The 72,089-nt window shown below is 31.3% G+C and overlaps 1 protein-coding gene and 3 long non-coding RNA genes across 4 annotated transcripts; 2 read left to right on the top strand and 2 right to left on the bottom strand.

Moving 5' to 3' along the window:
• Positions 1-5,982: 5,982 nt before the first annotated feature.
• On the top strand, positions 5,983-10,194 carry LOC126680445 (uncharacterized). The gene is made up of 6 exons (XR_007641165.2): positions 5,983-6,539; positions 7,509-7,782; positions 7,866-7,942; positions 9,521-9,593; positions 9,689-9,735; positions 9,989-10,194. It is a non-coding gene; the product is annotated as an uncharacterized LOC126680445 (long non-coding RNA).
• A 27,237-nt stretch (positions 10,195-37,431) lies between these two features.
• Positions 37,432-39,016, bottom strand: LOC126680446 (uncharacterized). Its single transcript, XR_007641166.2, has 3 exons — positions 38,925-39,016; positions 37,834-38,809; positions 37,432-37,621 (listed from the first exon to the last, which is right to left on the bottom strand). It is a non-coding gene; the product is annotated as an uncharacterized LOC126680446 (long non-coding RNA).
• A 19,671-nt stretch (positions 39,017-58,687) lies between these two features.
• LOC126679984 (60S ribosomal protein L9-2-like) lies at positions 58,688-59,306 on the top strand. Its single transcript, XM_050375011.2, has one exon. It carries the CDS (start codon positions 58,782-58,784, stop codon positions 59,100-59,102), a length of 321 nt encoding a protein of 106 aa, XP_050230968.1. The 5' UTR covers positions 58,688-58,781; the 3' UTR covers positions 59,103-59,306.
• Positions 59,307-65,744: 6,438 nt separating this feature from the next.
• LOC130015608 (uncharacterized) lies at positions 65,745-66,529 on the bottom strand. Its single transcript, XR_008790851.1, has 2 exons — positions 66,261-66,529; positions 65,745-65,986 (listed from the first exon to the last, which is right to left on the bottom strand). It is a non-coding gene; the product is annotated as an uncharacterized LOC130015608 (long non-coding RNA).
• Between the last annotated feature and the right edge of the window lie 5,560 nt (positions 66,530-72,089).

Here is a 72,089-nt window from a genome sequence, read left to right as displayed (position 1 = left end):
CAAAGTGAACCACCTCCTTCCTTCCTACATTGCTGTTGAATTCGACATACAAGTAAGTAATTATTCTGTTAATTCGAATTACATGGATCTTTGTTTGGGTTTTAGATAAATTTTTGAAATTCCGCTGCGTTATGAACCTATAAAACCCAACAAGATGGAAGCTATAGCAACACCGATTATGAGTCACCAAAGTTGTGGAGACTTTTCATGGAATTTGTTGTTCCTGGGCTCTTTGTTTTAGCATAAGCTATGGAGTCATGCGGTAGTCTATCATTGATTCAATTGGCTATGCTACACATGACATGTGTGTAGGATGCCATAATCTTTATGGCACATACAGTAGTAGTTGATCTTAATTTTTTTGACATTGACAATTAAGGTTTTTAATTTTCATGATGGTGTTGTAACTAGCCGAGAGAAAGAAAGTGCTGACAAATAATGAAATTGTTTTTTATCTTATTATATGGTTTTACGAATTGGATGGTTTTTAATTTTATTTTTTAACTTTTATTTTAATTGGCCTTTACGGTTGTTTTATTTTTATTATAAAAATGAATAATTCTTTTAATTGAAATGTATTTGATATAAAATCGAAAATTAACCTGATGTGAACCTGATGTGAAACTATATCAACTGAACTATTTTAATTCAATTTTTAATAAAATTTGTCATGATGCTTTTTACAATATTAAATGACTTTTATATAGAGAGAATTTTAATATTTAGTTTAATATACTAATTAATATCTCTTTTAAGTGAAATGTATTTGACAGACTATAAAACCGAAGATCAACTTGAAGTGAATCTATATCAACTAAACTACTTTAATTCAATTTTTAATCAATTTTGTCTTACTGCTTTTTACAATCTTAAATGACATTTTATGTAGAGAGATTTTAATATTTAATGTAATTGAATATCTCTTTTAAGTGATATGTATTTGACAGACTATAAAACCGAAAATCAACCTGATGTGAACCTATATCAACTGAACTACTTTAATTCAATTTTTAATCAAATTTTTCTTGCTGCTTTTTACAATCTTAAATGACATTTTATATAGAGAGAATTTTGATATTTAGTGTAATATACAAATTGAATATATCTTTTAAGTGAAATGTATTTGAAAGTCTATAGAACCAAAAATCAATCTAATGTGGACCTAATTTATTTAAATTTACACTATCAAAAATCAACCTAATTTATTTAAAATTGATATTATCAATATAAACTTATTCAAATTATAATAGCAAATTATTTTATATACTAGAACATAAAAAATAATGTCTCCATTATCATGCATTAAATCTAATTAGATGTAAGGCTATGCCTGGGGCTCTTATTGTCCTATTTTTAGGACCTAATTTCCGCATTCAATCCATTGACATCGTTTGCTTAACTTCGGTTTGATACTTTAGCTTGCTCCCATAATTTCATATGTACATTATAGGAAACATAATTATAGCAAAAACTAATATAAGACCCAATTTTCATCACCAACAAGTGCTAAAACTGCTGGACTCACTTACAACTCACATCTCTCTCTACCATTCAAATTTTCTCCAAAATCAAAATCAAAATTAAAACCCAAGGTCTTCAACTCTCAAATGGTTCTCATCTATCACAATTCATCAACGCCAAGCTTATCTCGCCATAACGAATTTTAAATTTGTACAAATCCTCATTGAAATGCTATAACACAAGGCCATTGTTGTTTAATAATTCTCCTTGACATCAATTTACTGTAATTAAGGCATCTGTTCCAAAGGGATCGCGGATGGTCAGACCACTGCTGTGAAATTTCAGCTTGATAATCAATCGGAAAACTATTTTTCGACTCCAAAATTGATGTCAAGGAGAATAGTTATGCAATTCTTTGTTGGAAGAAATTGGAGGTGAGTAAGTAACTGCCGCCGTTCAGCTGGTGGTCGGTGGCCGAAGACATATGGCAATGGTTGCTCGATTGGAATAGAAATTTGTAGATCCACTTTTGACATGTGCAAGGGTATAATTGTCTTATTTGTTATAAATTTATCTTAATTTGGGTTATTGAGGGATTTGTGAAAATTATTCTTTTTTTAGTGATTTTTGCACATTTCTATTTTGTGAGGTAAAAATAATAGAAAGAGACTATTTTAAAGGATTTGGGTGGATTAACTTTTTTTTTTAAAGGTTTTCTATTAAAAAAAAGTGAAATTTCGTGTCTGAAACGTTGCGTGTCTCACACGTTTCCGAAACGGGACACGTTAATTTAATGAAGTGCGACCTAGCTTAACCTAATAAGCCAAGAAATTGAAGCTATGCTGTTTGTGCTGGTCACCTCCTTTTTGATGAACCCGGAAATGGCGGGTAGTAGTTCCATGTGCTGCTTCAGCTTCAGCTTCAGCTTCAATGGTTCTTCATCAGGGCACATTGAGTACACATATACAGAATAAGAAAATGAAAATATCATATATATCAGAACACATGTCATCAACCCAAGGGATCCAAACCCAGCAAAATATATATAAAATGTCAAGGAAATGTCCCAGACAACAATTACTTTTTCTCGTTATCATTTGATGAGATTACCACCACCATATAATACAAACCTTGAGCTAAGAAATCACTTTAACTCTTCGTGGCATAAGTAACCATATCCTCAGTCAGACGGATATGTTCTAACAGATTCATATATGTTCTTGAAGAAAGAGGGATTAAAAACGGTGGATATTAAACATTTCAAGTCACTGAACTTATTTGTTATTACAGAAATGGCACCAAACTTCATTTTGTTACAAAAAATTACTAAACTATACATTTTGTTATAACGAGATGTCACTCATATAAAACGCACCATTTTGACACCAAAACGCACCGTTTTTGCTTATGTGGCAAGCCGGAATTACAAATATGAATATAACTCAGTGACCTTTTCGTAATTAACGATAAGTTTAGTGACCCTTTTGTAACAAAATTTGGCCGGATACGCAGTAGTGACCTCCCTTTGTAATAAAAGGTATAACTCAGTGACCTTTTTGTAACAAAATAAAGTTTAATACCCTTTCTGTAATAACAGATAAATTCAGTGATTTACGGTGTTTAATATCCTAAAAATGGGGGATTTTTGTTAAAAAATTTATGTTGGGTTACTAACATAAACTTTTCAAATTTTGAGGTATATGGTGACATTTTCTCTAAAAAAATATACTATTTCGTCGTGTCCATGGTCAAGTGTTCCGTTTTCCGTGTCTGTGCTACCTTGAAAATAAGCATTTAATTTATTTATTTAATTTGATCTTGTTGTACTAACAAACTAAGAGCAAGGATAAACAATAAACAAAGGATCAAATCACCCCCACAACTTGGCATTATATATCAAATAAGTCAATCTCGCCGTTTTTTGTACAAACATACTCAAAACTTACATTTTCATATCAAAAGAACCCGTAACTTGCATTTTCGTATAAAAAACCCCTTACACAAAAAAGAGAGTGATAATAACTAATTACAATTTTTAAACCTAATTTAATACTAATTTTAATTAAAACCCTATGTACACTAATTAAACCTAATTAAAACTAATTAAATCTAAACCTAACCCATCGGAAACGACCGCCGCCGCTTAATTGAAACCCACCAACTGTTTTTGTTCATCCCAAAACGTTTACGGTTCATTCTTAAAAGGGATGAACGGTAGTGGAAACATACATCGATGGGAGCAGAGGACGTACGGCGGTGAGAGGGGAGGCGCACGCACTACACCATATACACCCTTTAATGGCATTAGTATAAAGTGCTATTAGAAAAACTTAACACGTCAGCATCTCCAATGGGATGCTACTTTTTATGCTAAATTTAGCATGAAAAAGTGGTAAAATGCTATAGATAGCATAGCATTTCAAATTTTACTCCAATGCACAAAGTTAAAAAGAAATATTATAATTATTTATTAAGATAATTATCTCTTAATTTTATTAATTGCTAATTATTTAATTTTTTTTAATTAAATATTTTAAACTAAAATTTATGTAATATTTTTTTTATCTAATAATAAGCTTTTCAAAAGATATAATTAAAAGAATCAATGAATTATATAAAAATAAATTATTTAATTTTTTATTATATTGATGTATGGTCTACTATTAAAAAATCAAATCGATATTGTAAAATTAAATAGAAGCACAAAATTTAAAATGAAAAAAGTAAAATAAAATAAAAAAAGTAGGTTAAAATAATAAATGCAAAAAATGACCGTGGTAAAATTGTAATTAATAGTGAATTGCTATTGGTTGTTGAATTTTAGCATATGCTATAGTCTGTGCTAAATTTAGCACGTGATATAGCATATGCTAAATTTAGCACAAACTATAGCACTGCATTGGAGATACATTTTAAGATTAAATGCTAAATTATGGCATTAGCACTTCATTTTAGCATTGCATTGGAGATGCTCTTATAAATTAACAATGGCATTTATATTAAATGCCACTAAACCAATATAATAAATGGCATTTTAAATAAATGATATAATAAAATCAATTAAAAGCCGGTAATTCATGTTTTTAGTCTTTTTAGTTCCCCTCATTTATTTTTGACTGTAAAATTTTAATTCCCTCCAATCCTAATTTTTCATATTTTCAGAATTTAATTATCTCAAAAAAAATCTAAACATTTACCACTTCTTCAATTAGGTTTTGCATTCTTACACTTTTAGTCTCTCTGCAGTTTTACTTCAATTAGGTTTGTTGTTGGTACGAATCGATGTTCTTCTCAGAGATTCTTGGTAGAATAGATTATGCAACAGTACATATGTTCTTTATATATAGATTCGATAGCAAATTACTTTTATGAGAATAGATTGTATTGGTTACAATTGGATGAATCTATGTTGCAATAGGCGGATTTTTCAACATAAAGAGTCGTCAATAATGGATGTGATTTTCAGAAGTTTTAATAGTGCCGTTTTCTATTACAAATGTAACTATCCTGCTTTTATTTACTCCGGTTTAGATTTGTATAGAAATCCGGACTCGATCTTTTTGTAGCTTGTTTTCTGATTCAAAGTCGTAGCCATTTGTGGCGTAAGCTTTGAGTTGTGTTTTGCCACTCCTTGTGTCATTTAATAAAGATTTTATTCATCAAATTTGTTTTTGGATGAATCTAAGAATAGGGGTTTAAGTATTAGAAAAATATAATTTTTCTGTCATAGATTTTAGAAATTAGTTTACTGATATGTTTTTACAGTGGGTTTTTCACAGAACATCAAAAGTGAATTAGGAGATTGCATTTTGAGACACTAATATGAGTCTATTATTCAGGTTAGTTCTTTAATTTTAGCATTACTTCTGTAATAAAATGTCATGGTTGCAACTATTGTTTCATCTCTATAGCAAGAAATATATATAATAAAGCTACGTGATCCTTGATGATACAAGGCTAGTGTAACCGATATTGTGGAGCTGAATTACTAATGAACAAATTATATTTATCACTCAAACTGAACAAATTATATTTATCCAAGATCGAATAGATCATGACTGGTGTATTCATGTTCTAATAAAGCCTAGAGACACTTTTAATTTGGTAGAGGAATCATATGTTGGAAGCCTACACGCTGATGGAATGAATTAAGTTGATTCTGAAATTGATGATTTTGATTGGATAAGAAATGATATTTATTGGATTTTTATTGATGATATTTGTGAATGACATGAACAAGATTTGGGTAAGTTGTTCCATTTGACAGTATTATTTTGAATCAAATTTAAGTTTTAATACTATTTTAACTATCAATAAACATAGTGGTGTTTGTTTTTCTGTTTGTTATCCGATTAATATTGATTATCTCTGTTAGTATGATTTGTTAATACTTATACTTGTATGCCAACAACTAGTCCATTACCTTGTGTCCTTGTTTATGAAATTATGTTGTTCTTTGGTTCATATTGAAGGATTTTAATTCTTGAATTGGTGGCAATTTTTTTTGATGAATAATATGCAGGCAGAAGGTAAAAAAATCCTCGATTTTTTCTTAAAAGTATAAATGAGCCCTTTTACTTTTCTTAGGCACAATTAAATACTCGTGTTTTTAAAATTGAACAATTAAACCCTCGTTATTTTAAAATCGAATAAATAAACCTTTATAGTTATTTTTGGGACACTTATCCCCTCAAAGTTTTGATAAATAATTTAGATATTAAAATTATTTTTGAAATTTTTTCCTATATAATTATGAGAGATATGTCAGCCATTAACGAGTGTTTCTAATAGTGTTGGACGATAGGGTTTATTTGTTTTATTTGAAAACAAAGAGGGCTTAATTATACCCAAAAAAAGTAAAAGGGTTGATTTGTACATTTGTAATAACTACGAGGTTTTTTTTACCATAATATGTATATTAAAGGCCACCAGGAGTGGCAAAAGACCGACGATCAAAGCTTTCGCACAACAAGTGATTTACAAAGAAGCACATTAAAAGCATAGGTAAAGAGCGGCGGAACAAAAATCAAAGGTCTGAGAACAAAATACATCATACTCTCTTGCTAATAATTTATCAGGTCAGTTGTTTAAGTTAATAATTTGCCAGGGTTGTTTGTGATTGCATAATAATTTGTTAGGATTCAAAAAGTTTTAAGAACTAACATATGAATGTTGTGTAAATTCAATACTTGCACTTCATTTTATCGGAATTGACATAATATTGTTATTAATCTTTATTGAGCTTTGTTTTTTGGTAAAATGTACCAAAAGGGATATATTAAAGCTCAAACTATTTACAACTCAAGGCTCAAGCTGAAAAACAGCAGCCAGCAAAATAAAAAACAAAATGCAACTTAAGCTAGTCTATTCCAATTCTGATACAGCTTAAGAAAAATCTCAGAATTGTTCCTTCTATCAAATAGCTTCATCAGCATATCACCTCTAATCCAGGTTTTAATCATACCTGCATTGACCTTCTCATTAGCAAAAATAATGCTATTTCCACCCCTCCACACATTGTAAATAGAGCAGATAAAGGCTAATCTTCTAACCCTTGCCAGCAGACTCTTACCCATAACCTTTTTATTATACCAAGACCATTCTCTCCTCCAATTACTCCAATCCCTGTTAATCATGCAGCAATGCATCACATCGGTAATAATACTTCTCAGATCAGGGCAATCAAAGAATAAATGCTCCACAGATTCAGGAGCATTATTGCAGAAAACACAATTCTCATTATCCACACAGCCCCACTTCTTCAATTTATCTCTAGTTTTCAGCTTTTTCTTGACAACTAGTGTAATATCCCGTATTTTTCCGTCATAGTTTCGTTGTGTTTCCGACTTAGTTTCGGATTATTCATGGTGGACTTAGCAAGCGTGAAATTTTAATTAGGGTTGGAGTTATATATTGTATGTATCGCATGTGTCGTGTGAGTTTTCGATGGCGATTTGATTTGTATCCTGATTATAATTGATGTTGTGTTCGTGTGCCTTCTAAATCTGACATGTTTTGATAAAAAATCATATCTCCCAATTGAACAGTTGGATCGGGCTCATTTTTGGATATGATGTGCACGACAAAAAGTTGACCGTTGGATCAAAATTTGAGGCGCTTTGGAGGAGTGATGGAGTGCACAATCGTGCACTCAAGTGCACAAACTTGCACTGTGCTGTTACGGGATTTCAGGTATTTAAATAGACCTCTTACGTTTTTAAAATCCTATTTTTCATAGTCTATTGTTTTCTATCAACCCTAGCCGACTCAAACACTCTGAAATATTCTACCATCATCCCTTATCATTAGCTTTCGCATTCGGTAAGTAAATCACGTTCGTTTCATTCGTTTATTCTATTCATTATCGTCAAATATGTTCTAAGTTAATATCCTTCATGTTGTAGCGAATTTCTGAGATTGTTGCTACGTTACATCAGTAGGCTATATCCTCCTTAATCTCTACGCTTCGAAATCAATTAAGGTATGTATAGATTCTTTCGTTCGTTGCCGTTTCAGTTTTGCCGTGTTCATGAACTCTTTGATATTGTTCTCTGGATTTTATTGTTGAAATTGTTGGCTGCCGTATTTGTGCTTTGGCTGTCATTCATGCATATTCTATTCATTATTCACGTTAGTAATGTTGAATTGAGATTTAATTGTTTTAAGATCAAGGATTCCATTTGGGTATTGCTATTTGGGTAACACCATTGGTTACGAGTCCATGTTGTATTGGGTTGGAAATTGGTGGCATTGTTGTTGCTTTAAATGTGACTTTGGGTCAATCATTTTATATGGCTACTGTTGCAATTTCATGAGTTGACTGTTGAGTTGTTACTGCAAGTCTTAGAGTGAATCAATTGGTTATGTCCTTGTTGATTTGGCTCGGTTTTTGTGGTTGTTTTAAATCAATTACTTTGGTTGTTTTTTTCTTTTGATTATTTCAATGTTTACTTCATGGTGTTAATCATATTAGACTTGATATTATTATTTTGGTTAAAAGGTGGTTTTGATCACTGAATTGTTATGAGTAAATTAAATGAGTTACTTAGATTAATTTTTAACTAGTTTATATTTGATTTTTATTAATTGGTTTTAATTTCAATCTACGGGTTAAGTTTCGACTTATAAGTTGACAATTTAATGATATTATTATTTATTCTTTTAAATTACTTTGGGCATCATTATTTTAAATTTAGAATTAATATTAGTCTTATTATAATTTAAATATTTTTAATTTAAATTATTTATTTGATTATTATAAATGAAAATTTGATATTATTATTTGTTATTTTGAGATTTTGGTTTAGCGTGCCAATGTGATTAAAGTTATATTTATAACTTCTGGATTTCATTTCGAGTAATAAAAATTGTCAAATTGAAAACAATGATTATTTTATAATCTAAATTAATATAATTACTCGGTTAATTTTATTTGATTTTAAGTATCCTTTTGGTATGTCATTTTAGCTAAATTACAATTTAGCCCTTGAATGTTTTTAAAAACTTATTTGATTAAGTTTTTTGTTGTAATTTGGGTTACTTGAAGTTAAAGCTATTGGGTTCCATTTTAAATATTGATTTATTATTCTATCAAATTGATTCTATAATTATAAACTATAGTTTATAATTGGATATAATTAAATTTATTTTATCAAACTTATTTTTGGGAAACTTAACTCTGGTTTATATTTTTGATAAAATATTTTGGGTCGGGTTAGACTTGGGTCACCCGACATGTGAGGTAGTTTGGTAGTTATTGGTAACTGAGCTAACCTATTATTTGAGAAAATGGATTTAAGTTATTATTTTAATATTTATTTAAATAATATTTTTCGGAACGGATTTTAAAGCGGGAACTCAATAGACTTGACTTATTTATTAGTTGAGTATTGTGTTACTTGACATGGTTTCATATTTTGACTCGGGTCATTATGTAATTAATTGTTCTTTTTGTTTTGGCTATGCTTATGTGAGATTTGGTATTATGCTAGTCCTATGTGGATTCTAGTATCCTTAGAGTTAGGGGTTCAAAGGATTTTTAACTTATTTATTGTTTTAGACCCGTCGACTGCTCGTACTTCGGAGTCTACGCAGGTTAGCTGTTTGCAAAAATTCACGTGGATAAGCAAACAGTGAGTTTGTAGTGATATTTACCGCTTTATTAAGTACCGCATCATATTTTAGTATTATAAATGTTTTGAACTGTTTTTACGGATTATGGATCTAGATTGGAACGAGCTGCTCGATAGGCTTGTATCGAGACTGTGTGCACCGGTAAGTACTCTGGGATCGGCAAACTAATGTCTTGCTTACGCTGGTATATAACGAGGATTTATTCCCGTACACTCTGGGTTTTACAGTATGCTATGTCATACTTACGCTGGGATCATTTCAATACTGTTATTCCATAATCATATTATATCAGTATAAAAGGTTTTGATTTAAGGGTTTTAAACTTAATAAATGTAAATAGTATTGCGAACTCATCTCAGTATATCTGACCCCGTTGTTTTCTCAAATTTTCCAGGTTTATGATTTGAAAGCTGGTCCACTCCGATCCTTTTGATTCCTCGAAGGTTTTATGTTATTAAACTAGTCATTGTTTTCGAACTCTTAGACCGCAGTAGAACTAGTTTATATATTACTTTGTTTATTGTATATTGGGATTGTCGGTTTGTCTGATTGTTTATTGGAATGTTTACTCTGGATTATTTTATTATTATATTTAAGGCATGCTGTTGAGCATTTCAGATATTTAAGTTATTTATATTAGAATTGTAATATAAATTGCTAGACTTAGGTTGGAGTCTCGGTTGCCCCCGAGCAGTGATTCTGCAGGTTTATATGTTTGATTGTTTTCTTCGAGGCTTGCTACGGGTTTTGGTACGACCATAACTATACCCTAGCGCCAGTCACGATTCATGAAATTGGGTCGTGACAGCTAGCCAAGCTATGAAGTTCTGTCTAGGAATGCAGCCCGGGCTCCATATCACTTTCCACCAAGTAACTTTAGGAAACTTATCTCTAAAGTGATCCCAAGCATTCTTGATTGAGAATTCCCTAGATTTACTGAAGTTCCATAGCACTTTATCATCCCTGTCTTCTGTTACTGCAAAGTCCCTTTTGATTCTATCCCATAGCTCATCAACCTGATCATCAATAGGGTCTGGTAGCCTCCAACTTCCTCTTCTCCAAAGATCCTTCACACAAGTGTTTTTGTTAATATCAGCATCACTAATGGACATCTCTGGATAAGCATCACAAATAGCCTCTCCATTCAATCAAGGGTCAAACCAGAAAGAACATAAACCTTTGCCCATATCATACTTGAAACAGTTCTTGGCATTCTGCCTCATCTTAGTTAAGTTCTTCCAACTCCAGCCTGCATCTAGGGGTTTAGTTATGCCCCAAAAGCTTAACTTTTTAAGCTTGTTCTTAATTATCCAAGTAGCCCAAAGGGAATCCTTTATCACAAGTGATTCCCAAATATGTCTAATGACAACAACCTTGTTCCAAATGCTCAAATTTTTCACTCCAAGCCCACCTTCACTCTTCTGTTTACATACCTCAGACCAAGCAACCATGTTCCCAGATTTATAGTCTGCATCCCTTCCATAAAAAATTCTTACAAATCTTCTCCACACCATTTATGACTGCAACAGGAAGCACAAAGATTGAGCACCAGAAGACTTGCATGCTAAACAATACAACATTAATCAATTGAAGCCTTCCAGCATAAGTGAGGTGTCTGACAGTCCAATGAGAAACTCTACTGGTTATCTTCTCAATTAAACTCTTACAGTTTTCTTTGGACAGTCTCTACTGATTAGAGGGACCCCAACCCAATTTGTTCAGCATATCATCCTTTATGTTTCTGTCAACTCCACATAAGTAAACACAGCTCTTGTTAGTATTAACTTCCAAGCCAAAAGTTTTGTGAAAGGTATCCAGGATCTCAGCAATTTTATCCACACTTCTCATATTCCCTTGCAAAAGATAAAGAGGTCATCACCAAAGCACATGTGATTTACCTTCAAGCTCTTACACCCTGAGTGGTAATCGAAACAATTCTCATCCAACTGATACAAAGACCTAAACAAATATTTCATGACTAAGACAAAAAGGAGAGGTGACATAGGATCTCCTTGCCTTATACCACAAGCTGCTTTGAAGAAACCTTCTGGACTGCCATTAATCATGATGGAGTAGGTTGGAGTTCTTACACAGGTCATAATCCATCTGATGAACTTGTCAGGGAAACTCAAACTCAAGAGGACTTCTTCAATGCAATCCCAGTTAATAGAGTCATAAGCCTTCCTTATATCAATCTTCATGGCACAGTCACCTCTACCCTTACTTCTGTGGTAATTATGAACTAACTCATGAGCTAATAAAATGTTATCAGTAATCTTCCTTCCACGAACAAAGGCTGATTGAGCTTTGTCTATAAGGTATCCCAGGACACTTCTAAGCCTAGCTGAGATTATTTTGGTGATGCATTTGTATAGCACATTGCAGCAAGAGATAGGTCTGAAATCACTCAAGGTTTCTGCATTTTCAGTTTTAGGGATAATAGTGATAATAGTAGCATTGAATTGTTTCAGCAATCTACCAGATTCAAAAAAGTCAATGAGAGCATCCATAACTTCTTTGCCAATGATTCCCCAACTCTTTTTAAAGAATAAGCTTCAGGGCGAGGGGCCTTATCACTATTTATGCCAAACATAGCTTCTCTGGCTTCCTTCTCAGTGGCAGGTTTACACAACATCACCCTATCAGACTCCTTCACACAATACCAAATGCCATAATAGTATTATCAATACACATAGCTCTAGGTTTATGCTTCCCAAAAAGGCTCTCATAATAATCAATAATGTTGCTCACAATAACTTCCTGAGTGCAAATGGAATTATCAACTCTCAGATGACTAATTTTGTTGCTAGAATGCCTTTGCTTAAGGGATTTTTTGAAAGAAAGAGGTATTTTGGTCTCCTAACTCAATCCATTGGACTCTAGATCTTTGTCTGTAAAAGCTCTCTTCCCACCTCAAGCATTTTTTGAAATGAATGGATATGGCTTGCTCTTCATCAAGCAAATCAAGATTCATAGGTGTCACGACCCAAAATATTGAGCCGCAACCGGCGCTAGGGAACGGGAGTGGTAGCTCCGGAACCCGTAACAAGCCTCAAACCACTATTAATATTTTGCAAATAATAAATAAATAACATAACACAACAGAAGCAAACATACATATCATATATGTACATATTTAAACTAATTGTTTAAAACCTCGCGGGCTCTAGTTACCGTACCCTGTATGAACTGGCCTCGCGGTATTGTATACAAAAGTTAGTGTAATAAAACATACCACTGGCATTTGGGGCCGTGGATAAAATATAATACATGTAGCCTACAAAAATATAAACAAGACAGCAAGTAATATACACAATCAAAAGTGTACTGCTGTCAAGGCTATGACTCTGTCAACGTGGGACCACTACTGCAGCACTCACAGAAGTCAGAAACTATACATACACAACTGACTTCTGGACTTCAAAATTGGCTTCTAACTAGGCCCAGACGTTAAGTACCTGAAAGACATCAAAGGTGAGGGATTTGTATTTGGGAAAATACTGAGTGAGTTTGCATTTACTAACGGTATTATTATAAAAACATAGCATTGCATTTCAAGAATCAATAATATAAAACATATAAACAAATATTTGATCCGTTCAAAACTAATATCCTAGCATGCGACATAACTTCCAGATAATCAAATCATACTAATCCAGATAGTCCGACCCGGGAGTGCTCACACTCTACCCGTCGATAGTGACCTATCTCTTAATCCCAAAGTGTGAGTCCAACTCACTAGATACGGGGACTCCAGACTACACCGTAGCCGAGGGCTCACTCGTATCGAATTCATTATCCAACTTCAAAATTCATATTCAAATCATGCCATACATATCAAATCATTTCTCAAATGCAAACACACTAGACCGACTCGATACTGGTGATCACACAGCCTATTGACACCCAATAGGTAGCTAGTTTCTTTGGATCACATACTAGTTCTTGTATACAAACTTGATAGAAACATATAACATTTAATCAAACCATATATTATGCGATGCGTATAAACAGTATATATATCTATATAAAATAACTTTAATATATAATACGCGAAAGTAAAGTGCAACTCACAGTGACCGCTATCCACTCTATAATGAAGTCGATATGATGATATACTCGTACTAATCCACTTCTGCTGACACCACTGCTCGCTGATGTGTCTGATAAAACGTCTAATAATTAGACGTGGAGTTCATGTTTATATGTATAGTACTTTTAAGTTCTAAGTTCTAAGTTGATTGGTAACTACTTCTAGTTTGCTTGAAAACTTGATGATCCTTAGTCGTACTTACGACTTATCGAGTACTATTCCTCATACTCGGGAACTATATAACTTTCTTAACTGAATTCTTACTTATCACATTAACATTCATTTTTATAATATTTTATATCCATTTCAAGACATATGACTGAGTTTCATACCCAAATCAAGCTATCGGATGCCATTTTTCGCTCACGAAAGTCCCCCGGAGATCGGCATCGAAGTTGGGCACGCCGTGCCAGCTTGGCACATCGTGCCCTTCATTTTTCATGAAGGGCACGATGTGCCCTTCACTGGTGCACGTCGTGCACCAATCGGGCGCGACGTTTTCTGGCGTATCCGGACCATTTCCGGAGCTCCAAAACTCCCAAAATTCACACCAATATATACCCACTTCATTTAAACACTTATCTTATCATTTTACAACCCAAAAATGTCAAAAACAATTCGATTCCGAACCGTACGATTCGAACGTAATTTTCTATACAAAACAGCCCATTAATCTTCATTTTTCGTAGTAAAAACGTGTAACTCACCTTTTTTTGATGCTTGTGGAAGGTAGAGGCTTGAATTCCGATGAAATCGACGCAAAAATCGTCCGAAACGGACGTCGAACGGCGAAACGGCGAAGTGACGAAGTGTATCGGCGAAATGAATTCAATTTTCTCGATCTTTCTTTTCTCTTCTCATCCTGATCCTTTTCTTTCATGATCAATTCCTTATATATCATGGATAATAGACCTCTTTGATCCTTGTTCTTTTTAGTTATTACTAATTATCCTTTTTAACTTTTCTTTTGTTCAATTTAGTTCATAACTAAATTGATTAATCCTTTAACCAATTTTCATATGTATTATTTATATCCAATAAAAAATACGAATTCCAATATTAATATTTTTCCATCAAAACTTATAAATTTCCATTTTTGAGACGTAGTGGCTAAATTACCACTTTAGTCCCTGCACTTTATTTTGGGGCTTTTCTTGACATTTTCCTTTTAATTCCAATTCTAACTTTGGAATTGAAATATAACATTAATTTCCGCACAATTATTTCCCTGAAGCCGACCTACTAGATTTTGTTTACTTAATCTTTTCGGAAATTCTTCTGACATCGCTACTCTGGCGAGTCAAAACTGGACACGTGGTCCAATTAGATAATTAAATATTTTGGGGTATTACATTCTTCCCCCCTTATAAAATTCTTCCTCGAATTTTCATTAAACTTGTTGGGACCTTAAATTCGTCCTTATATCTTCCTCGACGCCTATTTATACGTGTCAGTCGTAGTTTCCTTCTTTTACTTTAAACCTTAGCTCTCACTTATAGTTGTGACTTCGTACTTGTTGCTAATCGATTATTTATCCTGCTTATAGTAGCTTCTTGCCGTTATGTCGTTAAGAATCTTTTTACTGTTACTTTTGTCTCATCCATTGTCTTTCCAGAATAGTGCGACTTCAGCCGCATCTTTGATATTAAAGTTCTTGCGTCATTGCCACCTGATTAGGGTGTCTTCTTGTTCGTTATTAAGTATTGACTTAACGTTCTTTCGATTTGCCATCTCTTTCTTAGTGGTTATCGGGTTATTATCTGCCTCTTTTACATATGAAGAGTCAATTATGCATTATCTGCATTATTTATAACGTATCTACTTTGCTCATGCTCCTATGAGTTTTCACTCATATAGTTGCAAATGTGCAACCATAATCCTTGCTGTCATTCTCTGTGGTCATCTTTCTTTCTTAAACTGTTGTCCTTATTTCTCACTTCTCCCTTTGTCACTTCCGATATTTAGTTCCTTCACCAACCAATCTCTTTCTGGTTATACTCCTTCTACCATAATCGCCGTTCCTTAACGTAGTTGAGTCTGATACTTCTCTTTTTACTATCCATAGTTTTCCTTTTCCTTTCCTTCTTTAGTTTTCATGAACTTCGCGCAGTTTTGTTAATCATAATCCTTTATCTGTTTTCCATTGCTCTAAACACTCCTCTTCTTTCATTAATTTTAATCATTTAGCTTGTATAACCGCCTTCCTTGACCGATACTATCCGTATGCTTACTTTCTTTTCTTTTAGTTGCTCCTTTAAGGTTCGCCTCGAGTCTCTTATTGACTTTTCAGTCAAATTTGTCTTTCCTTTACGTTATGCTTCCTTATTACGTTGATTCTTTATCTAAGTATCCCACGTAATTATATTTACTGTAATCTTATTCCTTTCACCTCTTCTTTCTTTTGGTCCTTGAAGTTCATTTCAAGTCTCCTATTGACTTATTAGTCAAAGTTGTCTCTTCCTTTACATCACAATTCCTTACTTACGTTGACCTCATAGGAATCTCACTGATTAGCCTTCGCTTCACTTCATTCTTACCTTTAAGCCTTGGCTAATCCGTTAGGTTTTTAATAACTTATCTATTTAACTTTACATTTATACACTTTTGTACTTGTATTAATCTATAACTGACAATATCGTAAGTTTTCATTACCTTCTTTATCACAATTCTTCCTTGCTATATGAATAACTTCCTCTTTCATCTTACACTTCTGCTTCTTACTTCCGAATAACTTCACGGCTTTATTCTTACTTTTCAAAGTATTATCTTTGTACTGTACTTCCTTTACGCTTATTACGTAATCTTAAACATCCTTCAATCAATCCAGCTTTCTCATATAATACCTGTTTTCATCCTTATAACTTTATAGTTTCTCACTCCTAGTCCATTCTTATTCGTTCGATAACGATAAAGTATCGTTTTGTCCTTTATTTGTCATATCCATTATGTCTTCTATCTGTTTATAATAACTCTACTGTTGCTGTACTTATTTTATTAATACTTCTTCTGTACCCTCAGAGCTTACTCTTCTCTTATCTTCTTGTAACGTTTCTAGGGTGTACACGTATCCTATTACGTTTTCTTTCATGTTTCTTGTCATTCTTACACTTACTGATGTATATATTTATATGCATTGTCTTTATCTTAATATTGAGTTGTTCCTTCAGCTTTTCTCCTTTCTGTTACACAGTTTATAATTCTAATACTGACATTAGTAGCTTTACTTAATATCTGTCATTTCGTATTTGTTACTTTACTTTCCTCTGATATGATCCTTAATCGCCACACCTCTTATTTTGATGTAAGGATAGACATTATATCCGCTAGACATTGCTAACACATCATCTCCTGATCACTTATACTTTTTTTTGGCGTTAACTTCTTATTCGTATTGTTCCTTAGCTTCGTTAACTTTGTTACAATTAATAGTTAACATGTCTTTATTCTGTTATTGGGGTTTATTTTACAAGTCTTACTTCTTATTTATTAAGAATCTTTTATTATGCGTCGCAGAGTTTCACATCTGAGTCTACTTACAAAGCAAAACGATCTCAAAACATCTTTTGGCTGGCCAGCTCTTAAATCACTTTTTATAAATCATTTGAAATCGTCAATACAATTATAGCTCAGAGTGATGACACCTCTCATCACCAAAGAGTTCCTCAAAATCGCATTTTTCTTCATCATTGTAAAGATATGATGCATGATATAGAGTTTGAAAATCGTTCTTTTATGCATTCCTATCGTGATTATGCAATGTCACATGCGATGTCTGAGCGTAATTGTATTTTGAAAAGTCTTAAAACAATTTCATACTTTTCATAAAATCGTAAGTTTACTCTAGATTGTACACTCTGCGACTATTAACGGCTTTCTTTATCGTTATTGGGTACATTAGAAATTTTTTGTATTGCTGTCACTTTCTGCCGTTTTCCCTGACTACTCTTCTGTCACATCACTTCTTTTTCCATATCTCCAATAACTCAATTCAATTCAAAGTCCTCTATTGCTGTAATCACTACATCCACTTCTTTGATACACTGTATTATGTCATATACAAACGCAGGTACCGATATTCTACATCGATTCCCTTTTTAGTAATCTATCTTTTCCTTCACAACTTCTAGAACGTAATATAGAAATTACGTTCGCGATAATGTATTATGTATTATGTGTTATTATTATATTTAAATATTCTTTTATTAGGCGCGTTACCGGCGATATCTCTACCTATAGCTTCTCGCTATCTGTAGTATTATCCTATAGGCATATTCTACTTATTATGCTCTATTATGCAATGCAGCAAACATATACATAGTAATGCAAACACATAAACACAATACTCAAAGCATATAAATCGCTAATACCTGGAGGTGCCTGAGGCGGAACGCTAGGTTCCCTAATGACTATGCATGTGTGTCGGCCCCTAACTGTTCTACCGGAATTGCTTCCGCCTCTTTGCACAAAGTAGGGGTTGGTTCTAACTCTGCAGGATGTGCTGACGTAGTCCGTATGATACTCATGTCTAAAATAGAAGGGTCGTACAGGATCACCCTCCCACTCACGCTCAGTCTCGATCCTACGGGCCATCGTAGTCAGCGTTCCAAAATGTTCACCTACGTGTTCATATAACTCACTAAACTCAAGTCCTAAGCCTCTGACATATCTACGGTTGATGGTTCTATTACCTTCATTCAGATCAGGGACTCCCTCAACCATCCGCAGAAAATCAACAGAATACAACCCTATTGTTAGCATTCCTCGAGAAAAGGAGCGCATCTGTCTCCTAACTTGGTCTAGAGCTATATGTGCCTGACCATTTGCTATATCTGTGTCTTCTCTCAAATTGCGGTACCTCTGCACCCTAGACCAGAAATGCTCGCTTCTGTACTATTTAACATCTGACTCTTCTAACAGTTCTTCTTCTTCATACTCTTCCCCCTGGAGGATCTTCTTCTTCTGCCTCTTCTTCTATATCCTCCTCAGGATCCTCCTCCGGATCTTCCTCCAGTTCCTCATCATCTTCTTCACTATATTCTATTTCTGGCGAGTGTACTCTACCTCTATTGCCAGAAGAACTACCAATTTCTGATACATATATATAGCCATTCTGATAAATTTCTGGCGATCTCCTATTATCTGCATGGAATCCGTTCTGATGGACCCCAGATGGTTTGCCTATTTTGTTGTGAAATCCATTTTGAAATATAGGAGGCGCTTCCTCCCGTTCTTCAACAGCATGTGACTGAGCGCCGTTCTGCCCAGACATGCTGAAAAGAAACAATTTCAAACATAAGCGACCATCTGAGTCCATTTCCACACGCAATTCCAATATCAACTTATAAAATGCTGTAAACATTTAGCATTTAATTCAGCCGCACGTAATTCGCAAGCAGATAACCATTTAACATTCTTAACTTAAATAATAACCACTTAGTTGCCTCAAATTATTCGTATTCACAGATACCAATCAATTACTAGCTGAGTAGCCTTAATTCGCGCGCGTTGTACTACTTATCACTAATGCACATATTAAACAGATGCAGACAACTAAGGTCCGACTCTCTTGCTGTAGTAGTTCCTAGGTTTACTTACTTGACAGAGTATCTCAAATCAAATAGACACTCAGACTTAACTAGGAGTGGTACCTGGACCAACCGCTCTCAAACAAGCACCAAAACAAACTTGCAGTGGTAACTGGACCAACTGCTCTGATACCAACATTGTCACGACCCAAAATATTGAGCCGCAACCGGCGCTAGGGAACGGGAGTTGTAGCTCCGGAACCCGTAGCAAGCCTCAAACCACTATTAATTTTTCGCAAATAATAAATAAGTAACATAACACAATAGAAGCAAACATATATAACATATATGTACATATTTACACTAATTGTACGAACTGGCCTCGCGGTACTGTATACAAAAGTTACATATTTAAAACCTCACAGGCTCTAGTTACCGTACCCTATACGAACTGGCCTCGCGGTACTGTATACAAAAGTTAGTGTAATAAAACATACCACCGGCATCTGAGGCCGTGGATAAAATATAATACATGTAGCCTACAAAAATATAAACAAGATAGCAAGTAATATACACAATCAAAAGTGTACTGCTGTCAAGGCTATTACTCTGTCAATGTGGGACCACTACTGCAGCATTCACAGAAGTAAGAAACTATACATACACAGCTGACTTCTGGACTTTAAAATTGGCTTCTAACTAGGCCCAGACGCTAAGTACCTGAAAGACATCAAAGGTGAGGGATCAGTATTTGGGAAAATACTGAGTGAGTTTGCATTTACTAACGGTATTATTATAAAAACATAGCATCGCATTTCAAGGAATCAATAATATAAAACATATAAACAGGTATTTGATCTGTTCGAAACTAATATCCTAGCATGCGACATAACTTCTAGATAATCAAATCATACTAATCCAGATAGTCCGACCCGGGAGTGCTCACACTCTACCCGTCGATCGTGACCTAATCTCTTAATCCTAAAGTGTGAGTCAAACTCACTAAATACGGGGACTCCAGACTACACCGTAGCCAAGTGCTCACTCGTATCGAATTCATTATCCAACTTCAAAGTTCATATTCAAATCATTCCATACATATCAAATCATTTCTCAAATGCAAACACACTAGACTGACTCGATACTGGTGATCACACAGCCTATTGACACCCAATAGGTAGCTAGTTTCTTCAGACCGCATACTAGTTCTTGTATACAAACTTGATAGAAACATATAACATTTAATCAAACCATATATTATGTGATGCATATAAACAGTATATATATATCTATATAAAATAACTTTAATATATAATACGCGAAAGTAAAGTGCAACTCACAGTGACCGCTATCCACTCTATAATGAAGTCGATATGATGATATACTCGTACTAATCCACTTCTGCTGACACCACTGCTCGCTGATGTGTTTGATAAAACGTCTAATAGTTAGACGTGGAGTTCATGTTTTATATGTATAATACTTTTAAGTTCTAAGTTTAAGTTGATTGGATTCCACTTCTAGTTTGCTTGAAAACTCGATGATCCTTAGTCGTACTTACGATTTATCGAGTACTATTCCTCGTACTTGGGAATTATATAACTTTATTAACTGAATTCTTACTTATCACATTAACATTCATTTTTATAATGTTTATATCCATTTCAAGACATATGACTGAGTTTCATACCCAAATCAAGCTATCAGATGCCATTTTTCGCTCACGGAAGTCCCCCGGAGATCGGCATCGAAGTTGGGCACGTCGTGCCAGCTTGGCACATCGTGCCCTTCATTTTTCATGAAGGGCACGACGTGCCCTTCACTGGTGCACGTCGTGCACCCCTGTGGTGCACGTCGTGCGCCTTTGTGGGGCACGTCGTGCGCCTTTGTGGCGCACGTCGCGCACCAGCACGACGTGCTGAAGTGCAGCCGTCGTGCACCAATCGGGCGCGACGTTTTCCGGCGTATCCGGACCATTTCCGGAGCTCCAAAACTTCCAAAACTCACACCAATATATACCCACTTCATTTAAACACTTATCTTATCATTTACAACCCAAAAACGTCAAAAACAAATTCGATTCCTAACCGTACGATTTGAACGTAATTTTCTATAAAAAAACAGCCCATTAAATCTTCATTTTTTGTAGTAAAAACGTGTAACTCACCTTGTTTTTATGCTTGGGGAAGGTAGAGGCTTGAATTCTGAAGAGATCGACGCAAAAATCGTCTGACACGGACGTCGAACGGCTAAACGGCGAAGTGACGAAGTGTATCGGCGAAATGAATTCAATTTTCTCGATCTTTCTTTTCTCTTCTCATCCCGATCCTTTTATTTCATAATCAATTCCTTATATATCATGGATAATAGACCTCTTTGATCCTTGTTCTCTTTAGTTATTACTAATTATCCTTTTTAACTTTTCTTTTGTTCAATTTAGTCCATAACTAAATTGATTAATCCTTTAACCAATTTTCATACGTATTATTTATATCCAATATTAATATTTTCCCGTCAAAACTTATAAATTTCCATTGTTGAGACGTAGTGGCTAAATTACCACTTTAGTCCCTGCACTTTATTTTGGGGATTTTCTTGACATTTTTCTTTTAATTCCAATTTTAACTTTGGAATTGAAATATAACATTATTTTCCGCACAATTATTTCCCTGATGCCGACCTACTAGATTTTGTTTGCTTAATCTTTTCGGAAATTCTGACATCGTTACTCTGGCGAGTCAAAACTGGACACGTGGTCCAATTAGATAATTAAATATTTTGGGGTATTACAATAGGATCTAACTGAATTTTGACCTGAATATCTTCTAATAAGGCTCTAACATTTCTCACCTTTTTAGAAATATCACTAAAAGAGGTCCTATTTAGTTTCCTTAATTCAAACTTCAACATCTTAAGTTTGTGGACAATTTTAAACATGTTAAAACCCTGCATAGGCTTATCTCAAACACTTCTAACAATCTTCAAGAAATTATCATTATCAGCCCACATGTTAAAAAATCTAAAAGGTCTCATCTTAGTGCATCTAATATCATTGAACACAACAATAATAACAGCATGATCAGAAATAACTTGAGGAAGAATTCTGGCTTCTGTGTTATCAAAGTGGTTCACCCAAACCTCATTCACAAGAACTCTGTCCAGTCTCCTCCAAACTCTGTTATTCCCACTCCAATTCAACTCTATTAAGTTAGCCGCCTCAATTGAATTCTGAAAGTCTTCACCTAGTAGAGGAAGAAGCTCAGACACCACCACATCTTTCACTCTCTCTTAGGATTGCATTAAAATCTCCCAGCAACACCCAAGGGATGTGAATATCAACAGAGTTATCACATATGCTCTTCCACAAATTCTTCCTGCTAACCACATCATTCGCTCCATAAATGAAGGTACAAAAGAAAGTTCTATCACTAATATTCACCTTGCAGTGAATCATTTGCTCACTACTCCTAACCACATCAACAGTTTCTTCCTTATATAGAATCCATATCCTGCCCAACTCACCATGATCATAGTTATGAATCATTGTCCAACCGTACAAATTCATATTCCTCCAGACTTTATCCATATTGGCCCTCCTTACTCTAGTTTCCACAACTGTAATAAGAGACAGATGATTTTTAGCAATCCAATTCTTTATCTCATATTGCTTTATAGGGTCATTAAGACCTTTAATATTCCAAACGCCTATCATTTACCCCTATCTGGGGGGTATATAGTTCTTCCTCTGCCTATTGTCTCCAACTATGCCAACTTTCAACACACTTTGTTTGTCCATTATCATCCCTAGGCAGCTGCTAACCCCTGTAGTAACATTCTGAACTGGCATCTTGTTTTTCCCTTCTGAGATAGCATTGCTCTTTGCTCCTCCTTTACTCTGAGTTTCCACTGCTTTACTCTGGGTTTCCACTACTTTACTCTTAGTTTCCACTACTTTGCTCTGAGTTTCCACTACTTTGCTCTGAGTTTCCACAAGTCTCTGTTTGTCCCCTTCAATAGTATTACTACCAGGTTTTTTCACCTCTTTCTGAACTGGAATATTCACTTCCTTGCTTGGAGCAGTAGGTTCTACAACTTTAGGAACCCAGGTTTTTTGTACTGGATTATCATGATACGACCCAGCATTATGACCTAGGGTCTTGCATTTGGTGCACGCATGAGGCCTCCATTCATAGATTACTCTCTGCTTAAGTTGTTCCCCAAGTTCACCTCCAAAATAATCTCCATAGGAAATTCCCCAAACACATCCATTTCTACTAAAACCCCGGCATATGATAGTTTGGACAAATTGTTCTTGCCTTGATTACTAATCATGGGTTTACCACACATACTTGCAATTTGTGTAACATCTGTGGGGACCAGAACTCCTATGGAAGGTCAGGAAGATGGATCAACACTGGGACTCTTAATAGCTCATCCACTTTAAATTTCATCCGTTTTTTCCATTCATTCACAACCACTGGTCTTTTATCAAAAAAGATAGGTCCTGATAATGCTTTCATTTTTCCATCCTCATCATCAAAATGTAGCATAAACATTCTAGAGTTAATCTGTATTACCTCTTTAAGCCCAATGTTCCTCCATCTGTTCATTAAGAACCCTTGAAGTCTGAAAAATCTTGGTTCAACTCCAATCACCGAGCATATCAGAGAATCCTTCCATTTATTTTCCTCTTCATTAACATCATTGGAGTAAAATTTCACTATTCTTTTTCCATTTCTCACCGCAGGGGGCGAGTATTGCAGTCTAGCTCCATTATCTCTCGTTCTATTAGATGTGAACAGAGATCTCCAAGTTTTTCCTTCATCTTTAGGAGCTTCTTCCTCTTCTCCTGCTTCATCAACTGGGGGAAATCTAGCAATCTTTTGGGTATTGCTTTTTATGCTCTTCTCACTAACCACTGATTTCACACTCTCCACATCTTCTCTACTCCCATCATTTTTCTGTCCATTTCCATCATCTTCATTCAGAAGATCTACATTCAACAGATCTATGTTCGACAGATCTAAAATCGATTCATTGTTTTTACTTGTTTCAGCATTTTCCCACTCCTCCTTCTCCAGAACTTCCTCGACAATCTGTAACTTCAGATTAGAAACTTGCTTTGGAGTCGTGTAGCTGGTTTTCTTAGCCTTCCTTCCCATTTTGAGAGACAGCGTAGGTTAGCAGATAAATTGATTAAAGATTTAGAGGAGCATATCTTCATCCTTTCATAGATTTTATGTTAGAGTAGTGAGTGATCCTTGATCATTGGTATGTATATTGCAGTGCTGGAAAAGAGAAGAATAGAGTGTTTATTAGTATGCATATTACTATCAAATATAATGAACTTGGATGACAAGAATTTTGGATGGTTTGATATAAGAGAAAATTAGACATACCACTTATTTTTGAAAAATAATCCCAAAATTATGTGGCCTTCTATTTGTTTGCATCCAAAACTTATGGTGTACTATTACACGTAATGGGCTAAAGTTTGTTTCATCTAACACGTGGTTTTTCCGTTTTTATTGCTTTCAATACTTTTCTTCTTCTTTCTTATTTTTCCCTCCTTTCTTTTTCTTTTACTTTTTCTTATAATCTTTCTCTACTTCGAAGCTCGCCGGAGTCATCATCTTCTCCGATGATTTATTGTTCTATACTGCCAAGAAATAGATAGAAATTCTTCATTCTATTTTTCAATTAATTTACGTAATGTAAATTTCTTTTTTAGGGTATACTAACATGTCATTACCGGAGGATTAATTTGGGTTGATTTTGATTTTTGATTGAAAAATTTGTATCTAAATGGAATTAAATTTTTATGGGTTGCTCCTTCTAACCATTGTTCTTCATCCATTTGATATTCTACCGCTGGAATTAGAAATTTTTTGTGTTTGTTGTTTGCCTTTTAACTTGCATTTGATGATCAACAGTTGCTGGTAAAATTCTTTAAGTTGTTCTTGGTGGTGGTGGAGGAAGAAGAGACATAATTATTGATGAACATGTTCCTTAAAATGAGACTATCATGATCTAAGCCTTTGAACTGAAATTGGAATTCAGGGTTTTTGGTTGTGTTAAATTACTTAATTTATGGAGATTTCTTCTTATTTACAATCTTCTTTTATAGTCTTGTTAGATGAATTGTTAGAGATGGTAATAAAAATTCAATTGACAAGATTTTACAAACTGCGGAAAGGATTATTTATCTACACTTGATTCTTAGTGGGCGTGCAAGAGGAAGAAGAGACACAAATGGCAGCAACTATATGCAAGTTATCCAAAAATGAATATATTTTTGGTTCTGGTTTATTGGATTTTAGTTTGAATAAATTACATATTTTTTTTGTGAATTTTATTTAGGAAATAATAAATATATTATATATATATTTAGTGTATTTTTTCTGTATACTTTATATATAATAATAAGTATATTTTATGTATTTTTTTTGTGTATACTTTGTGAATTTTTTTAGGAAATAATAAATATACTCTATATATATTTTGTGTACTTTTTCTGTATATATTATAAAAAATAATAAGTATATTTTATGTATTTTTTGTATATAATTTGTGAATATTTTTTAAGAAATAATAAATATACTATATATATATATTGTGTATTTTTTGTGTATATTTTATAGAAAATAATTACACTACGCATAAAACATACACAAGTTATACTACTATGGTATATATAAAATAAATTAAATAATTACGGTATATATAAAATATAAAAAAATTACATAATTACAGTACTCATAAAGTATATACATAAATTATATAATTACGTTATATATAAAATATACAACAATTATATAATTACGTTATGCATAAAGTATATAGATTTTTCATAATAATGATTTCATAAAGTATACATAAATTACATAATTATGGTATATATAAAATGTGAAAAAATACATAATTACGGTATACATAAAGTATATAATATGGTATATATAAAATATACAAAAAGTATATAGAAATTATATAATTACGGTATATATAAGGCTTAATCACCAAAAAATGCTAAACCTATACGTTTTGTGTCAATTATAGCCAAACCTTTAAAAATCACCAGATTTAGCCAAACCTTATATGTTCTGTTTCTTTTTAGCCATTTTTGAATCGAACCGGTTTTTCTAACACCGTGTCGTCCACGTCACCGCCAACTAAGCAATTGGCTGGCATGGCAACTGAAATATTTAAATAAGATTTGGCTATAACTGACACGAAAAAAATAGGTTTGGTATTTTTTGGGTGAATAAACCTAATTTTAAATTCAAGCTAATTTCTAAATTTATTAATTAGTAAATTAATTATATCATTTATAAAATTTATATATTTAAAAATAATTAATATTTCCTATTTAATACTAATTAAAATTAATTTTAATTTTTTTATTAAACCTAATTAAATCTAATAAATTTATATTATAATATATTTTAATGAATATGTAATTAGAAAAATGAATTAATGTATTACTTAGAAATTAATGTTGAATTAAAGTTGGCGAAAGGGTTTTATGTTCATGCTATTATTTTTAATGTTGTTGAGATCTTGTTATGACTGGGTTTAGCTAATAAATAAAATAGTTATGTGTAAATTAAGGTAAGTTTTTGGTTATGCCGTGTAAAATGACATATGCGTTTATGCTTATAAACATCATGATATATATTGATTACACCAAAATGAGATTCACTTTTTAAAGAAAAAAAAATGAGAAAATAATTACACTCGTCCTTTAAATAAGCAGTCTATTCAGTGATTATTTTTATGTTTATTTGTGTATAGTTGAATTATGAACACTATCATATGTTTGTTCTGTATATTACTTTCAGATTGTTCGTCGGAAGACGAACAATTGGGTCTCAAACGGCAGCGGTGTTAAAGAACCGACGACTGGAATTTAAAAAAAAAAATTAAGATGAATATGACATTTTTTGTTTTTAATAGAATTTGAATTAATTATATATCTATCAAATATGTAAAAAAAAATTACTAGAATTATTTAAATTTAGTAAAAAAATAAATTAATTTTAATTAGCGTTAAATAAAAATATTATTTTTTTAAATATATATGAATTTTATTATAATATAATTAATCATTTAATTATTTAATTTTATAATTAGTTTTATTCACCAAAAAATACCAAACCTATGCATTTTGTATCAGTTATAGCCAAACTTTATTTAAATATTTCAGTTGTCATGCCAGCCAATTGCTTAGTTGGCGGTGACGTGGACGACACGGTGTCAAAAAAATCGGTTCGATTCAAAAGTGGTAAAAAAAGAAACAGAACATATAAGGTTTGGCTAAATCTAGTGATTTTTAAAGGTTTGGCTAATAATTGACACAAGACGTATAGGTTTGGCATTTTTTGGTGATTAAGCCTTATATATAAAGTATACATAAAATATATAATTATGATATATATAAAATATACATAAAATATATAGAAATTACATAATTACGGTATATATAAAGTATACATAAAATATACAAACATGAATAATTACAGTTTATATAAAGTATAAAAAAAACTACATAATTATGGTATATACTTATGGCATATATAGTGTTATTTTTTAATATATTTAAAAGTAAGTTATTTTTTTGTATGTTTGTGATATACTTCTTAACGGAATATGTTTTTAATAGTACTTTTTTTATCCATATGATTTTGATAATACTAATTGTCTGTTATATGGATTGCTTAGAGCTTCACTTATTAATTGGTCCATTTCATTTTTTATTTTTTGAAAAGATGGTTCATCCCAGTTTAATGAAACAATATTTAAAAAGTAAAAAAGAGAATGCAGTGAAGAATTTTGGACAAGGACACTCCTCCAATCATCTATGAGGCCACGTACCAACATGCTAACCAAAAGGAACCAAAATCGAAGGGAAGTGGACGTGAGAGAGAAGTATAGCATAGGCCATGTCATCAAAATCACATCTATTCTATAATATAAAACTGGGTTAAAATCACTGTAGAAGTAACAGTGTTTTGGCTATTTTACCCTTTACAAATCAAAAAATTCCAATGATGTCATTTGTCTCACTTGCTTTTCTAAATTCCTCTTTTGTTTTATCTTTTATTCTGCTTCTTTACCTTCCTCTCTCACACTCTTTTCTTTACATTTTTCGTATCTTCTAAATTAAAAATTCTTTCGTACAATTCGTTTCTTAGTTTTCTATTCTTTTTTATTTGATCTTAGCTGTTTTTCTTTAGTTCTCACTTTATCCCCATCGCCTACCACCGCCAGAGGTTTCCGTTTGTGCAGGGGCGGATATCGAAAGGAAATATGGTCGATAGAAGATTGTGGTTGACTCACGGAGCTTTGCTTTTACTCTACTCGCATCCTTTCTACTACCTCCACTTTTCTGGTTTGATTGTTTTCACTATTTGATTTTTCATTATGAAATTTGCTGTTCTTTTTTTTTTTCATTTTCAGATCTGTAATTTATTTATTTTTTACTGTTGTTTTCAACCATTAAACATGTATAAAGATTATCTTTAAAGAATCTAATACTCATTTTATGTAATGTAGAATAATTTTGTGATTTTATGGAATAAAATTCTGTTATTTCTGCATTTTTCTTGTGTTTCTGCGTTTTTTTAATTCTGCAGAACGATTTGTAGATGATGATTGATTGCTGAATTATTGTAATGTTACAGTGTTGTTGACTTTATGTTGATATCAACTGATTTTTTTTATTTTTACATTGACAACTAAGATAACATTGTCTGTGAAATAAACTAAAAAAATCTATTCTATAATATAAAACTGGGTTAAAATCACTGTAGAAGTAACAGTGTTTTGGCTATTTTACCCTTTACAAATCAAAAAATTCCAATGATGTCATTTGTCTCACTTGCTTTTCTAAATTCCTCTTTTGTTTTATCTTTTATTCTGCTTCTTTACCTTCCTCTCTCACACTCTTTTCTTTACATTTTTCGTATCTTCTAAATTAAAAATTCTTTCGTACAATTCGTTTCTTAGTTTTCTATTCTTTTTTATTTGATCTTAGCTGTTTTTCTTTAGTTCTCACTTTATCCCCATCGCCTACCACCGCCAGAGGTTTCCGTTTGTGCAGGGGCGGATATCGAAAGGAAATATGGTCGATAGAAGATTGTGGTTGACTCACGGAGCTTTGCTTTTACTCTACTCGCATCCTTTCTACTACCTCCACTTTTCTGGTTTGATTGTTTTCACTATTTGATTTTTCATTATGAAATTTGCTGTTCTTTTTTTTTTCATTTTCAGATCTGTAATTTATTTATTTTTTACTGTTGTTTTCAACCATTAAACATGTATAAAGATTATCTTTAAAGAATCTAATACTCATTTTATGTAATGTAGAATAATTTTGTGATTTTATGGAATAAAATTCTGTTATTTCTGCATTTTTCTTGTGTTTCTGCGTTTTTTTAATTCTGCAGAACGATTTGTAGATGATGATTGATTGCTGAATTATTGTAATGTTACAGTGTTGTTGACTTTATGTTGATATCAACTGATTTTTTTTATTTTTACATTGACAACTAAGATAACATTGTCTGTGAAATAAACTAAAAAAATCTATTCTATAATATAAAACTGGGTTAAAATCACTGTAGAAGTAACAGTGTTTTGGCTATTTTACCCTTTACAAATCAAAAAATTCCAATGATGTCATTTGTCTCACTTGCTTTTCTAAATTCCTCTTTTGTTTTATCTTTTATTCTGCTTCTTTACCTTCCTCTCTCACACTCTTTTCTTTACATTTTTCGTATCTTCTAAATTAAAAATTCTTTCGTACAATTCGTTTCTTAGTTTTCTATTCTTTTTTATTTGATCTTAGCTGTTTTTCTTTAGTTCTCACTTTATCCCCATCGCCTACCACCGCCAGAGGTTTCCGTTTGTGCAGGGGCGGATATCGAAAGGAAATATGGTCGATAGAAGATTGTGGTTGACTCACGGAGCTTTGCTTTTACTCTACTCGCATCCTTTCTACTACCTCCACTTTTCTGGTTTGATTGTTTTCACTATTTGATTTTTCATTATGAAATTTGCTGTTCTTTTTTTTTTTCATTTTCAGATCTGTAATTTATTTATTTTTTACTGTTGTTTTCAACCATTAAACATGTATAAAGATTATCTTTAAAGAATCTAATACTCATTTTATGTAATGTAGAATAATTTTGTGATTTTATGGAATAAAATTCTGTTATTTCTGCATTTTTCTTGTGTTTCTGCGTTTTTTTAATTCTGCAGAACGATTTGTAGATGATGATTGATTGCTGAATTATTGTAATGTTACAGTGTTGTTGACTTTATGTTGATATCAACTGATTTTTTTTATTTTTACATTGACAACTAAGATAACATTGTCTGTGAAATAAACTAAAAAAATCTATTCTATAATATAAAACTGGGTTAAAATCACTGTAGAAGTAACAGTGTTTTGGCTATTTTACCCTTTACAAATCAAAAAATTCCAATGATGTCATTTGTCTCACTTGCTTTTCTAAATTCCTCTTTTGTTTTATCTTTTATTCTGCTTCTTTACCTTCCTCTCTCACACTCTTTTCTTTACATTTTTCGTATCTTCTAAATTAAAAATTCTTTCGTACAATTCGTTTCTTAGTTTTCTATTCTTTTTTATTTGATCTTAGCTGTTTTTCTTTAGTTCTCACTTTATCCCCATCGCCTACCACCGCCAGAGGTTTCCGTTTGTGCAGGGGCGGATATCGAAAGGAAATATGGTCGATAGAAGATTGTGGTTGACTCACGGAGCTTTGCTTTTACTCTACTCGCATCCTTTCTACTACCTCCACTTTTCTGGTTTGATTGTTTTCACTATTTGATTTTTCATTATGAAATTTGCTGTTCTTTTTTTTTTCATTTTCAGATCTGTAATTTATTTATTTTTTACTGTTGTTTTCAACCATTAAACATGTATAAAGATTATCTTTAAAGAATCTAATACTCATTTTATGTAATGTAGAATAATTTTGTGATTTTATGGAATAAAATTCTGTTATTTCTGCATTTTTCTTGTGTTTCTGCGTTTTTTTAATTCTGCAGAACGATTTGTAGATGATGATTGATTGCTGAATTATTGTAATGTTACAGTGTTGTTGACTTTATGTTGATATCAACTGATTTTTTTTATTTTTACATTGACAACTAAGATAACATTGTCTGTGAAATAAACTAAAAAAATCTATTCTATAATATAAAACTGGGTTAAAATCACTGTAGAAGTAACAGTGTTTTGGCTATTTTACCCTTTACAAATCAAAAAATTCCAATGATGTCATTTGTCTCACTTGCTTTTCTAAATTCCTCTTTTGTTTTATCTTTTATTCTGCTTCTTTACCTTCCTCTCTCACACTCTTTTCTTTACATTTTTCGTATCTTCTAAATTAAAAATTCTTTCGTACAATTCGTTTCTTAGTTTTCTATTCTTTTTTATTTGATCTTAGCTGTTTTTCTTTAGTTCTCACTTTATCCCCATCGCCTACCACCGCCAGAGGTTTCCGTTTGTGCAGGGGCGGATATCGAAAGGAAATATGGTCGATAGAAGATTGTGGTTGACTCACGGAGCTTTGCTTTTACTCTACTCGCATCCTTTCTACTACCTCCACTTTTCTGGTTTGATTGTTTTCACTATTTGATTTTTCATTATGAAATTTGCTGTTCTTTTTTTTTTCATTTTCAGATCTGTAATTTATTTATTTTTTACTGTTGTTTTCAACCATTAAACATGTATAAAGATTATCTTTAAAGAATCTAATACTCATTTTATGTAATGTAGAATAATTTTGTGATTTTATGGAATAAAATTCTGTTATTTCTGCATTTTTCTTGTGTTTCTGCGTTTTTTTAATTCTGCAGAACGATTTGTAGATGATGATTGATTGCTGAATTATTGTAATGTTACAGTGTTGTTGACTTTATGTTGATATCAACTGATTTTTTTTATTTTTACATTGACAACTAAGATAACATTGTCTGTGAAATAAACTAAAAAAATCTATTCTATAATATAAAACTGGGTTAAAATCACTGTAGAAGTAACAGTGTTTTGGCTATTTTACCCTTTACAAATCAAAAAATTCCAATGATGTCATTTGTCTCACTTGCTTTTCTAAATTCCTCTTTTGTTTTATCTTTTATTCTGCTTCTTTACCTTCCTCTCTCACACTCTTTTCTTTACATTTTTCGTATCTTCTAAATTAAAAATTCTTTCGTACAATTCGTTTCTTAGTTTTCTATTCTTTTTTATTTGATCTTAGCTGTTTTTCTTTAGTTCTCACTTTATCCCCATCGCCTACCACCGCCAGAGGTTTCCGTTTGTGCAGGGGCGGATATCGAAAGGAAATATGGTCGATAGAAGATTGTGGTTGACTCACGGAGCTTTGCTTTTACTCTACTCGCATCCTTTCTACTACCTCCACTTTTCTGGTTTGATTGTTTTCACTATTTGATTTTTCATTATGAAATTTGCTGTTCTTTTTTTTTTCATTTTCAGATCTGTAATTTATTTATTTTTTACTGTTGTTTTCAACCATTAAACATGTATAAAGATTATCTTTAAAGAATCTAATACTCATTTTATGTAATGTAGAATAATTTTGTGATTTTATGGAATAAAATTCTGTTATTTCTGCATTTTTCTTGTGTTTCTGCGTTTTTTTAATTCTGCAGAACGATTTGTAGATGATGATTGATTGCTGAATTATTGTAATGTTACAGTGTTGTTGACTTTATGTTGATATCAACTGATTTTTTTTATTTTTACATTGACAACTAAGATAACATTGTCTGTGAAATAAACTAAAAAAATTAAATTAAATTAAATTGAGATTAGATAATGATATGGTAGCATCGCGGAAGAAGACATATAATGATGTTGCATTATTGTAATATTACAATGTTGATATGGTGTTGATTTTCGGTTGATATTTTGTTGATTTTAGCATCGGTGAAGAAGACAATAATGATGTTAAATTATTGTAATGTTACAATGTTGATCTTATGTTGATATAGTGTTGACATGGTGTTGATTTTGGTATAGGTAAAAAATATAAATAATGATTCTGAATTATTATTATATTATAAATTTGAATTTATGTTGATATTATGTTGATTTTGTGTTGGTATTTTAGATTGAGAAAATAATTTATTAATCTTTGATTAATTTAATGTTGATTTTATATTGATATATATAAAAATAAAATATATGATAAATAATAAATTTTGATTAATTATTAGCAAAATAAAGGTAAATAAATATTAAAAATAAAAATTAGTGTTAAAAAGATTTACAAAATTAATACTATCCAGTTTATTAAATGTTGTTGATATTATGTTGATATTGTGTTGATATTAAAACTGACAAAAATGTCAACAATAAATAATGTACACATGTTCATTTTATATTGATTTTGTGTTGATTTTGAGTTGATATTTGATTAATTTTAATGACAAATAGTATACACATGTTGATTTTGTGTTGATCTTCAATTAATTTTAGAGATATGTGCATGTTAATTTTAGGTTGATTTTAGGTTGACATCGAGTTGATTTTGCGTTGATTTTGATTAATATAGCTTAAATAATTGTACATCAATAAAATTCAACATTGATTTTATAATAAAGTTTGTACGTAGAACATTATATAAGGAGCAAAAGAACCAACCAAATTTCAAAAATGCCGAAATGAATTTAGTATATTCTAATAAAATAACACTCAAGAAAATGAAAGTTATATAAAAATGGCTGAATACCAATAACATATGTTTATTTAGGGAATTTCAGAATGTTTACCGAGAAAAAAACACAAATAGATCAATCATTCAAACAAATATGTGCACTCCACATTCCATCGTGCTGCTTTTCAAATAAACATATATTCCGCAAACTTACAGGAGGCATTTATTTCATAGACAATATTATCTTGTTTGTCAATGTTAAAATAAAAAAAATTAGTTGATATCAACATAATATCAACATAAAGTCAACATAAAATCAACAACACTGTAACATTACAGTAATTCAGCAATCAATCATCATCTACAAATCGTTCTGCAGAATAAAAAAACGCAGAAATACAACAAAACACAAAAAAATGCAGAGTTAACAGAATTTTATTACATAAAATCACAAAATTATTCTACATATCATGAAATAAGTATGAAATTCTTTAAAAATACTCTTTATACATGTTTAATGGTGAATAAACAGTAAAAGATAAACAAATTACAGATCTGAAAATGAAAACATAAAGAACAAAAAATTTCAGATCTAAAATCAAAAAGAGAAAAGAAAGATGGCGCGGCGATAAAGGTGGAACGACGGAGGCGAAACGACGGAGATGGAACAACAAAAACGGAACGGCGGAGGCGGAATGGCGGAGATAATGAAGAAGATAACTGAAATGTATGAGATAATGGAGATGAAAACTTAAACGAATGTGATAATGGAAGAAAGCGAGTAAGAACGTGGAGCACCAGAACTTTGATCGCAGAGATCGTGGAGGAGCAGAACGAGAATCACGAAGAAGAAGAAGAAGAAGAAGAAACCGCCAAAATCAAAGGGAAAAAGAAAAAACGTTAAGAAAGTTATAATTCAAAGCAATTAGGTTATAATTCTTATTTTGGGTGGTGTAAAAAGTAAATAATAAGTTGGGTCAGTATAAAAGTAAACCTGGCCCAAATTTAGGTATATTGGGTAATTAACCTTAAAATCAGATTTCCATATTGGGCCTGAGATGTTGAATTTATTAGTTCAGTTTGACAATTTGGTTTGGGTACTTGATTTGTTTAATTTGATTACTCATAATTTCACTTCTGTTTTTTATATAGCAGAAATTAATTGTATGCATAATACACATAAAATATTTAAAAAGATAGATCCAAAATGAAAAGGTAATAACAAAAGGCTTAATTCTTTAAAAAAACCCCACCTTGCATTTTTTTTCATTTATACCCTGACCTTATAAAAACACCATTTGTACCCAATTTTGAGTTTTTATATTTCATCTCTACCCAAAGCATTAAATTGTACTCTTTTCATTTGAAAAAGAGTTTAAAACAATCCTTCATTTTTAACTTATATACTAATTAGATATTAAAGTTATTAATAGTACAAAAATACCATCTTCTTCAAAAAATTAAAAAAAAATAATTTTTTTAAAAAATAATTCCGAATTTTTTGTTTATTTTTTTTAATTTTTTTTAAAAATATTTCTGACAAAAAAATTAAAAATAATAATAATTTTTTTAATTTTTTTATTATTTTATATAATTAAAAAAATTAATTAATTATTTGGATATATTTGATCATTTTTTAAGTTTAAGGATTTATTTGTATTTTTAAAAATAGAAAAAAGTATGTTTTAACTCTTTTCTAAATGAAAAGAGTACAATTTAATGCTTTTGGGTAGGGATGAAACATAAAAACCCAAAATTGGGTACAAATGGTGTTTTTACAAGATCAGGGTATAAACGAAAAAAAAGTGTAAGGTGGGGTTTTTTTTAAGAAATTAAGCCATAACAAAAGTTGTAAAAAAGATAGAGAGGACATTGATTTTGATGTGAAGGCTGCACATCATGAATTTGATAGTGGCCCCGAACATGTTTGGTGTTGCAAGTTAATTACTCTATTATCGGACTATACATACTACAAATCTAAACTATATATGTGTTACATATTCTGCTGCTATATATGATGAGATAATTTTATTTTTCTTTAGTACGTACGTTGACATTGGTGGCCAATTTATTTCTCTTTCCATATTTGTTATATTTTAAGTTTATGAGGTTGTAGTTCTCTTCCACGGAGTCGTCATTTTTTTCTTCCAATGGTGAGTCGTCATTATTTATTGAATGTCATACATCAGTATAATGATTATGTTTGTTAATGCATTAACTAATCTGTTTGTGTGCATCAGGTGTGCATAAAGGATTCTAGGTTTATAGAAAGCCAACTTCAATTATTAGAGCATCTTCAAATATTTTAGTTGGTTAGATAAAATATACTATTGAGTAAAGGCTGCATTACATATAATTTTGATTGTCTATACTGAAGATGACATCTACAGGCCTTCTATGAGGACTACAACTGATTTAGATCTACTGCCTTTCAAATAAGCAATGATGATACTAATGGTATGCAAAGCTCACTTGGATTTTAATAGATTGATATATGAAAGATGTTTGTTAAAAACTCAGTTTTTTGGTCATCATGTCTGATGGTTTTCATGATCATCGCTTATATGTTCATTCGGGTTTAGTCCTTAATAATTTGTTAGGTATATAGAATTATTTAGATTATTATCTATTTCTGCTGCAACTTCACATGTTCTCATAGAGTGTCTTTGAGCTGTCCACAATAATGCTCTCATAGATAGTTGCATTATTTTAGATGAATTTGTTTCTTTGTATAGAGATCATAACTTTTTCTTTATAAAGCCTCTAAGATGATATTCAAAATTAATAATTTAATTTATGGATAGTTTATTGTGGTGAGGAGTTCACTGAGCGGGCAAGATATTTCAATAGAAGTAGAGGAATTCACAATAGAAGTTCATCTCAACTCTGAATCCTTTTCTGCCACGTTGGCTCTTTCAAAGTCGTCTCTAAGATTATTAATTTTTACAGTAAAACAGGTAAAAATCTTACATGAACATTTTAAATCTTCAATTTTTTTCTTGTATTATAACATATAGAATAAAATGCCCATATTGTTTTTAAAGGAACAAAGTATGGAATGTCACTACCACATAAGTCACTTTCAGCAACACCGGATAAGTGTTGCATTATGTATAAAAACCGTTGTCTTAGATCTATTGCAACGCTTTTAAATCAGCTACATTTGCGGCCGCTGCAATAGGTTTTAATAGCTATTGCAACAATTTTTTTATACTATTGTAATAGAAATAAAATCGTTGCAATTCATAATAAAGGCAACAGTTTCAAACATCTACTGTAACAGTTTTGTATAGTACTTTAGGCAACAGTTACTTTTATAAGGCAACGCTTTGTATAATATTTTATGCAACATTTACTTTTATAAGGCAACGATTTGCATAGTACTTTAGGCAACACATATATATTATGATGCAATGGTTTGACTAAAACTTTAAACAACGGTTTATATAGAAAACGCAACAGTTAATATTTGATGAACATAAATTAAAAGCGGAAATTAAAATTACTCGCTAAATTTAGAAACGGAAAACATTCATTATGGGATAACAGAAATATTCATCAAAATTCAAAATCGGAAAATATTCCATCCTTCCATTACATCAGAATGTTCACTAAAATATTCATCAAAAAATAATGATTACACTATTAAACATTAAGCGCCTTTCTACTACGGAATCATTTTCTACAAATATCTTCTTGAAATCCTGCAAAACCACATAAACAATTATACTTAGAATATGCAAACATTCAAACATTGAGCACTAAATTGAATCACAAGTGTGATACTAAAACAATATGAACAATCAAAAGAAAGATTAACAAGTACAAATACTACCAAATTCAATAAACGCAATAAGTTGAGACTAGAACTACCAAAATATATATATTGGCCACTTAATAACAGTAAGGGAGTTACCTTCGTGATAATGCCATGATTATCATAAGCCAACTGTGCATCCACTTCGGTTGAAACTCGTCCAAGTATTAAATTTTGCTAAATCACCTCCAACATTCACTAGAGCCATGATAATAAGATCGAAATGTAATGAGAAACTGCAAGCCATTAAATCGAGTCTTGTTTAGCATTCAAATGACAAAAGTAACAAAACTAATTATAAATCGCCAAATCAATTACTGTGGAAACAAAAAAAAAGAGGAAGATAATAATTATACTTGCTCAACAGGTGAAGACATCAGAAAGATTGCTATGTAATCAGTAAACCCTACAATTGCAGAACTCGCATGAAATATAGATGGTTGTAGAGAGCGGGAATTTGGAAATTCTAGAAGAGAGAAAAGAGAGCAAAAATCAGATACCCACTAGGCAGCAGTTCTGCTCTCACAAAATGCCGAGTAGGTGGCATATTGGACCATTCTGGGTATTGTTAAGGGATCTCTTGCAAACCTTATAGCAAAAGCATCAACCATATTAAGAACAGAAACTAAGCCAAGTTCTTAATTAAGTTTATGGAGTTCCGTTTCTTAAGCAAGGTATGGATAATAGTGGAACATGATTCAGCTGAAACAGATTGCCTCCACAGCAGGAGTATGAAAGTAATTATCTTTTTCACAACATTCATGCCGACAGCAATACCTGTAAATTATACTTCTCACGGAGCACCCTACAGTAACCACAAGAATAACATGAAACGAAGCATCCAGGTATTCTCAACAAAATGCAAAGAGATTACAAATTGAACTTTAAAAACATTAAATGAAAAAAACAAATTGAAACATGCACTCGCATAGAGAATAGAATTAAAAGAAAGATGGCTGGAGAAATCAAAACTTATGAAATGACAAGTATACCTTTATTTGGCCAAGTCCTAGCAACTTCAGACCATTCATATCATGAACCTTCACACATGTAGCTATCGGTTGTTCACGTTTCTCTGAAGTAGAAGGTTGGAAGGTAGACACATATAGGAAGGTCAAAACAAATATATAACTAAATCAATATTTAACAGCTACATGCATCATAATCATGAAAAATATCACAAGGATTACATGGATAACAATGGCATTCTCTTAAGCATTCTTGTCACTCACAACTCTGCAAAAAGCAAGCAATTAGATAAAAAATATTGTTGAAACTGAACTCATACATTACTCTAATGACAAATAATAAAATATTAACAAATCAATGATTAGCAGATACTATAAACACATACCTGAAATAAAGACAAGAAGGGCTATGAATCGAAGCAAGTAACTGTAGTTGTGTAAACAGCCGACAGTGAAACCAGTATCTAATTAAAAAAGTGACGATAAAGATAAACTTGTACACTCAGATAATTATTTAGCACAAAACAAAACCACAAATATCATTGATCAATTCCATTATTAATCAGGTATACAGATTATAGATGAGTATACTTCTAAAACCTAAAAAAATTATGGATCAATACATTTCTAAAACCTAAAAATTTATAGATCAATATACTTCTAAATTCAATATGTGAAATGCTAGGATAGTAATAGTACTGAATTGACTGCAAGTTTCATTGAGACATTTCTACGAACACTTAGATTATCTTTGCTAAAAAATGAAATTAAGGAAGAGAGACAGAGAAAAAAATGGGAAAACAAACCTATTCATATCCCAAAGTGAACCATTAAGTTGAGCAATCAAAGTATTCGCTGCCAAACTCTTTGATATTCCTTTAGCTATGTTCATCGGAGATGATAACCGTCTCTCTCCTTCCTTCACAGTCCCATTCGGCAAGCTAATCCTACAAAAACAAACGAAACAATTAGAATTCAAATTAATTAAACAAAAAACTTCAATGCATTAGCAGTGAATGAAGTAGATTCACTGTGTCGTGCTCGAGCGATTGAAAGCGCGACATTTGCTATTCTTTGATGGATTCGAGCAATTGGATGCGTTCTTCGATTACCGCGTTGAGATAATCTTCGTCTTTAGTATGAGAAGCCTTCGCTGTGGCATTCTTAGCGGCCGACATTGTGGCGGCAGGAAATGACGAGAGAAATCTCCGGCGAGCACGAGAGAGATTAGAAATGAGAAGAATTGGAAAAGAGTAATAGTGAATTACAGAGCAGTACACAGCATAATAAAAAGTTAGCGTTGAAAATATAATTTTAGGTTATTGTGACCCGGAATTTTTGTATTCGAGGAAAAGAAACAAATTAGGTCCTAAATTTTAGTTATATATTTTACATATTCAGATCGGATACAACTACAATCACAACTAATCAACTTATTGCGACAAAATTAAACTTCTTTTGCAATATTCGGTACTTAAAGCATCGATTTCTTACAGTGTTATTTACTGATTTTTAAAATTTATTTCAATAAATAGTTTATTGTTTATTCAAAGTTATAATATAGGTAAAAATATAATTTGTTATGAACTGATAAAAGGCGACAGTTTAAAAGTGTTGCCAGATTCAGTCAAATTGTTGCGTTTTCTTAATCTAATGCAGCAGTTTTCCATATCTGCTGCCTTATATTGTAAATTTCAAAATTTTATTAATTTCTTTGCAGCAGTGTTTTACCGTAACCAATCTGTTGCCTTATATGTGCTATTGCAACAGTATCAATAGTGTTGCTATGCTAGTGTTGCTGAAAGTCACTTATGTGGTAGTGTGTTATCGGTGGTAGTCATCATGAATCTGCAATTATTGCTCATTTTGGACGCTTCAAAAGAGAGCCTGAAAAGTAAGCAACTGAATTCATGAAGGTGACAGAAGAACCTTCTTAAGTCAATGCTTGATGCATTTCTATGAAAAGATGAAGGATCTAGATGAGTCACAATTAAGGATAAATTCCTTTTGAAAAATGATGATTACTTGATTAGAGTAACTGGTGAAACTCACATACTTTATCAGTTAAGAAATCTTAAATTTTATCCGATCAAGTCTAGAGCTTATAATTTTATTGTTATAATTGTAATTGATTTTTATTATATATTATAACTGTTGTTGTAATTGTAATTGCAATTATACTGTTTATATTTATATTTTTATATTTACTGAGACAGTTGAGATATTGAATTTCAGTTAGTTAATATATTTACATTAGTATTTTATCACTGTAATTGCTTATTTATTGCAATTGTTTTAATTAAAAATGAACAGTTCCGAAGCATCGCGAGGGTGTCGTACTAGTAATATTAGAAATCAGAGTGACCTATTAACGACACGTCACTTGGGAAGGGGCAACACATGCCCCCAATTAAGCGGTTTCTGCTTTTCTTTTTTAATTAGTCAAAGATTAATATATAATGGCGGGAACGCAAGTACGTGCCCAAAAGAGAAAAGCAAAGACTAATGGCGGGAACGCAAGTACGTGTTTGTTGCAAATTATCTTAAATAATCCGTATAAATGGGATTAGTTTAAGTAAATAAGTGTTGTTTTCAAAAATAATCATCAGTCCGTATTTTTCTAATTATTTTATAAAAATAGAGTACTTTTCAAAAAAATCCCTTGATGTGACCTGGGCATTTGGGCTTTGGGATCAAAGCTTGTGATTAATTAATTGAGAAATTTTAAGAAAATACTCCAAAATTAAACATATTTATAAAATATACCTCAGCGCTAAAAAGTTAAACAAAATACTCTCTGTTTTTTAATATTTCTGTTTCTACTCTGACATATTTTATTATTTATTGATTTACTCTATACACTTCTCTAGAATACTCTGTAATTTTTTAATTCTTATTTTTTTACTTCTCTTTCTCATTAATCAATCTTTCATCTTCATCTACATCTTCTACTCTTTTTTTAATTTGCTGTTGCCGGAGAAGATCTCCAAATCACCACGGCTGGCAGAAGATCGTTAACACCAATAGAAGCAGTAGAGACCGGGCGGAATCCGCCGCCGTTTCCCAGATTGATTGAGTCAACGGTACGGGCAAGGCGAACGTTTTTAATTAACTGAATCTCGATTATCTTATGCTTCTAAAGATTTGAATGTTTTTGATAATGATAATAATGGTAAACCTTCTTTACATGGTACTATAATGGCTTTGCAATTGATTGGGTTCTATTAATTTTAGCTTGAAAACGATTAATGATTTTAACAATTTTAGGTCATATAGCTGAATTACAAAAGTGCGTTTAAGGAAAGAGAAGTTAGGACTTAGAAAGTACGTCAAACTCTGAATTAGAAAGCTTTGGGTGGTGCCTCAATCCCATAGTTATCATGATCTTCTACAATTACATGAAATTAAACTTTATTATGCTCCCCTGCTTATATCTATTTATCATGGAATTTGTTAAAACAAATTTTTTGTGGCCTAAATTATAATGGTAATTGAATTGTTTGTAATTTTAATTGGCTAGAAACTAAACATGAGGCCAGACTCATCTAAATTGCTTCAGATGAGTCTAATGTTATTTTTCACTTTAATTGATAGAGAACCAAACAGTTTCTTTATTTGCTCATTTGTTCAACTATAATTTTATTATTACAGGAATTACTGATAATGTGATGCTGCCAATTAGGCATGGATTTCAGTCAGCTTCAACAACCTGCATATGCTTAATTTGAAAATTGATTGTAAAATTTAAGATTAAGGATTTGGATTGGTTATTTATATCACCAAAATTATTGAGCGGGGTGTGTTTTGTTCCTTACATAGATTTGAAGTAGTAAGTGTAAGCACAAAACTGTAAAGTTATGCATCTACACGGTAAATCTAGACTTTAAAAGTCTATAAGCTATATACACTTTGTTTGTACAAGAACACTTGGTTGATAATATTATAATAAGACTATGATAATATAATGATAAAATTATGATAATATTTCATGATAATATTTCATGATAATATTATAATAATATTTCATGATAATATTATGAATTAAAAAAATATTATAATATTATGATAATGTGATAATAATATTATGATAATATTATGATAAAGTACGGAAAATAAATTCGCAATATTAGAGATAAAATTATGATAAGATTATGATAAGGTTATGATAATATAATGACGATATAGTGATAATATTTTATGATAATATAATAGTAATATTATGATAAAATTATAATAAGATCATGATAAGATCACGATAATGTAATGGTAAAGTTATAGTAAAGTACGTAAAATAAATTTGCAATATTGTGATAAAGTTATGATAATGTAATGATAATATAATGATAATATTATGATAAAATTATGATAATATTTTATGATAATATCATGATAAAATTATGATAAAATTATAATAATATAATGATAATATTATGATAATATAATGATAATATTATGATAAGTTATGATAAAGTATGTAAAATATTTTATGATATTATTATGAAAATTTTATGTTATTTATTTATATAAAATAATTTATGCAAAAATAATAAAAATATTATGTTTGGTTAAGATAATACTATGATAAAATTATGATGAGATTGTGATAATATTATAATATTATTATAAAATTATTATTTAATTATGCATAAATAATATAAAATAGTTTTATATATGTTATGATAAGATTACAATAATATTATAATAAAATTATATTAAATCATGTAAAATAATTGACAATGTCAATAGAAAAAATATTAATTATCCTCTCAACTTTCAAATTACTGGCATTTAGGTCATTTTTTTTATTATTCTGTTGTTGCCTTATTTAATTTTAGTATTAATTTTTATTTTTTAAAATTTATAGGTTGCAGGGAAAATATAAATTTTTACGTATCTTGTTTTTTTGTGATATCTAACAAAAAAATAAAAAGGAAAACCAAATAACTATTTATTTAATTTTTTTGACAACAAAAATAAATAAATGAGCAACTTTAATTTAATTATTGTGGTAGTCTTTTTGGGTGCAGGTGTGTGGGTCTAAAAGTGCAAAAAGCGCGTGGAGTGGTAGAGAGCAGAAGCACGTGGGAAGGAAGAGAGTAAGGAAAGGAAGAGAGGTATGAGTTATACATACATATGGAGTAAAATCATAATTTTTTATACACGGAAGAGTAGGAACATCAAGATAAGAAAAACGTGAGGTATTTTTATTAAAGTTTTCGTGTTGATGTAGAATTTACTAATATTTTTTTATTTTAGATAAATTCATAAATTTCTCTAATTAATATATATATGTTAATTAATAAGTTGTTATAACAGTTAGTATCTAAAGTGCCTCTATACAAGAGGTGTGTACTTTATTAAGAATTATGACTATGTAGAGTTATGTCTTTTACAAAGAGTCTTAACTTTTAAAAAATTTCAAGTTGGTTATTATATAAACACTTTACACAGAACAATTTAAGATGTCTTCTTCGTTTTAAGTTTTTTATATTTCTTATCCATTCTTGGGAGAATTTAGATTTGTTTTCTAAATTCTAAATAGGTTTTGTTTAATTCTGAAGGAATTTGCTATTATCCAAAAGCAACGTATTAGGGACATAATTTCTTAAGGACGGTATTTTTTCACGTTCAAAACCTAAACTTTCTAACATTTTATTTGCGGGGGATTTTTTTTAATTTGTTTTAGTGTAAATTTTTACTTTTTGCACATAAGTAATGGGCAATAGCATTAGAATGCTAATTTTGTAGTTCTGTTTATTTGAATATTCTGTAACTTTATTTGTTCTCTTAAATGATTATTATTATTTATTATTAGATTGGAAATTGGTTGCTCATTTTAATTTTCTTTTTTTATTTTATTTTATAAAATATAAAATAAATTAGAATGGTAAAGAAAATTTTCTTATAGTGCAGCTTATGGCATTTGTAATTACTGTGATAAATTAATTAAAGTTTTTTAAAAGTGATAGCATTTATCTGTTTATGGCATTTACATGTGTCGTTGTAAATTATATCTGATGTCCATATTATATTTTAATGGCTATTGCAAATGCCACTGAAAGATATTTCAACTAACTTTAGTGGAAAATTATTTGAATTTAATGGCAATTACAAATAGAACCATTAATTAATGCCATTATAGAATTTAATTTTTAGTGGCGTTTAAATTTGTTTATACCAGCATTTTAATTAAATGCCGCTATAACTTTGAGGCACACTGGAATTAATGGCATTTCATCAAATGCTGTTAAAAAAAATAGCGACATTTATAAATGCCGCCAAAACCTAAAAAAAATGCCACTAAATACCTTGTGTTGTAGTGACGGTGGGTGGAGGACGAACGTGCCGGAGAAAGAAGAAGAAGAAAGAAGGAGGAAAAAAAGAAGGGAAGAGAAAAGAAAAAAAAAGATATCTATATTTTTACTAAAAAATAAAATAATTATAATTTTTTTAAAATTATAAAGATATAATTGAAAATTTAAAATTATCATTAATTAATTTAAAAGATAAATAAGATATTGAGGGTCTTTTAAATGTTTGCCATCTTTTTACGAAGAGTGTAGCTCACTTGCTTGGGTGAGAGTGGGGGAGGGGTTTTTTTTTGATACGAAAGCGCAAATTTTGAGTTTATTTATACCAAAAGCAGCGAAAATAACTCATTTGATATTTTTTACCAAGTTGAGGGAGTGAATTGATCTTTTGTTCGATAAACAATTAAGCATTATATGTTTGACATTTCTATAGGTATGTCAACCCTTTTCATGTGTGTTCGATTTTATATTGTCTATGTTTCATCTCCTTTCTAAGAAGTATATCAAGTTGTGCATATAGGTTCTTGATCTTCCTAGCGCATCATTTACTCGATAACGATCCATTTCTTATGCGATACGTCTATACTATAACGGCATTTGCCTTATCGGCCAAGTCATAGCTACTATAAACCGTATAATAGCATAAAGTAATATAAACACACAAGCACACAAAACACACTAATAATACCTGTGAGCATATCACTCTCCTGAGTGATCCCGCTGCAAAACATGATATATCTAATCGATCATATACCATCCAATCAAATCAAATCATCATAATTAACAACAATATTTTCATATAATATGAGTCTTAAAAGTATACAACTCTTTGCATACAATAGATATTCGAAAGCATATTGCTTAATCGAGTAAACACAGAACATAGATTGTGATCATGCACACAACTAACTCAAATCCTAATAGCACATATAGGAGAGGACAGCTTTGCAAAACGTTTGAAAAATCAATGAAAATGATGATAACGTTTAAAAAACATGTCTGGAAATCCCTATAGTCCGCAGTAGTTCCTATATATTGATCGACACTTTCCTATACTCGTATCATAAAAGAACAATGGTCTGAGAACACTAAACCATTGCTCTGATACTAACTTTGTCACGGCCCAAATTCATGAGCCGCGACCAGCGCTAGGGAATGGCTGTGGTATCTCCGAAACCCGTAGCAAGCCTAAAAACATAGTAAATTTTTCGCTTTTCAAATCGATTATAATTTCACAAAGCAATTTCATATATATATATATATGACCCCATTTAAAACAATCATCAGAGTTACAATGCATAACTGCATATACATACCTAAAGAGTTCTAGTCTAATTCTGATGTCTAGAATTAAAGTCTTTCTTTCAAATCTTGTATAAAGAGAAACCGAGGAAATAAAACTTAGAAGCTTGATTCTTCAAATCGATACTTACTACACTGGAAAAATGGGAGGGCCAACGGGGTCAGTATAAAACTCAGTGAGTTCACGATATTATAAGCAAATATTACGTAAAAGGTGAAAACGTTTTAAAACCACTTTATGTGAAATAACGTATTTTCAAATCATACTCCAAGTACATATAATCAATTCATATTTGTATTCGACCTTTTTTATGTTAGATATCTTTAATCTAAATTATCTGACATCGATTGTAAAGCCAACCAATGTGTTCTTATACCTGACATTAATAGCAAAGTCAACCGATGTGTTTCGATCACCTGACATCGATAGCCAAGACAACCGATGTGTTTACAATTATTTGACATCGATATCCAAGCCAACCTGTGTGTTTTCGATTATCTAACATCGATAGTCAAGCCAACTGATGTGTTTTATACGTTTGACATCAATAGCAAAGCAAACCGATGTATCTTGTTTCATATCATAGTTATCGTTCTCGTATTGGTTCTCGATGTACTATATTTGATTTTCTTATCGTAAGAGTACCGAGGACTTTTATCGAGTATTGGTGAGATACTGGTCCTGGGTTAGTTCTACCGAGTTACCTGGTATCTCAGATCTTATTATTGAATGTGCCTTAGCACAATTTATCTGATACGTTTATTTATGGTTCTTTTGATCCTTATTTGGACCATAACATGCACATTACAAATTAAGAACATACATCTATAACACACGCACACATATTATTGTTAGGGTTAATTCTATAAAAAATCACGACATTTACACGAAATTTCGTTTTAATCACGACCTTTTAAAGTTGCCATATAAAACCATGACCTTTCATTTTTTTTTTCAAATCTATCATTTTAGTGTATTTTTTCCGACTAAATTCTTAATTAAATCATTAATTAAATACCAAAATTATAAATCAACGCCAAATATTATTATATTTTGGCTAGAGTATATAGGATTAGTAATTTTTCGTCGGAAAAAATACACCGAATTTTACTTTGGTGATAGATTTGAAACAAAATGAAAGGTCGTGTCTTTAAATGCCAACTTTTAAAGGTAGTGATTAAAATGAAACTTCGTGCAAAGGTCGTGATTTTTTATGGAATTAACCCTTATTGTTATTATGATTATATTACATATAGGAATGTACGATATTTTTTATCCATATATTATTCGATATTCGATTATATTTTCTTTACCCTTCCCCGGTAATTTACATATATTATTCTTAAAACAACATATTACGATAATCGATCATTTTTAAAACATACAAATATAATACTTTCAAACGTACAATTAATATACGATCCAACCATAAAATATATTCATATAGCCTGTAGTACATAAAAATATTTGGTTTTATGAATATCGACGAGTAATATAGTGTACTCACCACTTGCTATCCAAAATACTTCAATATAGGTAGCGATGTTACGCTCCTTAAGTTCCGAGCCCCCTCGAAAGTTGCCTCGGGTCTATGCATATACGATAGTATCACGAATTAATAAGAATTCTCGCTAACTTGTCCAAAACTGTTTTTCTAGTCAATTTCGCCTATCAAAAAAATTTATCTAAAATAGTACGGCCACTAAATAAAATTGATATTCTTAAAGTTCAAAATGTCGCCTACAATATTTGTTGAGACCTTGTATTGAAAATAGCACCCAAAATATCAAAAATTAGCCCGAAAGTCATTTCCTTGGGATGATTTAAGGACTGCAGAACAACTTGAGTTATATAATGTGCTGCTCAAAACGAACGTCTTAGAGACTGAATTAGAAAATCCTTAAACTTGGACAACTGTAGAAAACATCCCCACGTTTTTGTACCAACAAACAAAACTCAATTTGGAGTTACACAAATCAAGATATTAATCTTGCAACGAGGTTGTTTTTCATAACAATTTCTTGCAAAAACGTCAAACTATTGTTTATAAACTCGGATTAAAACCATTTATTCGTTTAATTCATAAACGTAAAACCAAATATTATAATCCTAAGTTATAAACCTAAGTCGACAACTTTTATTCCTTTACTTTAATATCATCATTTCCTTAGCCATATTCAACATGTATTCGATACTTTTTTAATCTCATTTTTAACTATAGGATACTTTGTCGGAGTAGGACGTTTTAGATCCGATATGCGTGGGAAGGGGTGGCCGAGCCCCTATCCCCTTCACCGTATTCCAACATACAAACCAACTCTCACAAACCATCAGTTACTCTTAGCTTAAAACTCATTTATCATGGCAAAAACATGACTTTAAATATCAAAAACTCAACCTCTAATCATGATTTGGTAATTAAACGAAATTTTGACAATAATTCCTTTATAATAAATAACGGACTTTGTCATTTTATTTAGGCTTAATTCCTTAGAAAACCCTCACCTTACATTTTTTTTCGTTTATACCCTGACCTTGTAAAAACATCATTTATACCCAATTTTGAGTTTTTATGTTTCATCTCTACCCAAAAGTATTAAATTGTACTCCTTTCATTTGAAAAAGAGTTTAAAACAATCCTTCGTTTTTAACTTATATACTAATGAGATATTAATGTTATTAATAGTACAAAAGTACCATCTTTTTCAAAAAAAAAAAATAATAATTTTTTAAATTTTTTTTAAGAAATATTTCCGAATTTGTTTTAATTTGTTTTAATGTTTTTAAATATTTCCGACAAAAAAAATTAAAAATAATAATAATTGTTTGTAATTTTTTATTATTTTATAAAATTAAAAAAATAAATTAATTATTTGGATGTATTTGATTATTTTTTAAGTTTAAGGATTTATTTGTATTTTTAAAAAAAGAAAAAAGTATGTTTTAAACTCTTTTCCAAATGAAAAGAGTACAATTTATTGATTTTGGGTAGGGATGAAACATAAAAACCCAAAATTGGGTACAAATGGCGTTTTTACAAGGTCAGGGTATAAACGAAGAAAAAGTGTAAGGTGGGGTTTTTTTTAAGGAATTAAGCCTTTTATTTATTAACCCAAGAATTATATTTATTTTAGATAATTTTCTTCCGATAATTAAAATTCCAACTAATTCCACTTAATAAAATACTTATTTCAAATTCCATGAAATTTAATCTTATCTCCATAAAATTAATTTACGAACTTTAACATAAAATTTATTAGTTTGGGACTTACCAATTATTTTATTTTATTTTACTGATTTTTTTAGTCCCTGCTCAAATCCAATTTAATGAATAATAATTTTCAACTTAATTATTATTTTACGGTAATTTAAATAGACCCGCTTTGGTCTAAATTATTATTATTTTAATTTAATACGACGTCCTCGATTAAAACTCTCACAATTATGTCACGTTCCACTTAACTTGGTACGTTAAAAAGTACGGGGTATAATATTCTATTAATTAACTTTTTTCTTTTTTTAATTGAAATTAAAAGATTATTTTATAATTATAAAAAAATCAACCGAAATTTATTTTACAGTCCTAATTTTGAATTAAAAAAATACATAACTTATTAATTTTGGTTCAGTTTATACCCCAATTTGTCATCAATTTGATATTTTTTATGGTTAATATTGTAAAATAATTAAAATTTGAATAAATATATATGTTTAAATCCAAAACTGGGAATTTAGATTATTTTGCAATTAGAAAAAAATCAACCGAAATTTATTTTTTGGTCCTAATTTTAAATTAAAAAATACGTAATTTATTAGTTTTGGTTAAGTTTATACCCTAATCTGAGATTAATTTGATGTTTTTTTATAGTTAATAATAAAATTATTAAAATTTGAATAAATATAGATGTTTAAATTCAAAATTGGAAATTTAGACTCTTTTAATTTTTTTTCTTTTAAGTCGGAGAGGTGAAATGAATTTTTATTAAAAAATATTTTACTTTAAGCATGTGTATAGCTATTTCAAATTGGTTTCTATTCATATGTTATTAAGCCCGGGCGGGAAAAAATTTCTAATTCCGCCAAGTGAATCATATGGTTCGTTTGTGATTAAATTACATAAATTTTTTTAGTTCTCCAAACATTTTAGGTTTAAAGTTGGCAGAATTATGGAACTGCATACTCACCATTTCAAAAGGTAAGCTCGATGCGAGATTCGAGTGCAAGTACTTGCAGCCATTGGCACAATATTAGAAAATAGTGTTTGCAAAGTGAGGGCTCCCTTCCTGACAAAATTAAGTCAATGAATCACTTGCCTCATTAAGCATTCATGAAGTTTCCATTAGTAATATAGTGATACCTTGAAATAGACTTTTAAATGAATAAATGATTATGTTGTAAAATGCTTAGTTCTTTTCAAGAAAAGGAACATAAAAATGTTTGATTCTAATCTTTTAAATGAATATAGCATGAATAATAACCCCAAGTTTAAACTTACAACTTCAATGTGATAAAACAAGCTATTAACTACATCATGCATTGGCCAAGTTGAGTTGAGCTGAGCAAGATCGAATGAAACAAACAGAAACTAATAAAGGAAAACTCATATATTGATTGAAACAAACGGAGACGGACAGAGAAAACTCACTGAAAGCTAGATCTTTGACTTAATTTAAACAGATCGGTGACTTCTACTATCTCAACACATTTTTTTTGTTTCTAAACTTCCTAAACTACAAGAAATTTGACTTATTGTGATAAACAAATTTTATCATGTTATGCCCAAAGTTTGTCACAATAACATTATTATGGCAAATTTTGTTTGTCAAAGTAAGCTCGTCAATTAAGTATATCATGACAAAAAAAAATTATTAGTCACCATAAATTTGCTATTGTGATAAAAGTTTTTTTTATCATATTTATATGTATTATGATGAATATTTATGTCACAAATAACCAAATCTTGTCATTATTCGTATAAATTTGTCATAATATACATCAATTTCTAGTTACAAAAAATTAATAACTTGACGAAGCTAATTTATCACGATTAATATAAATTTGTCATTACATACACCAAATTATTAGTGACATAAATATTATGAATTGGAAAAAAAATTATTACATTTAATATAAATTTATCATTACATACTCCGAGTTATTAGTGACAAAAAGATAGTCAATTGACAAAAAAAATTATCACAACTATTATAAATTTGTCATTACATACATCGAATTTTTAGTGACATACAAATATAGTATAATTAATTAATAACCTAAAAGAAATTTTATTCATGTCTATATTTATGTCCCTACACTAATTTATTTCACAAAACTACATAATAAATTAGAGACTACAAAATTATATCTCCATACCCCAAAAAATAATATCAACATTAGTTTACCAAAAAGGAATTAATTTACATAAAAAAAGGTAATATGAACTTATCCAGGAGAAGAGGATATTAATTTTCTAAATAAGATGTTCCACAGGCAAAGTGATGCACCATCTCCAAGAAAGTAAAAAGATAAGCCAATAAGTGTTTAGTCTATGATGGAGGAACGCTGGAACCCTAGCCTGGCGAATTCGATTCCTCGTACTCCGACGACCAGCAAACAGCAATCAGAACAACCGCAGATCAACAACCAGCATGTCGCAACAATCATCAGCAACCCTTCCAACAACCTTTCCATCTCCACTGTTCCTATCTAGATAATTAAGGATAATCCTAAAATTCATGAAAACCATGCACGCCCCAAATCACCAGCTTCTATTGGTTTAGCAGCAACAGGTTTAATTTGGTCCTCATCTCAGAAGCTTATCTATTTCGAAAACTTCCCAAAAACTTGGAGGTATCGTGATTTAGAGAAAGTTTTCGCTAGATATGGTGTTATCGGAAGAGTTTCTCTTGCAACAAAACTGTCAAAAGGGAATTGCAGATTTGGTTTTCTTAGGCCGGATACGGATAAGGATTTATCATGGATACTGAAACAACTCAATATGATTGCCATTGGACGTTTCAAACTGAGGGCGTTTCTATCAAGGTTTCCAGAGAATAAGTTGAAACCTATGCCAAGGCAGCTGGATACTAAAGCAATTCAATCTCCCCGTCCTATTCAGTCACCAGCCTTTCGTGATAATCGCTCATTCAAGGATGTTTTATCATCTGGCGGTATTAGTTCACAACCAGCAATGGATTTTAAAACAGACCTGCAGATTTCAATATCTAATGAGTCGGTTCTGCTTGAAACTCATGAATGGATGTCTCGCTCGATTGTCGCTAGGGTTATTGACATCCAAAAGATATTGAAAACCAATATATTTCTTTCCAAACAGAATATAAAGGTTAAGATTTCTTTAATGGGAGGTAATGTCGTTCTGCTAACGTTTGGTGCATATAGTGAAGCCGAGTTTTTCATGAATTCACTAGGGCCGACCCTTATGGACTTTTTTCAAACGTTTTCATGGGCGAAAGACTTCAAACAATCTTCGCAACGTTTGGTGTGGGTCTCTGTCATAGGTTTACCACTTTATTTGTGGTCCGCGGATACTTTTCAGGAAATTGGTGACTCAATTGGAGAGGCTATTTCCTTTGATATTGATGATCGTTTGGATTCCGGATTAGTTCTCATCTCGACTACATGTCGCTCTATTAATCACTCTGCTATGATTAATATTGGTGATGTTAATCAAACTATTCACTTAATTGAATCTGGAAATCCAGTTTACTTTGAGGAACCCGATGTTTGGAAAGCTTCAGCGAACAAGTTGGCATCGTTTAATTATATTTCAACTAAAATTATGGTTCCTAACTCTGTGGAGGATTTGAATCCTCACATCAATATGGATAGTGGACATTAACAATGGTGAAGATGAAGCTACCAAAGTTGATCCTCCAAATCTTATTGATCTTGAGGATGGTAGAAAATCTCCTTTGAAGAGTATGTTTGATGAATGCTACAGTAGGGGAAAAATCAAAGTATTATCAGAGATGACCAGATTCCAGCTAATCTGGTTAAGGAGAGTTTTGTTGAAGGTTCAGTAAGCAACCGCAAGATAGGAGAAAATCCAAACAAAGTCTTTTCACCAGATGATGATGATGAATTAACGAGCTCCAGTCGGATTTACTGGAAAGGAAGTGCAGCCTCAGCTTGGAATCATCTAACAAGGACAACACGAAGTCGCAAGGAGGGATTGTAATGATAGAGGACGGTATTGATGGCCTGCAGTCTGAAGACAAAACAGCAGCTGCAGATGGTAATTTCCCGGTTCGTAACCTGCTGCCAGAAATGTTAGCCGAAGTAACAGTGGTTAGTGAGATCCAAGAACAGGGCCATCTTCCAAATCCGGTTAGGTTGATGATAGAGCAGGAGCCGAATACTTTGATGACAGGGAAGGAACTTGACAATGAAATCTCAGACTCAAACATCGCCAATATGAACAGATTGCATATAAAGGGCAGAAACAGCAAAACTCCGTCAGAAGATGAGGTAGATAAAACATGGAAAATAGGACATGATCTCGGCATTTTTAAAAGGGAGACACGATCAGCTACTCTTGTCAAGCTAAAGAAGAACATAGAAGCAAGCAAAGTGAGACAAGTTTAACTGTATCTTCTGTCTGGGTTTTTTGATTTTTAATGTCAGTACCTTTCTCTTTTATTTCTTGGAACTGCAGAGGCGGTTTATTAAGTTCGAGGAAACAAAAATTAATTCGAGAATTGTCTACAACTCATAAGCTATCTTTCATTGGTTTACTTGAATCAAAAAAAGAAGTAGTTGATGATTTTTTAGTAAGGAGACTATGGCCCAATTTGGATTTTATGTATGATTGGATTCCGTCTATTGGGGCGTCTGGCGGGTTACTTATGATTTGGAATCCTGTCATTGTAGGTAATGTGGTTATTTCGAAGGTTTCGAGATGGATTGCAATGGATTTCTCTGTGCAAAATATCCATTGTCGCCATATTCTTGTTTATGCGCACAACACGGCACCTGAGAGGCTTGTTTTTTGGCAGGAATTGAGCAATCAATTAGATTTTACGGGTACTATAATTATTAACGGCGACTTTAATGAAATTTTGGGTCAGGAGGAGAGACTGAATGGGGTGGGATTTACTCCATCTATGGTTGCGTTTCGTGATTTTATCAACTCAAATGAGCTTTTGGATCTTCCTCTTCAGGGGAGAAAATACACTTGGCAGAATTCGTATTCCAAATCTCGTACTAATAGATGTCTGATCTCTGCAGCAGCTGGAGTTGTTTGGATGTTCATGTCATTATCTGCCTTGCCGGGTAACCTCTCTGATCATACTCCTATTTGTTTTCGCACTTGTAATTGCTTTGATTGGGGTCCTAAACCTTTTCGTTAGATTGATGCTTGGTGGGATCATGACGAATTCCCTTCATTTGTGGAGAGCTCGTGGGCGTCGGCTTGCATCTCCTCTCATAATCTTATTGCAAGACTTAGGAAGTTTCGGCATCTTCTTAAAGAATGGAACGACAAAACATTCGGAGATCAGAAGAAGAAGATAAAGGACCTAACGACAGAAATACTTGTTAAGGAAGGTTTGGCAGACTTAGAGCCGATTTCTATAGAGGAGCATGATTCGGTTAACACCCTTAAAGCTGAATTATGGCAGGCAGAGAAACGGGCTGAAGTTATTTGGGCTCATAAATCTCGGTTGAAGTGGACGCTAGAAGGAGACAGAAATACAAAATTTTTTCATAGTGTTGCCTCTAAGCACTATAGAAACAATTTTGTTTCTTCTATTCAAGTGGGGGATGTGATCTATACAGAACCAGACGCTATTAGAGCACACGTTAGATATTTCTTTATATCTCTTTACAATGTGCGAGACATGACAGGTTTTGTGCTTTCAGGATTAAATTTCCGCCGTAATTCTGGGAGTGAAGCCGAAGGGTTACTTCTGCCTTTTGCTGAAACAGAGGTCTTAGCTGCGCTATTGTCTACCGGTGAGAAGAATGCACCAGGGCCAGGCGGGTTCAATTTCTTTTTCTATAGACGTGCATGGGGTTTTATGAAACAAGCTTTCCTAAATTTCTTTGATGATTTTCACGGCAATAATACCTTACCTAGAGGTATTAACTCATCTTTCATGGTTCTTGTTCCGAAGGTGGTAGGTTCTACAAACATTGAAGATTATAGACCAATTAGTTTGGTACATGGTTTTTTTAAGCTTCTTTCTAAAACTCTATCTTTGAGATTGGCTCCTATTTTGTCTAAAGTAATTTCAGACAGTCAACATGCTTTCCTGAAAGGGAGAAGTATATTGGATTGCTCTATGATTGCAAATGAGCTCATCCACCTAGCTTCAAGACGAAAAGAGAAGCTTATTGTTTTGAAGCTTGACTTTCAAAAGGCTTTTGATAGTATAAGTTGGGATTATTTGTTTGAGGTAATGCGTTGTATGAATTTCCCAGATAAGTGGATACAGTGGATTTCGGTTTGCTTGTCTACTGCAACTACGTCTGTTTTAGTTAATGATAGTCCTATAGAACCAATATTTCTAAAACGAGGAATTCGTCAGGGTGACCATATTTCACCTTATTTATTTCTGATTGCGGTTGAGGGGTTGAAACGCATCTTGGATAAATCAGTTGCTATGGGTTTTACTAGTGGTTACAGATTTGCAGGAAATCATGAACAATTATCTCTACTTCAGTTTGCAGATGATACATTGTTATTTCTGCCTTTCGACATGGCTTATGTGCAGAACTTGACTCAGATTTTGCGTTGTTTTGAACTTATCTCTGGGCTGACAATTAACTTCCATAAAAGCTCTTTAATGGGGGTTAATGTTAATGACAGAGAGTTGCTGCAGGCTGCGGGTATGATAGGATGCAGAGTAGAGTCCTTGCCAATCACTTATCTGGGGTTGCCGTTAGCTAGCAGGAAGCTTTCAAATGGGTCTTGGGATCATGTTGTAGAACGTTTTAAAATGAGATTGGCGCTGTGGAAGGGTTCATTGTTATCTCCTGCAGGCAGATTAATTCTAATTAAATCTGTTTTGTTTAGTATCCCCGTTTATTTCATGTCAATTCATATTATGCCCTCCAGTATTTCTTCGACGATTGAGATGTATATCAGACGATTTCTTTGGAAAGGTGATGTCTCCTCTAGGGTTCTCAGCAAGGTCTCTTGGTCAAGTATTTGCAAAAAATTTGACAAAGGGGGGTTGGGTATTTACACTCTTAGAGTTCGTAACCAAAGTCCATTGTTTAAATGGGTTTGGAGGTTGCGAATCAATCATGAGAATTCGATATGGTTTACGATTGTTCTACATTGTTCTATGATTGCAGGATGGGAGGAATTACAATTTGGTGATTCTAGGAAATTCTCCTACATTTGGAAGGGCATTCGCAAATGTTGCTTTGTTGATAAACATGGCTGGAATATTTTCATCTCAAACATTAGGTTCAATGTTGGAGATGGTAGTCAAATATCGCCGTGGCACGATAATTGGATGGGTAGGGGGTTTGCTTCAGAAATTTTCCCTCGTATTTACAATCTTTCGAATATGAAACGAGCTAATATTAGAGAGGTTTGGAGGAATGGCTGGAGATGGAGGCGTCGTCTTCGAGGTAATGAGCTTAACATGTTGGCGGATTTTAATACTTTTTTTACTAGTATTAATCAAAGGAATGAACAACAAGATGAAGTGAAGTGGAACACATCAAGAGGGATTTTTACAGCAGCTTCTTTTTGCTCTTTTTATTCTGATTTGATATCTGTTGAAGGAATGTCAAATTCAGAAGAAAACATAGACGAAGTAACAGTTACTGATGTTGTCGGAATAACAGCAGGTGCGAGAAAAACTGTTGCTGCGCGTAACCTCCTTTTTGCTGCTGTCAACTATCCCGAAGCTGTTAATGGCCTGTTTGCTGCTGTCAACTATCCCGGAGCTGTTAATGGCATGTTTGCTGAACGTAGTGTTATCGAGGCGTGGGATTTAAGATCAGGTGTTGCCCGCCGGGTTCAGTCGGCTTTCAGTTCTATTCCTGGCAGAGATGAGGCGAGCACTGTCAACGTTACTGATATTAATAATTCAGCAGCGGTTGATAATTTTAGTTTGTTAACAAACCAGGTCAATTATATGAGGGATACACATGGTCATATGGAGAGAATGGAAAGAGCTATGGGCAGTATTGATAGGCCTCCTTTTATTCAGATTTGGAAGTCTCATGCACCACCAAGAATCAAGTTTTTTATTTGGGTCGCTTTTCAAATAGGGTCCCAACGATGGATTTTCTTGCTCGAAGACTTATTATTACTCGCGAAAATAATAAATGTTCATTATGTGTGGAGGAGGAAACACAAGTTCATTTATTCATTCATTGCCGGTTCGCGAGAGAGGTTTGGTGTAATATTCAACATAAGCTAGATATCGTGTGGGTGTTTCCGAACACTTTTGTATGTTTTTATAAGCAATGGATGGAGACTGTTCCTAGGGGTTGCTATTTCGAGCTATGGCGTATTCTATGGGTTTTTATTGTGTGGGAGATTTGGAAGCATCGTAACAATCACATTTTTCAGGGGAAAACGAGCTCAAGCTTGGAAGTTACCTTCAATAATTTTTCTAGAGCGGCGTTTTCATTTAAATGTTATAATAGAAGTTTCTCATATTCTGATTTGGATTTTTTTAGAAATCCTTTTTGTATTCTTTTTCCAGATTGTATCATTTGATCTCATATCTTAGTCGTCGCATCTAGTGTGCCATCTTGTATGTGCCACTTCTTGTGCGAAACCTTTGATTAGGAGTTTCTTTGCCGCTTTTGGCGGTTTTTAATATAATATTCGATTCATAAAAAAAAAATTCTAAATAAGTAATTGCCACTAACTAAAATTGATTAAATGACTAATACATATTGCTTGAAATTTCTACTTTCAAAACCAGGAGCAAAGTGATGATGACCATTGATACTTTTAGTGCCTTATCCTTGTTGTTAAAGAACATCATCAAAGTAAAAGTAATGTGGAAAATATAGAAAAACGGCCGAACCCATCTAGAGGCCCTGTACTTTATACTTGTTTTTCCGTAGGTTCTTATATTTTATTTTTGTATTATCTGGTTCTTCTATTTACTTATTTTTATTTTCAGGTTCTTTTTAAATTTTTTTTTCAGTCCTTTAATATGACTGGAGGAAAAAAAGAGAGAAAATTACACAACTAAGCTAATTTCGGTCTTTTATTACAAAAATGCTAAGTCTTTTAATTTCTTTCATCTATGCTAATTTATTAATTACATCAAAGAGCTAATAATGGGACTATTTTACATGCTCTACCTAAATCATCCCTATCCTATACACGTGTATTTTGATTTAATTTTTATTTTGTGAGATCAACACCTATTGTGGTTTTCTTCTTCCTCTATTCTTTTTCCATTTTCTTATTTCTTCTATCAACTGCCACGACAAACTCAATAATTTCATCTCTGATGAAATTTGATGGATATACCAGACGGTGTTAAGATAAAAGTGAACGCCAAGGTAATAGAGGTGAAGGGGCGTCGAGGAAAGCTGTTTCGCAACTTCAAGCACCTTAACCTCGATTTCCAGCTTATCAAGGACGACTCCACTAGAAAACGAAGGCTGAAGATTGAAGCTTGGTTTAGCACGAGGAAGACGAGTGCTACCACCATGACTGCTCTCAGCCACGTGGAGAATCTCATCATCGGCGCCACCAATGGGTATCGCTATAACCTGAGTTTCTCTTGCAGATCTACCTTAATTCTTGTTTTCTTGAATCTTTGTCTAATGAAGTTTTAATTGTTGCACGCTTTTCAAGGTAAATATAATGTATGGTTTGGTTGGGTTCTGAGAAAATGGACTAACCAAAAGAAAATAATTTTTTTTACCCTTTTTAGGTTCTAATTTTATTGTAATGTTAAAGTTCTCATGAGCACATCAGTGTTCAAATCACAGATTCGAAAGTTGTAAAATTTTAAGGGTTTTGCAGTAGGTTTTTCTTTCCGTGGGCATTATGTGTTTATGTATAAAATTCTCAACTTTATGGCCTCAGAACTGTTCAAGATTGTCATTTTCGTCAAGTTATGGTGGAGAGCGATTCTAGCAAAATTATTATCCCAGTTTATGTAAACTGTATATTTTTCACGGAAATAATATATATCCAAATTGTATAAAATATGTATATTTTATATTTTTAAAGTTTTTATTGTCTTTTTTTTTATATATGTTACTTTGATTCAGCAACACCAAATAATTCAACATACAAAAAGCCACTTGAAGGATAAATTTAAATAAAATATTTTCAAATTTTATATAACAAATACATCGTTGATACATTTTTGATACATCTCTAATACATTTTTAACACATCTCAAATATATTAGATAATTATAAATTTATTATTTAAAAAAATAGTTAATTAACGCATAGATAAGTTAATCTTTTTTAAATCTTGAATCGAAAAGTGAACTAGATGTAGTAAATTGAAGTTTAATTAATTGAATTAATTAAATTTTTTATTTATTATTTTTATCGATTTAATTGAATCAACCGATGAATATTTAATACTTACAAAAGATATTTGAAAACAATATTTGATACATCTACGATACATATACGATACACTTTGAATACATTATCCAATACATTTGCAATACATATTTGATATATATACGTTGTTCAGAACCTTTTTCTTATTGTCTTTTTTCAAATTTTATTACTAATATTTTTATACATCTCAAAGACTTATCAAAAATTTTATTACATGTATTACATATATATTTTATATATATATATATATATATATATATATATATATATATATATTTGATACATCTCTGATAAATAATTTATATATATGATAGATATATTTTTAAAATGTATTAAACAGATACATCGTTGATATATAATTTATACATGATATATATATCCTTAATATATGTCTTTTAGATGTATTTGTTAGATAGATCTTTCATATACAATTAAAAACATGATAAATATATCCTTAATATGTATCATTGATAAATATTTTATACAATTTACAGAGCATGCGTTAAATATACAACTCAAATACCAATACTATACATCTCCTATACATATCAGAAATAGTTATAACGTATAATGAGAAATTGTTGCAAATAAAGAGAAAACTATATTTTAATGCCACTGAAGTGGATAATATTGTTATTAGTTCTTTTTGTGTGTGTATATATCATGTATACTAAAAATATTTATATCGAGTAACATATAAAGATGTTATGAATGCGTGAATTTTAATTAAAGTATGTGATACATGTATCTTTAATTTAAAGTATATTATATATACACCTCAAAAACAATAATATATCAAATAATATCAATAACATTTTGATATTGCATATACACCTCATAACCTATTATTTTTATGATTCAATTTATAGTGAATAATAACATATCAAAATGTTATTGATATTATTTGATGCGTGAATTTTAATTAAAGCATGTGATACATATATCTTTTAATTTAAAATATATTATACATACACTTTAGAGACACATAAATAATACATATTAATAATATATTTATTTATTTATTTATTTTTGTTTTATAAATATGAAAAAAATAATAATAAGATATATCCTTAATACATATTTGATACATAATAGATACATAAATGATATATGTTTGAATAATTCGACGAACTGACGCGTGACTGACGCACACATCTGACGAGTTTTTGACCTATTTTGACGCGTTTTTTACTTTTTTTTTATTTGTTTTATATGCGTCATGTGTTGCATTTTCATTGGAAAGGTATTAAATGTAAAGTTTTACCTTTTTGTGGTGATCATGTAATATTTCAGCAAATTTAGCATTTTTGTTATTTTCTTCCACTTTTTGTATAGTTTTGTCATCTTCTCAAAAAAAGATTGTAAGTACACGGACTGGAGGAAAAAAAAATTTAAGTACAGGGACTGGAAAAAATTTAAAAAGGACATGAAAATCGAAAATAGATAAGTAGAAAGACCAGATAATATAAAAATGAAATATAAGGACCTACGAAAAAAAGTGTAAAGTACAGGGACCTCTAGATGGGTTAAGCCTAGAAAAACAGAGTAAAGATAAATAAAGTTTATGTATCTACTTAAAACAAAATGTGAATAGTTCAATAAGAAAAAAAATAAAACATACCTTTACATTAAGAAATCACCAGATTGTAAATAAAAGATCTGCAATTGGGGAGTTATGATAGTGTAAGCAAAGTGATGTGGAGAATAAAGAAATACAGAGCAAAAATAAATAAAGTGTATGTATCTACTTAAAACAAAATGTGCTTAGTTCAATAAGAAAAAAATAAAATATAAATTTACATAAAGAAATTCACCAGGTTGTAAATAAAAGATCTACAATTAAGGAATCATGATAGTGTAAGCACCTAAATTCTGGATGCATAAACATATATGAAATGAATAAAAATGTATCATATTTTAAAAAGCTTTGCATATTCGAAGTGGAATTCAAAATAAGAGTTTCTAAATTGTCCATGATAACATTCTAAGTCTAATCCCATATTCCACTTATTTGACCACATAAAATTTTGTTTGGAAAGCCATGATAAAGAATAAGATTCAAGCTCATTAGATCCTAAAACTCTGTTTGTAATGAGATATACTATATCATTTACCATTCAAAGTCTAATTTGCATCTTAGAGCATAGACTCTTATACTACTGAAATTTTTGCATCTACTTGATTATGATTTCATATCTAATTTCATATTTAAAAGATATCTGGGTCGGGTTGGGTCTGCTCCACTGAATCCTGAATAATCACAAAGAAATCCACTAGAAGGATACCAGAGGATGATTCCGACAAACCACTCCGACGGTCAAGTTAGTACGAGTGATAGAAAGAAAAGAGAAGTGAAAAGAAATATGAGTTGAGAGAAAAAGAATACTAACCTTTGTTTATTTTTTTTGGGGTCTTTTATAGTTGAAGGTTTGTTAATGTACTTTGGTTTGTAGGAGACCATGCTGACCGATTTTGTCTTATGTTCTTTTTATCTCTGTCTTTTACAGGGTTTTTCGGTGGTTGGTTTGTGTACTATCGTAATTTTCTTGTCAGATCGTGTCTTTTGGCGTATTTATATCCTACCTCGGTGAAATTCTGCTTGGATCATTGGCTGGATTTGATCTGGTTATTGAGTTATATGTTTTACTCAGATTTCATGTGATATGGTTATCTCGATTATCTCGTGGTATTATTGTCTCAGTTATCTCGCGATGTGGCTATCTCAGTTGTCTCGTGATATGGCTGTATTGGTCTGGTTTTGGGGTAAGGATGGGCTAAAAGACCTCTTTTTCAGTTTGTTCCATTTATCTTGTTATCAAAAAAAGGAAGAGAAGCAAGGAGAGGGCCAAAGTATAATTAGAAACTTCTGTTAAATCATAAGGGTCCAAGTTGCATTTTGTAGAATAACAAGTACCTTATTATAAAGCATTATTGTAGAATAATTGCAACTTACATGGAAACTGAAGTCCTAAAGCAACTTACATGGATACTGAAGTGCTAAAGCAATGATTGGAGAAATAAGCTTCCTAAATTATGGTGGCAAAAAATAAGAAGATAATAGAGCCACAGTCAGATACAAATCTATACTATACTATAATTCTGAACTCTCAAAACACATTCAACAAAATTTTGCCATGTGGACTCCTATCTTTCAACCATGTGTACAACTCTTTAATATATAGAAAGTCCAACTTTTCATTTTCTCATAACAGAAGCTTAAACACATATGTTACTTTAAAACCTTTTCACTTTCTCTTCGAAAACCATAATGCAACTTTTTATTTTCTCATAACAGAAACTTAAACACATATGTTATTTTAAAACTTTTTCACTTTCCCTTTCAAAACCATTATCTTTTATTTCAATGAAAACTTTACACAATCAAACTATATATATATATATATATATATATATATATATATATATATATATATATATATATATATATATATATATATATATGTGTGTGTGTGTGTGTGTGTGTGTACATATGTACACATATGTACGTATGTACACACATGTACACATACGTACGTATGTACACACATGTACACATACGTACGTATGTACACACATGTACACATACGTACGTATGTACACACATGTACACATACGTACGTATGTACACACATGTACACATACGTACGTATGTACACACATGTACACATACGTATGTACACATGTACACATACGTACGTATGTACACATGTATATATATATATATATATATATATATATATATATATATATATATATATATATATTACTTCAAAGAACGTATAATCATAATCAACCAAAACTTTTGTTTCCCCTTGCAAACAATCTTCAACACACCCGTCTACTTTTATATTTAGGAGAAGAAAACAAAACATAATGAATTTTTTCTTACTGTATGTATTTTTTAGAGGTCTAGCAGCCATAGTGGCAGCAAAACAAGGAGAGATTACATCAACACATCTTTTTTGTAAGGGGATGTAGGTTTTACAATTTCTTTTTTGTAGATTCGGCCAAAACAAACAGATTGTACAATTTCTTTTTTGTAGATTTGATTTTTTTTTTCCTTTTATCTTTTAGATATATTTTTCTTTTATACTAATATCATGTTAGCATTGTCATTGAAGTGAATTTTGCTTTAAAAATATGTTTGGTTTTGGCTTCTGATTGCATTTTATCATTTCTTTATTATGGGGTTAGCTTCCATTGTTCTACTTGCCATGCTATTCCGATTTTGTCATTGTTTATAAAAAGTTTATAATTTTTTTCTATATTACGATCATTTCGAATTTTTCAAATAATATAAAACATAGAAATCAGAACAACACTTATAAATTAAATAACTTTATTGTTCACAAATTTCAAAATTTTCTACATCCGGAACTCGTGAAAATATTAAAACAAAAAACTTATGCAAAATACGACCTGCATTAAGATGTCACAACAAAGAAAGTTATTAGAATTAAAATTGAATGGCAATTCACATGATTAGGGTTGAGTTCGGTTCGGTGTACAAACTACTATAATCGCACCAAACCACCCCTATAAAATTCAAAATCAAACTTCACTAATCCGGTTTATGTTTATTTCGGTTCGGTGAATTGAAATTTCAATACGGTTCGATTTGGTTCGGTCTAAACCGAAAACACAAATTTTTAATTCACCATCATTAAAATTATGTTTATAATTAAATTTTTTACTACATATAATGATCATTACTGATCATTTGACATTATTTTTCAATAAAAAGTGCTAATGAATAATAAATTTAAGATTTTATAATATTTATATATATATATAAAAGAAGTAGACGTTCTATTTTTCAGTTCAATTCAGTACACCGGGGTCTAAATTCAAACCAAAATTAAAAACCATTATTTTTAAAAAAATTTCAAACCAAACCAAATCATATTAACAACTTTAAGCAATCCGATCTCAATTTCAATTAGATTTGATTTGATTTTGCGGATTGCTGCAAATTTTGATCACCCCTATACATGATAGAGAGTTTAAATAACATGTATTTTATGCGTTTTTTTATGTCGAAATCATGAAACTAAAATTTGGATTATGGTTGAACATTTGGCATCTATTTCATCTATATCTAATAAAAAAATAAAACTACTCTTGACTATTACCAAAAAATATTTATTATATTTAAAAATAAAATATGTAAATTTTAATTTTGTTTTCTTTTTCAACAACTAACCTTTGACTCTAATTTAAAAAACTGACAAATTTGCTACCCGTTTCATTCTCTCACAAATGAATTTTATATTTCAAATACAAGGGCATATATTATGAAAATTGGGGAAGATAAATTATCAACATCATAGATAAAAACTACTCTTTTTTGAGGTGATTAGTACCCATGTATATTAATAACTTTCACAACAGTAATAAAAATTAAAAAAATTAATTTAAATTGGCAGGGGAAATAGAAGTCATAAAAGAATAAATTAACACGCATAAAAAAAAGGCTTATCCCCTTAAAATCCCCCCACCTTTTACCCCCAATTCATTTGCACCCTCACGTTGTAAAACCACCAAATATATCCAAATTACGACCTTTCACTTTCAATTGCACCCTCAAGCATTAAATTGACCTCTTTTCACTTAAAAAATATTCAAATCAATACTTTAAATTCTAGCATATATTTTAAAATAGGACTTAATATTTTATTTGAAACAAAAATAAACCTATTTTTTCAAGTGAAAAGAGATCAATTTAATGCTTGAGGGTGCAATTGAAAGTGAAAGGTCGTAATTTGGGTATATTTGGTGGTTTTGCAACGTGAGGGTGCAAACGAATTGGGGGTAAAAGGTGAGGGGTTTTAAGGGGATAAGCCTAAAAAAAATAAAGGTATTTAACAACTTCTATAGTCCTACACATGGATTCAGAGATCACAAAATATTATTCTCAAATAAGCATAATGTCAGGTTTATCATAAAATTGTAAGGAACGACAATAAAGTAAGTAAGACTCATAATGTCAGGGTTCTTACAGATCTCAACCTTATTATCTTCTCTCCTCCTCCGTCCTTGGTCCGCCACTCTGTACCTGTTCTTCCTGGCTCTCTACTCTAGTTGATTGATTAGATTTGATTCTAATTATGTACACTTGCTGTTTAGATTCAATTCTGAAAAAAACCCCAAATTTATACTTTAATCTGAATTGAAAGTGCATTACAAATTTAAAATCAATCTATCAAACTTCAAACAAAAATAAAAATTAAAAAAAAGGCTTCAAAGAAATCTGAATATAAGAAAGAGAAGAGATCCTGAAAGAAAGAGAAGATAGGAAAAAAATATTAACAATTTCCGGTAAGGGTTAAAATAGAGATCGTCTGGAGAACAAACTACCTTTTAATTACCTTCAATTTGAATAAAATAGCAAAAGCTTCAGAAAATTACCTGGATAAGAAATTCAGATTTAATATAAATTGACCAAAGACCTTCATCTCCACAAGAAAAGCATCAAGTGCACGAGTGCAGCTTTCGACAAAACAAATTCTCAAAATTATGATTCTCTTCTAATCCGATCACATCATCCGGACAGGTATGTGTATGGAATAGAGCCACTATAGGAATAAAGGTTCTGGCTGGTCGGACGGATAATAAGTCGCCAATCCACAAATAAATATATATTCTATAAGGCTTCGCTTGGTTGGGGGTAAGTGAGTAAGGGAAGTTTAACTTCCCGGTAAGTAATAAAATTTTCTTATTTGTTTCAACTTATACGTGTTATTTCCCGAAAAATTAACAATTTGACTTCCCTTTAATTAAGGAATTGACTTTCCTAACCAAACCTAGGAAAGTAAAACTTCATTAATTAACTTGATTGAAAATACAACTATATCCCTACATTTAATTAGCCTAGTTAGTAATTTAAGAAAATATCGTCTTTAAGTTTTATATAATTAAAATCAAAATACAACTTTCGGGAAAGTTAGTAGTAAACCAAACAATTTTTTTTAATTTTCTTCCTACTAACTTCCTCAGTAAGTAACTTCCCGGGAAGTATATTTTCCGGAAAGCATACATTTATGAACCAAGTGAGGCCTAAATATTCACAAGGCACTAATGTGTTTAGAACTTTTTTTTTAAAAAATATTAGAGCATCCACAATGCAATGTTAAATTGACATGCTAATGCTATAATTTAATACAAGTTCGTTAAATCCAACTCCAATACAGTACTATATTCCATGCTAAATTTAGCATGTTAAATTTAGCATGAACTATAGCATATGCTAAAATTCAACAAACAATCAAAATTCATTTTAGTTATAATTTTATTATTATTCTTTACATTATTCTTTATTATTATTTTCATTTTAAATTTTATGCTTTTCTTTTAAAATTTTTACAATTTCAATTGATTTTATTTCTGGGAAGCGAAGACATGAAAGAATAATTTTCGAAAGTAAAGAGTCGATCGGAAGAAAGGAGTGGGAGAATGAGTGAAATAGTTTTTAGGTCAAGTGAAAAAATACCCACCTACAAGATTAGTTGGAGCGAATTATTTATCGAAAAAACAAAGAGCGCGATAATTTTCCGATAATTTTTTCATGTTTGAGAACTTATAGAATCGATTTAGAAAAAGGGAAAAATTACTTCTGGCAAAATATATTTTGTCAAAATATTTTTAAATATTATGATAAAATTTATTTTATCATTATAATTATATTTTAAATATACATGACAAAATTTTACTCTTGGTAAAATACTAAAAAACATAATTATTTTTAATAGTGACAAAAATATTTGGAAAAATATTAGTTTATCATAATATCATTTAATTTTACTCTAATTGTGACAAAATAAAACTTGTCACAATATTTTTAAATATTATGAGAAATTTTATTTTATCATCATAATTATATTTTTAATATACAGTGATGAAATATTTTTTTGGAAAAATATTTTATCAAAAACAACATAATTACTTTTTATAGGGATAAAAATATTTGAAAAAATATTAATTTATCATAATATCATTTAATTTTACTCTAATTGTAACAAAATATTTTTTTTATCACAATTAACCCGTTTATTATGACAAAATCTATTTTTTTCAAATATTGTTTTATCACAACAAAATAAATTTATTGTATTTAGTTTTGTTTTTTTTGCAAATAATTACAGGACAAAATTAAATTAGGAAATTTGATCTCAGTTCCAAAAAAATGGTAGAGATTTCAAACTAAATTAGACAAAGCCAAGAAAACATGATCACTAAATTAAAAAAATGAATACAACAAGAGTTTTCTTTTTCATGAATAAGAATATAAAAACCATAAGATATGGCAAAAACCGAAAAGCTACAAAAATTAAGAAATAAAAATACTATTAGGATTTTTAAAAAAGTTTATACCCGAGTAAAAAAAAGGAAGGATGAATACACTTGTAAAAGAAACTCGCATTGATAAAACTCCGAAAAATAACATCTTATGTAGAACAGTTCTTATGCTGAAATTTTTTTCTATCACGACACTTCCAAATTTCCTATACAAATATTAGTGCAAAGTTTAGAACAACCACCATACTGAACAATAGCAATCCATTGAAGAAAAGGTTCTTCAAGAGAAGAAGGCATCACCCAAGCTATGCCTAATTTTTGAAACATCGCATACCAATTTTTTCTTGCAAAAAATACAATGCAAAAAAATTTGGTCTTGAGTCTCCATAACACCTCAAAGAGCACAATCCGTATTATCATCGCTAATTCTTCTTCAGGAAGCGAGAAAAAATAAGGATGATATACTTTTATGCAAGGCCGTCCAAAAGAAAAACTTTACTGTCGGAGGAACCTCCGATTTCCAGCAAACATTTAATAAAGTTGATCTATTTTGAGCAATTGGAGGCTGAGTACACCTAATAAGAATCGAGATTAAAGCAGCCGAGAAGCCTCTGCTTTCATGCTTCTAGATTATGTCATCTTCGCCAACAATAGAAGCCGAACTGACAGTACCGACGTGGAGAGAAAACATTTCGTTCAGCCTCAACCTTTTACGCCAACGCCACCCCAAAGTCGTCACTCAGCTGACAGTAGCATGTTTCATATTTAAAAGATGAAATAATCGAGGGAAAATTGAATCCACAGATCCATTCCTAGATCAATCATCGTGCCAAAGCGATTACTTAAATCCTTAAAACAATTCAAATACGTGGAATCGAAACTGTTTCTTTAAAACCCTAGATTTTATTATCAAAAACCCATCATATATATTCAACCGAACGTAAAAACAACTAGCTTACCTTGATTCCCTGATGAACTACGATCTTTAGAAGCAAGAATCGTCAAAATCAGTTGAGAAACAAAAAACCTATGTTAATGCGAAGATAATCGTGAGAGAAATGAAAAAAAATGGATTTTCTTAAGGTTTGGTGTCTCTGACATTAAACTTCCAAGTGAAGTAGTTCTTTTATATAGGTTGGTTGAAGTGTGATTTAGTTCAAGTAGCTCAAACTCGTACTTTAACCTAATTCTTTTATTAATATAGCGTGTAAAATTAAAACAGTCTCGAAAAATTATGAAACTTTTATGATAAACTCTTAAAATTATTTCATGGACTTTGGCGTGAAAATTATTAGCTCAGAACTTATACTTTATTTTATATTGATTATCTTAACTTTTACTTAGTCCAACTAATATTTACTCTAACGAATAATAATTTTCAATTAAAATTATTCTTTCGCGATCCACATAATATCTTATTATGATTATATTTCTTAACTCGATTCTCATTTCCGACCTATTTGACCTAAATTTCATGATTTAGGACACGTAGCGCGATGCAATTACCTTAACAATTTATGGGGTATTATAGTATGTATACCAACTTGGGTATGAATGCAATGTTTACCGCTTATCAGAAGCATGTCAATTAACCGGTTAAAGGACTAATCACATAAATTAGCCAATTAATGCAATTCCAACCCATCACCTAGACGATTATAGGACTGCCATGAAATGAGTAGTAAATGGTTGTATATGTTTTTAGGACTCATTCAATAAAATCATCAAATATTTACATCGTGATTTAAATATTGTGCATGTAAAATATTTAGACCAGCTAGACGTTGATACTTGTTAGAGGCCTCTAAGGTTAGATGCATGTTTAGGAGTACCAGCTACTTGCCTCAAATGCCAGTTCAGATCGAGTCATATATGGGTCAAACCTGTTTACACGCTTTCATACATGTTTTTTTACCAGCTTTATAACCTATGAACCGCATATACTGTTGAGATGAGATTAATGCAAATATATATGGCAAAATAAACTGGTAACCAATAAGGCAAGCATACGAGTTTCGGGGAGGTCCTCGAACCCGGTCTTTTGATCCGATGTACGATAATGTTATCCATAAGCGAGTAAGGTTACCTAGTCAATTTAAAAGGCATTTACTAGTTGAATTAGGTGGCGTCTCCATTTTCAAAACTCATTTCCAGATCAAGAAGTCAGCTATAAGTCTTAGACGAGCGGTACTCGAACTCCGCTCCGCTCACACCTTTAATATAAAGACAATAGTGTCAACTTTTATGTATATCACTATTGCTTGAATTTTTATGGCATATATTGATCTCACCACAGAAGTGTCCAAATTAATTGATTTAGTGACAAATAATTTTTTTCCATAGAAATTTGCCATAGATTTTTTCCATAGAAATTTGCCATAGAAAATTGCCACAGAAAACACTTATTTTAATGTAACTTTTATCCTTAGTTTTAACATCAAAACTTTTAAATTTTGGCATTTTAATTTTGAGAATTTATCCAAAACTTTTAACCATTCATTTATAAATGTATATTGATATATTAACGACTCTTATTTTTATTCATACAACGTCGAACGATATTCCATCTTATTTTCTTTTTTTATTCGGAATTTATCCAATTATAGTTCCGAATATTTACGTATTTCTTACATACTCTAATTTATCATAACACCTAAAAAATATCAATTGCAATTGCCAATTTCATAAATTCCTCCTTTACATTTAGTTAAAATTTACGAGATTTAATCTCAAACAACGACTAAATTTTAAAACGGATTAAAATCAAATAATACTTTGATTTCTAGTTTGCTGTATAGACCAATCAATCGAATATTGATTAATAATCGATCGAACACTAGAAAAAGAAAACGGTTCAAAACCTTTATCGCTTAGCTTTCGACTTTTCGGAAATATATTAGCGGATGAATTAGTAGTTGTTGTTCTTATTTTGATTTTGGTGTAAATCTATAATCCTTCTTCTCATTGAGTCAATCCATATATCGATCTCATATACTTAAAATAATAATTTCAACAAATAAATCATGTGTCACGTCGGGATTCCGACAAATCACACATCATATGTCTATAACTAACGTCATAAAAGTACGGGGTATTACAAAAAAACATAAATAAACGGCTAGAAAAGCATATTGAAGAGGGAAATTGTTCGCGTGAAAATATTTCCATACTCGAATCTTTAAATTTAAAAATGGGTGTACGACTCGATGCTTTAACCGGTTCGGTCAAAAAAATTGAACATGGTTTGATTAAACTATGCTAAACTTAAAGATAAAATGAATTTGGAGGCAAAAACACCCATGCGAGATTTATGTCAGATGGGCAACCCTTTTTTCTCTAGACGATTTCTTCATTCACTGTATTTCTTTATCAGAGGGCAGATACCGAAGCCTTTGGAAGCTCATTTGTTTCTTTTTTTGTGTATGGCATCTTTGAAAAGTGAGAAACAAACATGTTTTTGAAGACGAAACGATTCAGTCATTGGTTTTTGTTGGGTTTTATTGGTTCATAACGCAGCGGAATTTCAAAAATTTATCTAAAAACCCAAACCAAGATCCATGTAATTCGAATTAAACAGAACAATTACTTACTTGTATGTCGAATTTAACAGCAATGTAGGAAGGAAGGAGGTGGTTCACTTTGGTGATACCTGGCCTCAGATCAGAAACGCCTTCAAAAGAACGCGTCCTCTACGAGTATCCACACGAACAGACCTTAGCCAAAACTAGTGCTTGTGTGCTAGCACTATTGCTTCACAAGCAATTTCGAATTTTAGTGATTTAGTGAATAATGAATTTCGTGATTCTCAAACCAACTGCTTAATGAGTATTTATAGTGATAAATAACACTAGGGTTTGAGACAAATTCGAATTTCAATCTCATTGCAATTCTACAAGTTTATGTTTATCAAAAACTCCTTTTTGATAATTATCCATATATATT

Source organism: Mercurialis annua, linkage group LG5 (genome assembly GCF_937616625.2).
Source record: "Mercurialis annua linkage group LG5, ddMerAnnu1.2, whole genome shotgun sequence".
Taxonomy (NCBI): domain Eukaryota; kingdom Viridiplantae; phylum Streptophyta; class Magnoliopsida; order Malpighiales; family Euphorbiaceae; genus Mercurialis; species Mercurialis annua.
This window is presented reverse-complemented; position numbering and strand designations above follow the sequence as displayed.

Bases quoted from the DNA above. Each gene is read 5' to 3' on its own strand.
- LOC126679984 (XM_050375011.2), top strand. From the start codon at position 58,782: ATGGATATACCAGACGGTGTTAAGATAAAAGTGAACGCCAAGGTAATA.